This window comes from Lynx canadensis, chromosome D1 (genome assembly GCF_007474595.2).
Source record: "Lynx canadensis isolate LIC74 chromosome D1, mLynCan4.pri.v2, whole genome shotgun sequence".
Classification (NCBI taxonomy): Eukaryota; Metazoa; Chordata; class Mammalia; order Carnivora; family Felidae; genus Lynx; species Lynx canadensis.
The window spans coordinates 100,911,434-100,963,622 of NC_044312.2; the positions used below are offsets into that span (position 1 = coordinate 100,911,434).

Here is a 52,189-nt window from a genome sequence, read left to right on the forward strand (position 1 = left end):
GAAAATCAGGATCAGGTAAGGCAAATATTTGCACTCCATTTTTCATATGAAAGCTAAATTTTGAGACAGTTAAGTCACTTGCTGAAGGAGAATTGAAGTTCTGATGCTTTCAATCTTAGTAGGAATCATAATTTTTAAAGGACATTTAATTTTATCTCCCCAGATGCAAAGGCTTTGACCCAAGGCAGTTAGTTTCTAATCAACAGATTAGAAACTAATAGAGCTGGGAGAGGGTTGGGCATGTGCAGATTAACCAAGAGTCATAGACGTTTCAAGGCAGTCAGAGGTAACATAACATGGAGCAAAAGCAAAGCATTCAGAGTTCAGCCCACCGATCTTCCCAAGCTGTCACTTCTTTTCTTCTCTTTGCAGATTCAGCCCTTGTCCTCAACTGCACCTTACTTTCAGCCAGTAGTATTATGATGAATAGCAGTGTGACTGAATTCATTCTCCTTGGGCTGACACAGGATCCAGTAAAGCAGAAGGCAGTATTCGGGGTCTTCTTGATCTTTTACCTTGCGACACTGTTGGGGAACTTTCTCATTGTAGTGACTATTAAAACAAGCAGGACCCTTGGGAGTCCCATGTACTTCTTCCTGTTCTATCTGTCTTTTGCTGACGCCTGCTTCTCTACAACCACAGCCCCCAGATTGATTGTGGATGCCCTTGCTCAGAAGAAGACCATTTCCTACAATGAGTGCATGATTCAGGTCTTTGCAGCCCATTTCTTTGGGTGCATGGAAATCTTGGTGCTCATCCTCATGGCTTTTGATCGCTATGTAGCCATTTGTAAGCCCTTGCGATACACTACCATCATGAGCCGGCACGTGTGCAGCGTTTTGGTGATTTTAGCCTGGGTGGGATCTTGTATCCACTCTTCGGCACAAGTTTTCCTGGCTTTGAGGTTGCCTTTCTGTGGCCCCAACGTGATTGACCACTATTTCTGTGACTTGCAGCCCTTGTTGAAACTTGCCTGTATGGACACGTACATGATAAATTTGCTAGTTGTTTCTAACAGTGGGGCCATATGCACGGTGAGTTTCATAATCTTGCTTATCTCCTATGTTGTCATCTTGTACTCTCTGCGAAACCACAGTACTGAAGGAAGGCGAAAAGCCCTATCCACCTGCACCTCCCACTTTATTGTGGTTGTCTTATTTTTTGGTCCATGCATATTCATGTATACACGCCCCCCAACCACATTTCCAATAGACAAAATGGTGGCTGTGTTTTATACAATTGGGACGCCCCTGCTCAACCCTCTGATATATACCCTGAGGAATGTTGAAGTGAAAAATGCCATGAAAAAGTTATGGTGTAGCAAAGCATGACTTCTTTTGATACAGGGTATTTGGGGATTCTAATGTATTTTTCCTTAACAGCTGGTTTCTTTCATGTGCAGGAAAGATGAAATATTCTCATTGTGGGAAAAATCCATTAAAATTTTTAATTTAACTAATATTTTATATATTTAATTGACTTATTATGAATAAGTGTGAATAAATGCACATCCCTTTTTCAGAGAGGATGGCATTAGAATAGGATTACTTAAAATCCATAAACATTGTGAACCACCTGTGCTGGCTCTCAGTTGAATTCTTTTGACAGCTGGCCATATTCACATGATAATTTCTCTTCCTGTACAATTTGTCTTCAGAAAAAAATATACTGACTATTGGAAGAATGATTGTCTGTATGTGCGCGTGTGTGTGTGTGTGTGTGCGCGCACTAATCCTTTACAGATTTTATTGTTGTCCTTAAGAACTTGGATGTAGAGGTAATCCCTATGGAACCAGAGCTTAGAAATGAAGGTTGTGGTCTCGAGTTGGAGAAGATATTCTGAGAAAATTCTGTGGTGGAATCTGTGCCTCAGCTTGACTCACTGGGACATGGATGGACCCTCAAACTCCACGAAAAGCTGGAAACCTCAGTGAAAACCTGGACTGTCGCTGGAAAACTCTGTCAATGTTTGGTGAATGGTGGGAGAAGGAGAGTTTTACACTTGGCAGTGATGGGCGGTATCAGCCAGTGAACTGCTTTTTGGCAGGGTCCTTCTCTTTCATCTTCACAGATCAGGGTCAGTGAGGGGGTTTGGCAGCAGGAATATGCAGAAGGTTAAGGGGTAGAAGGGCGCTAGAAAACAATGTACAGTGTAGAGAAAGCAAAGGTGAAAGGAAAGTGGTAACTGTATCCAGGTGGGATAGAAGAAGCTTTGCCTTTTTATATTGGGGAATACTCATTGGGTATCTGAATGTTTGCAGGGAAAAAAAAATGCAGTTCCTGGGTCTCTATAAAATTGACCTAGATTAGCTTGACTTCTTTGGCTCTTCCATTTATTTGCATATCGGGACAACCCTTTATTTATTTATTTATTTATTTATTTATTTATTTAGGTTCCTAATACTATCTGAAAATTCAAATTTCCTATTCCTCAGGAGAACCCAGGATTGAAGGTGCTTTTCAATTTTGGGCTTCTGGTTTTGTAGGAGAATGTTTAAATACATATTTTCACTTTTGAAGTTAACCTAATTGATATGTGTAATAAACACCCTACCCCCATAACCACCACCACGTCCGCCACCACCACATCATAATCTCATAATTAAGTACCGTCATGTGATGCTGTTTCAGTGTCTGAACTTATAATTCCGACCAAATTGGAACCAAGAAGAATTACTTTAAGTGATATAGGCTAATGGGAAAATAATCCAATGACCTAAATAAGTATGTGCAATACCAACTGAAGACCAAATGTTATCATGTCCCATCAAAGATGCCCAAGACTCCTACATAGAAAGAGGTGGCAGAATAAATAGTTAAGTCCCAAAGAAGACATTCGTCAGAGCTCTCAGTGCCATATTTACAAGAGGCAATTATGTTTTATGTTCTAAGTGAAGACTCCCGATCTTCCTAATTTTGTGTCTTGCAGTTTCATTTCTGAAGCATTGGAATCTGGTCATGTGAAGGTTATACTTAGAACAATTGCAGAAATTTTCTTGTCATGCTTAGTTCATTTAGATGCCAGATTCTCTTAGATGTTAAATAAAGTCTCAGTTGGAAGGGGTGGGAGAACTTGCAGGGAACTGAAAGATCTTACTTGACCTGGTACCTTAACAAACTGCCTCACTGTCTCTTCTTCTGGTAAATGGTGAAAGCTTTTTATTTGCCTTCCTTTGGGGGGCTTTTTGTAGGCTCTCTAATTTTAGCGTCCTTGATGTGGAAAGATTTCTATTTCTTGTCATCACTGATGACCCCTTCTTAGCCCTTAGAAAGCCAGTGGTTCAGTTCCAAATTCTGTACTCTTCCCAGTGAACTCTTTTGGGCTGGTCCCTAAAAGATCTCTTTATGGCTTCTGTGTGGTAGTTTCTGGGAAACATCCAGGCATCTCTGCTCCCAAAGTGTTCTATTGATGAAGAAACATTTCTAACATAGGCTGATGTCAAACAGTCACCCTCATCTGATACCAACCAGTCTCTCTTCCTTCCTTGACTTTACTTACCTCAGTCTGCTCAGTGCACCCATATGGAGGGTCCCATGCTAGGTTCTCAGATTAGGGCTCCATCACACACGCACGTGCACACACACACACACACACACACACACCACACACACCCCTGGCGTGAGGGACAGACATACCTCTACAGTGAATTCTCTAAAGCTGTTGTCACAAATTACTCAGCCACTTTATAACCCGACCACGTTTATATCCTTTATGTAGTTGTAGCATACTTCTGTTGATCATTTCCTTGGTTTGGAAGTAGGCATAAGATGATTTAGGCACAAGTTCACATCCATTGTGTCTATTCAACATTTCAGTTTTAACACCTTGCTACATAAGAAAGGTTACATTGTAAACAATTTGTATGACCACTGGACCTGAAGAGAATTTATTTTCATTTGGAAAGTGATGGTAGACAGCACTGGAGGGGCAAAGATGGTGGAGCAGCAGGGTAGGTTTTTCTTTTCTCTCTCTCTTCCCTGAAATAGAGTTAGGTCATCACCAAACCATCTTGCACAACTAGAAAACAGATTTGAGGATTAACACCACAATCTGCAACATGAGGCACAGAACTCAGCAGGTACATGGTGCAGAGAGGTGAACTGGGTGAGAGAGAAGCTGTGGATAGTGGGGAGCTGTTTTTGCTTGTGGACAGAGGACAGAGACAGGGCGAGAGTACAGGAAATGCACTCCCCCTAAAAGCAGCTGATGAGGAAGAGAAAGAGTGGAAACACTCACAAGGACTGATCAAGAAAGGGAGAAAGGGAACTTAGAAAGAAAGGGTTTAATTACCATTTACAAACTGGGGTTTTATCAAGAAAGGATGCTGAATTTTGTCAAATGGTTTCTCCATATCTATTGACAGGTTCACGTGGTTCTTCTCCTTTCTCTTACTGATGTGATGTATCACATTGATGATTTGTTGAAATTGAGTCATCCTTGCATCCCAGGTATAAATCCCACTAGATCGTGGTGAATAGTTCTTTTAGTGTATTGTTGGATCAGGTTGGGTAGGATTTTGTTGAGAGGTTTTGCATCCATGTTCATGAGGGAAATTGGTCTGTAGTTCTCCTTTTTAGTTCTCCATTTAGTTCTCCATTTAGTTCTCCATTTCAAGGTAAATGCTGGCCTCATAGAATGCGTTTGGAACTTTTCCATCCATTTCCACTTTTTGGAACAGCTTCAAAAGAATAGGCATTAACTCTACTTTCAGTGTTTGGTAGAATTCCCCAGGAAAGCCATCCAGCCCTGGACTCTGGTTTTGGGGAGATTTTGATTACAGATTCAGTTTCTTTACTGGTTATGGGCTGCTCAAATTTTCTATTTCTTCCTATTTCAGTTTTTGTAGTTTATATGTCTCTAGGAATTTGTCCATTATTTTCAGATTGCCCAATTTATTGGCATATAATTGCTCATAATACTGTCTTAATATTGTTTGTATTTCTGCAGTGTTGGTTGTGATCTCTCCTCTTTCATTCTCCATTTGATTTATTTAGGTCCTTTCCTTTTCTTCCTGATGAAACTTGTTAGAGGTTTATCAATTTTAATTCTTTCAAAGAACCAACTCCTGGTTTCATTGATCTGTTCAACTTTTTTTTTTTTCATTTTGATACAATTGATTTCCACTCTAATATGTATTATTTCCTGTCTAATGCTGATTTGGGGTTTTATTTGCTGTTCTTTTCCCGACTCTTTTAAATATAATGCTAGGTTGTTTTTCTGGGACCTTTCTTCCTTGTTTAGGAAGGCATGCATTGCTACACAGTACCGTCCCTCTCATGACTGCCTTGGCTCTGAGCAGATTTTTTGCTGCGGTGTTATCATTTTCTTTGGCTCATATACTTTTTATGTACCTCTTTAACTTCTTGGTTCACCTATTCATTCTCTAGTAGGATGCTCTTTAGTATCCAAGTATTTGTTGTCTTTCCAAATTTTTTCTTGTGGTTGATTTTGAGTTTCACAGTGTTGTGGTCTGAAAATATACAAGGTATGATCTCAGTCTTTTTGTACTTATTCAGGGCTGATCTGTGTCCCAGTATGCGATATTTTCTGGAGAATGTTCCACGTGCACTGGAGAAGAATATGTGTTGTGCTGCCTTAGAATAGATTGTTCTGAATATATCTGTTATATCCAGTATGTCACTCAAAGGCTTTGTTTCTTTGTTGATTTTCCACTCAAATGATCTGTCGTTTGTTGTAATTTGGGTGTTGAAGTCCCCTACTATTATCGTATTATTGTCAATGAGTTCCTTTATATTTGTGATTAATTGATTTGTAAATTTGTGGTATCAAACCTTGGGGACATAAATGTTTACAATTGTTAAATCTACTTGGTAGATAGACACTTAATTATGATCTAATGCCCTTCTTCATCTCTTTACATTACATTGTTTATTTTATTCTTTATTTTGAAATCTAGATTTTCTGATATAAGACTGGCTACTCCAGCTTTCCTTTGGCAACCATTAGCATGATAGATGGTTCTCTATCTCCTAACTTTCAATCTGAAGGTGTCTTGAGTCTAAAATGAATATCTTGTAATCAGCATATAGATGGGTCTTGTTTTTTTTTTATCCATTCTTTTACTCTATGTCTTTGATTGCAGCATTTAGACCATTGACATTTAGAGTGAGTCCTGAACGATATGAACTTATTGCCATTGTGTTGTCTGTGGAGTTGGAGTTTCTGGTGGTATTGTCTTGTCCTTTGTAGTCTTTGTTGCTTTTGATCTTTTTTGTTTTGTTTCATCTTGTCTCCTCTCAGAGAGTTCCCCTTAAAATTTCTTGCAGGGCTGGTTTAGTGTTCACTAATTCCATCAGTTTTGTTTGTCTGGGAAACTTTTTATCTCTCCTTCTATTTTCAGTGACAACCTTGCTGGGTAACGAATTCTTGGCTGCATATTTTCTGATTCAACACGTTGAACATATTTTGCCACTCCTTTCTTGCCTGCCAAGTTTCTGCAGATAGGTGTGCTGCAAACCTGATCTGTCTTCCCTTGTAGGTTAAGGACTTTTTTTTTTCTCCCTTACTGCTTTCATGATTCTTTCCTTGCATAAGTATTTTGTGAACTTGACTATGATATGCCTTTTTGATGCTTGGTTTTTGTTGAATCTAATGGGAGTTTTCTGGGCTTCATGGATTTTGAGGTCTACTTTTCCATTATTATTTGCTCCCATGACCCTTCTACCCCCTTTCCCTCTCTTTGTCTTCTGGGACCCATATGATTTGGATGTTATTCCTTTTTAATGAGTCACTGAGTTCTCTCATCCTTATAATGTGCTCTTTTGCCTTAGTTTTCCTCTTTTTTTTTTTCTGCTTCATTATTCTCTATAATTTTGTCCTCTGTATCATGAATTTGCTGCTCTGCTTCATCCATCCTTGCCACCATAGCACCATTCGAGATTGAATGTCAGTAATAGCATTTTTAATTTCACCTTGACTGGAGCTTTCTTCTATTATTGCCACAAACAGGATTCTTTGTGTTTTTTGTTTTTTATTTTACCCTGGGTAGTATTCTTACAATTGTGATTCTAAATTCGTGTTCTGTCATCTTGCTTGTAACTGTGCTGATTAAGTCCCTGGTTGCCATTTCTTCCTTTTCTTTCTTTTGGGGTGAATTCCTTCGTTTCATCATTTTGAAGGAAGAAAAAGAATTAACAAAATAAAGTAAATAAATAAAAATTAAAAAATTAAAATCAACACAAAAAAAATCAAATGAAGGATGCTAGTCACAGGTGTGTTCTGATTGTTTATTGAAAGAAGTTTGATAGAATAGAGAGAAAAAGGAAAGAATAGTAGTGAAAAAAAGGCAAACAGTTGAAAATTTAAAATAATGAATACAATAACATAGAATAAAAAGAAATGAGGAAAGTGAAATCGATTTAAAAGTTTACAAAAACGTGAAAAATACAGTAGAAAAAACTGAAGAAAAATCTTTTCATAAAAATGGGAATAAGGATCATATTTTTCTCTTTCTGTCTTCACGAACAAGAAAATAAAATAAAATTAAATATAGAGAACAAACAGATGGGAGCTGGAGGGGTTGTGAGTTGGTGGATGAATAAATGGGCAAAGGACATTGAGGAAGACACTTGTTGGAATGAATACTGGATGCGAGATGTAGGGGATGAATCACTGGATTCTACTCCTGAAATTATTAGTGAACTATATGCTGACTAAATTGCATGTAAATTAAAAAATATAATGTGGTACATACAATGCAGTCATAGCATTAAAATGAATGAAATCTTACCATTTACAAAAACATGGATGGACTTAGAGTGTCCATAAGCTAAATAACTCAGACAGAGGAAGTCAAATAGCACATGATTTCACTCATATGTGGAATTTAAGAAATAAGGCAAATGAACAAAGAAAGAAAAAAGATAAGAAACACCCCAGACTCTAAAATACAGAGTAGAAAATGCTGGTTGCCAAAGGGAGGTGGGTAGCTGGTGAAATAGTAAAGGACATCAAGAGGAGAGAAGATACTCCAGAGGTAGCCAGTCTATGACACTTGTGATGAGCACTGAGTAATGTGTAGAATTGCTCAATAACAAAAGTGCATTTCATTGTTAAGTACAACTTGAATTGATTTAAAAATAAAAAAAATATTTTAAAAATGTCTTAATTTCCATATTCTTTCTCTTCTCTCTTTACCTACTGACTCAACTGACTTCAAAATATTTAGAAATTTTAATGAGTAGGTTTCATTGTAATTTTATATTTTATGAGTCTCATTAAGATTTATTGTATTATATCTAAGAGTGACATTCTCTAGAATGAGAAAGAGGGGTAGGTTTAGAACCTTGCTTAAAGTGACAGAGACAAAAATAGTGAAGCTAGAATTCAATTATATCACATGTGGTTTAACCTGTACATGGGCTCTGAGTTTTGTAGGGTTAGAAAAGATTTGGTCTAAAGAGCAGAGCATTTGGGAACTTTCAGTGATCTATACCTGCTTGCTTTTTCTGTAGGGCAGGGACAGGAGTGGAGCACTCAGTAAATGAAGTGAGATGTGTCCCTTAGGACAGACTGGAGGGGGAGAAGAGCTCTGGGGACAGAATCTGCCCACTGACAGTCTTGTTCAAAATCCTTGGCACTGTGGTTTGCTGTGGTCAAGGATTGACTGAGTTTATCCCTTGGGGTTGGGTGGGAAGGGCAGAGTCCTTGTCCCTTCAAAGGCTCAGCATTTGTGAATGTCTATGAAATCTCTATAAATATCTGGTGGAGGAGGAAGAAATGTTAATTCATGTGCTCTTCCAGGGTTTTTTTTGGGGGGGGTGTTACAGAGCTGCTTTTAGAGATGTTCCTATCATAGAATAGTGGGGATGTTTCCTTTTTATTCTCCTAAGTTTTAAGAATAGAAGTGAGAAATTTTCTGCTGATATTACAGCTCTAACTCAGGCCTTCTAGGAAAGACTGGCTATCCGTGGAGTATCTCCTCTCTCCACAGACCCTGCACTGGAAAGCTGAGTAAATCTATTGGATGTACGGTTTACATGTTGCACACTTACTGCACATGATTCATCTTCAAAGTAAATCCGAATTGCGAGAGCAAATCGAGGAGCTCTCTATTGGATCGCATCTCCTTTACGAGCAATAAGGTAAGTTTTCAAACTCAAGTAAACTATGTTCTTTTCCTTGCCTCCCATGCAGGGCTGGGTTTTAGGGCAGTTGCCATGATATAATTCTGTCTCCTGAGAAGCTTGAAGCTCCAGGAACATATTTGTCTTAGTGATGAGAGGATCTGAATGTGTCAGGGCTCCCAGCTTTCGCTGGTCTCTGCTTGATGTGTCACCGTCTCAGGAGAAAATTTTTAAAAATATAATTTGTTTTCAAATAAAAAACATGGAATGCTTTATGAATTTGCTTTATGATCCTTGCGCAGGGGCATGCTATCTTTGTGCGTTCCAATTTTAGGAATTGTGCTCCGAAAGTGAGCACACTCGGGACCAATTCCTTGGAAAGGGGTGGTTATATTCGAGGGGGCAGAGGTATAGTACCCTATACATGTGGGTTTCTTTGTCTTTTAATTGATTAAATAAGCATCTGACCCTCTATTTATTTACCTATTTATGTATTAAAATTAAATGTTTGTTTATTTTTTTTTTGAGAGAGAGAGAGAGAGGAGAGAGAGAGAAAGGGATAATGAGTGAGGGAGAGAAGGAGAGAGAGAGAATCCTAAGCAGGCTGTCAGTGGAGAGCCCAATGCTGGGCTTGATCCCGTAAACCCCGAGATCATGACTTGAGCTGAAACCAAGAGTCTGACACATAACTGACTGAGCCACCCAGGCACCCCCTATACTTTTGAATTTCTTATGTATAAGGCTTAATGTTAGGAAAAAGGATTGGATTGTATACTGACCGTACACCGTCATTATGCATTGGCACTGTTGATAACATGATTCTATTATATACTGATTGTTCTGCCAGTCGTGATACTAAAGTTGTCTGTCCAGACCCACTGTCACCCCTGCTTACAGCTAAGAATTATATTCTCTTTCTGCTGTTGGGGTAAGGGGTATATATGGAGTGGAGGAATGAGAAGCAAACTCTCTCGTGAAATCCAAGACAAGTACTCTTTATCCCTAACAAGATTCTTTGCTCAACCTTACACCGTGGGCTTAAATGATAAATGTGAACATAAATAAATATAAACATAAATAAACAGAAACATAAATATGAATATAAATTCTGCTCTCTTTTTTAATCCCTCTTCAATTTGCATCCATTTGAGAGTCAGGATACATACTGGGCATGGCAGTGCTTTTCTTCTCTACTGGTTCATGGTTTCTGGCTTTATGCCGGCCCCACCCAAATGAAAGGAGTCTGATGCTTTGCTTGGCAGGGCTGGTGAGGTGTGGACTGTTTGAGAAGGAGAGATTTCCATGGAGCACAAAGGTTTGAGTTCTGGTACTGGTTGCTTTTTGGATGCTCTCTGCTAAGCTGCTTCCCAGCCTAGTCTGAAGTGCACTGAATAGAACAATGTGAAATTCCCTTATGAGATTTAAAAATCAAATGAACAAAGAAATTAGAGGAAGAAAAAAGAAAGAAGGCTATAGTCAAGGTGTGCATGATCCAATAAATACACACACACACACACACACACACACACATTTTAACAGTTGAAGGCCATTAGCGAGAAAGTTGTTTGGGAAAACCTGGAAGGCTCTGGTGAGGAGATGAGCAGGGTACTCTGGACACAGGAAGCAATGGAAGGTGGAAGTTTATCAGATGAAGGTCATTTAGCCACTAAGAAATGTTGAAAATGTAGGGAATGAGATAGTAAGGACATATTCAGGAGGGACAGCAAGTGTCAGGCATGGCTGGAACACACATTAGCAGAAGCCCTGGGAGGAAAGGTGGTAAGCAAGACTATGGTACAGTGTTTGAGGACTTTGAAAGTCATGGTGAGTATTTCAGCCTTTGCACTTGAAAACCACAGTAACCCTTTAATCTTAAGATTCATCATAGTTTTAGAATGTCCACTTTTCCTTTTGAAGTTGTAGCTAGGAGATAAAAAGAGGAGAGGATAGAGAGCAAGGAGAAGAGGGAATTTCTGAAATTGTGCCCTTTCTTTCTGTATAGAAACATAGAGGGTCCACTTAAAGAACTGTAGGATTGACCATTTGCAATACTGACGTTCATGAGATACCAGCCCGATTTTGTACTATGTATGAACTAATAATGCTCACAGTGAAAACTCACGTAGTTATCTCCCTTAACATGTTATTTTTCTTCAACAAAATGGTGTGAGACATTTTATTTAGAATTTTATGAGTATTAGACACTGTGTGAAAGGAGTTTTTATGTCCCATGTTTTGAGAATCTAAACTGATCCTGTTTTTAGATCAGTGAAAATACTCTGTATGATATTACGATGATGGATGTATGTTACTAATATTTACTGAAACTATAAAGTACCAACCCAAGAGTGAACCTTGGGGTAAACGTTGGACTCTGGGTGATGAGGATGTGTCACGGTAGGCTCATCAGTTCTGGGAAATGTGCCATTCTGGTGGGCGATGTTGGTAATGGCAGGGGTGATATTTGGGTGGCAGCTAGGGACCTTATGGGGAATCTCTGTACCTGTGTCTTGGTGTTGCTGTGAATGTAGCACTGCTCCAAAAAAATTAAGTCTTAGCAACACAAAGAAACTAAAAAGCAACAACGACCAAAAGATCTTATCAAAGCTGAGAGGAGGTGTGTGATTTTGCTGCCTCCTCCCCGCCCCCCACAGAGACAGCTGAGAGGGAGCCCACCTGCTTCTCCTCTGAGAGGGGAAGGGACAGGTCTGGAGTCACCACTGAATCATACTTGGGATGCCTGCTGGGCCAGTTCGTTCTGCTGGGGCCACAGTGGATCCACCTGTATGCTGCCCATTGAGTTTCTAAGTGAATTCAAAGATGGATGTCTTCAGTGCAACCCTGACATCTTGAAGGGAGCAGGCACCTCATTCCAGATAAGCCCAAATCCAACTGGACTATGTTTAGAAAACTAGATGACTAAATTCTGATAAACAGCTGAATGAGTTTGTCCTTCTGTGCTGAATAAATCTTAATAAAATCAGCTCTCATATCTTGTATATCTACAAATCTCATACTTGACTGCAAAAATATGTTCAAATTTCATAACGTGGCTTCCATGGCCTTTGGCAGAGACGAAACCCTACTTTTCCACGTTTTTCTACTATGACACTAGAATCAGTCTAAACCAGAGGTTTCATATTGATCTTCTCTCTTTGTCCCATCACCCCCATTAAAACGTTGGTTGGTTTCTCTCATGTCAAATGCTCTCACCCCTCTGATTTTTGTATCTTTGGATCACAAACTCTTTACAACCAAGGTTATATTTTATTTCTAGTCTCATGTCATCATGGTTCACATATAGGGAAGCTGTTTGCACTTTGTATTTGTTTTTTAGTATTTGTATTTATTTTTAACATTTATTCATTTTTGAAAGACAAACAGAGACAGAGTGTGAATGGGGAAGAGGCAGAGAGAGAGGGAGACACAGAATTTGAAGCAGTCTCTATCTAGGCTCCAAGCTGTCAGCACAGAGCCAGATGCGGGGCTGGAACTCACGGACTGCAAGATCATGACCTGAGCCGAAGTCAGCTGCTCAACCGACTGAGCCACCCAGGCACCCCTGTTTTTTAGTATTTATGAACGATATTTGGAGTTGCCATTACCAGCTCCTGATCACCAGGAACAAATTAGCAGGAACCACAGTGCCCAGATGATTTCAGTTACTCGGGGAAGGAAATATGTGTGAAAAACAGTTGTGCAGATGGTATGGGTAAATGAACAGGTAGATTAATATTCTGGTAATTTTAATAATCATAATGGAATGTTGATACTAGTAATCATAATGAAAGAACCATTCCAATCGCAGTTACTAAATACGTGCATCTCTTCTGCGTCGTACATACTGAATTATTTAGCCTTCACAGAAACCCTAAAAATTAGATTATTTTAATCTTCATGTCTACAGAAGAAGAATAAGTAGCACAGAGTTATGTAGGGACTTGTGAAATATGGCATCATACTGCACAGTGGGTGGGGTATGAATCCTGGCGGTGTGGCTTCAGCCTGGATGCTCTGTCATTGTGCTAACCTACCTCTCTGCTCTGCTTTAGGGGATTTGCATCTTAGGGAACCTGGTTTAGAACTTGAATTTCTTCAATCAAATCTATAGTTCATCTCTTAACATAACCCTGAGTTTTTCACTGACCCATTTATCCTTTAGGAATTTTTACTCTTCTCTTTGCAGATGGTTTCTATTCTTCTAATACCAATCACATAGTCCCTTACATAATTAATGCTTTCATCTATGCATATCTTAAAACTCATAAATCATTAAGAACAGGTGAGTATTTTGCCCATTCTTTGCAATAAGTCCAGATAATTGTGATTTGATATTTAAAATCAAAGATAATTATGGAATTCTGAGAGAAGGGAACAGGCAGTACAATTTTAAAATGTTTTGAAACAAACACTAAATTAGAATGGGGAAATGGACAGCTTGTAATAAAAGAAAAGGAAAAAAAGTCATAGAAAAGGGAAAAAGTAAAATCATAATAGGGAAAGTAGCAGAGGCGGGGACTTACATAATTCTCGCTTATTATAAGCTGGATCTTTTTCTCATTTTATCTGCAGTGTAACCATGTTATGTGTAAAGTAGCTTTCCCCAGCTAGTAAAGAGTGGAGCTGAGATTTGAACCCAAGACATCTGACTACAGCAACTGTGTTCTTGACCAAGAAATGTAGTTATTTTCTTGATGAATAGCCATCACAGATAAAATATCAAGATTGCAAAATATGAACTGAACAAAGATAAAAAATTCTCATAAAAGCAATATTTTCATTAAAAATGTAGTAACAGTGTAAAATGTGGTTGGTGATAAAAATGTATGTGCATATAACAAAATACAATTGTTTTCTACTAACCAAATGAGAGAATAAGATCGTGTCATAAAATAACCTTTCTTGTTTGTTTGCATGTTCATCAGCTTTTTTGCAAAATCATCAACCTTGAAATATTGACCATATATGTATATAGTAAAAGGATGTAGAGATGCACACATTTGTAAATATACTTAGAGAATGTTTCCTAAAAGACATTTCTAAAAGAAAACCAAAAGTAGTTATTTCTGGAGAGTAGGAGTATAAATTCAATAGTTTGGAGACAGTTTTAAATATTCTTTTATTCTTCTGTGTCTTTTGAATAATGAATGATAGACATGAATTATTTCATCATAAAATATAGTTAATAAATGGACACAAAATGTTGAGAAACATTTTTAATAATTATCAACAGCATGATGATCTCTAGCATTTGGGACAACAACATCATACTTGGGAAATTACTTTAAGTTGTTATCTATGTGACTCAAAATTGGAAACTATATAAATAACTCAAAGGACAAATGTTCAAAGAGATGCCACTTATGAAACTTTATACAATGTCACGTAATTAAATTAACAGTTAAACTAATGATAAGTATAATGACATGGGAGGAAGTGTTATAATAATTCAAGTCAAAATCAGGACACAAAATGATATTATATGGTGATTTCAGTGACAAACTCAACATGTTATGAACAAAAACTTGAAATAGAACAATCATAACAGTATGTTGGAATTATGGGATACTTTTCAGATGAAATTTTTAGAAGCATGCTGGTTACTTCAGGGTAAAATGTACATCTCTGAGTAACAACAGGCATCATTTAGATTATAGGCATCATTAGGAATTTTATAGCATGTTGAATTCACAGGCAGAGATGCCCAATATTCTGAGTTTAGTCCCACAGTACAGTCAAGAGGGTAAACAGTTTCCCTCAATTATGTCAACTTCAAAGGTGTCCCGACATTTGTTATGTAATGGCGTCAGTAAAACTGACGTTGATCAAGGGAGCTTAAGATTGTCAAAACAGATTTTTATAAAGCATATTTCATCCAACATACTGATGGAGTCAGAGATAAAGGGATTAGGGGCCCAAAAATGAGTGAACTGAACAGAGAATACTTTCTTCCAGAGGGATTTTCCAACAAGTTAATTATAGTGGAATAGTGTTTTCCAGATTTCAAAGCACATAGATAAAAAAATGCATAACACATGAGATATATGTGTGCATCTGTGTGCATATACAATCTTTTAATTCTTAAGGAAACTCAGGATCAGCTAAGGCAAATATTTGCACTCCATTTTTCATATGAAAGCTAAATTATAAGACAGTTAAGTCACTTGCCCAAGGACAGTTCAAGTTCTGCAGTTTTCAGTCTTGGTAGGAATCATAATTTTTTAAGGACATTTAATTTTTACTCCCCAAATGCAAAGGCTTTGTTGACCCAAGGCAGTTAGCTTATGAATCAACAGATAGCTCTGGGAGAGGCTTGGGCATCTGCGGATTTACCAAGAGTCAAAGAGGATTGAAGGCAGTCAGAGGTAACATGACATGGAGCAAAAGCAAAGCATTCAGAGTTCAGCCCACCGATCTTCCCAAGCTGTCACTTCTTTTCTTCTCTTTGCAGATTCAGCCCTTGTCCTCAACCGCACCTTACTTTCAGCCAGTAGTATTACGATGAATAGCAGTGTGACTGAATTCATTCTCCTTGGGCTGACACAGGATCCAGTAAAGCAGAAGGCAGTATTCGGGGTCTTCTTGATCTTTTACCTTGCGACACTGTCGGGGAACTTTCTCATTGTAGTGACTATTAAAACAAGCAGGACCCTTGGGAGTCCCATGTACTTCTTCCTGTTCTATCTATCTTTTGCTGATGCCTGCTTCTCTACAACCACGGCCCCCAGATTGATTGTGGATGCCCTTGCTCAGAAGAAGACCATTTCCTACAATGAGTGCATGACTCAGGTCTTTGCAGCCCATTTCTTTGGGTGCATGGAAATCTTGGTGCTCATCCTCATGGCTTTTGATCGCTATGTAGCCATTTGTAAGCCCTTGCGATACACTACCATCATGAGCCGGCACGTGTGCAGCGTTTTGGTGATTTTAGCCTGGGTGGGATCTTGTATCCACTCTTCGGCACAAATTTTCCTGGCTATGAGATTGCCTTTCTGTGGCCCCAACGTGATTGACCACTATTTCTGTGACTTGCAGCCCTTGTTGAAACTTGCCTGCATGGACACTTATGTGACAAATTTGCTAGTTGTTTCCAACAGTGGGGCCATATGCACGGTGAGTTTCATAATCCTGCTTATGTCCTATGTTGTCATCTTGTACTCTCTGCGTAACCACGGTACTGAAGGAAGGCGAAAAGCCCTTTCCACCTGCACCTCCCACTTTATTGTGGTTGTCTTATTTTTTGGTCCATGCATATTCATATACACACGCCCACCAAACACATTTCCAATAGACAAGATAGTGGCTGTGTTTTATACAATTGGGACACCCTTGCTCAACCCTCTGATCTATACACTGAGGAATATGGAAGTGAAAAAAGCCATGAAGAAATTATGGTGTAGCAAAGTATGACTTCTCTTGATACAGGATATTTAGGGATTCTAATGTATATTTCCTTTTTTTTTCTAATGTATATTTCCTTAAGAGATTGGTTTTCCTTCATGGACAGGAAAGATGAAATATTCTCATTGGGGGAAAATCCATTAAGGAATTTTAATATCACTAATATTTTATATATTTAATTGAATTATCATAAATAAGTATGAATGAATATACATCCTTAATTCTGAGAGGATTGCATTAGAATAGGATAACTTAAAGTCTGTAACCATTTTGAACCACCTTGCTGGCCCTTAGTTGAATTCTATTCACCTATGGCCATATTTACATGATAATTTCACCTCCTGTGCAATTTGTCTTCAGAAAGAAATGCACTGATTAGTGACAGAATGACTGTGTAGTGTGTGTATGTGTGTGCACACACTAATTCTTTACAGATTTTATTCTCGTCCTTAAGAACTTGGACATAGAGCTAATCCATATGGAACTGGAACTTAGAAATGAAGGTAGTGGTCTTGACTACCTGGGACTTAGCGATGATGTTATGAGAAATTCTGTGGTGGAATCTGTGCCTGAGCCTGACTCACTGGGGCATCTACATGGATGGACCCTCAAACTCCCAGAAAAGCTGGAAACCTCAGTGAAAACCTGGACTGTCACTGGAAAAAACTCTCAACGTTTGGTGAATGGTGGGAGAAGGAGAGTTTTACACTTGGCAGTGATGGGCGGTATCTGCCAGTCAGCTGCTTTATTGGCAGGGTCCTTCCCCTTCATGTTCACAGAGAAGGGGCAATGTGGGTGTTTGGCAGCACGAATATGCAGAAGGGTGAGGGGTAGAAAGAGGGCTGGAGAACTATGTACACTGTAGAGACAGAAAAGGTGAATGGAAAGTGGTAAGGTTAAGAAAATATGTTTATTAGTGCTCAGAAAGCTGTGGAAATTCTCTTCTCATGCTTAGATCATAGAGATCCCAGATTCCCTTAGATTTTAGATAAGGTCTCAGTTGGGAGGGGTGGGAGAAGTGGTCAGGGGACAGAAAGGTCTTACTTGACCTGGTACCTTAACAAACTGGCTCACTGTCTTTGCTTCTGAAAAATCTTGAAATCCTTTTATTTGCCTTCCTTTTGGGGGCTTTTTGTAGGCTGTCTAATTTTAGTATCCTTGATGTGGGAAGAAGGTTTCTATTTCTTATGATAACTGATGACTCCTTGTTAGCCCTCAGAAAGCCAGTGGTTACCTTCCAAATTCTGTACCCTTCCCAATGAACTCTTTTCAGCTGGTCCCTAGAAGATCTCCTTACAGCTTCTCTGTGGCATCTATCTAGTTGTAGGATACTTCTGTTGACCATTTCCTTTGGTTTGGAAATAGGCATAAGGTGATTTAGACACACAGTTCACATCCATTGTGTCTACTCAACATTTCAATTTTAACTCCTTGCTACATGAGAAAGGTTACATTATAAATAATTTCTGTGAACACTGGACCCCAAGATAATTTATTTTCATTTAGAAAGTGATTGTACATTACTCTGAAATGAGAAATATTTACTTCTTTTCACATAAAAGCTAAAATTTTAAGAATAAAAATTTGTATAATATAACCTTATCTGTAAATGAGAAAGACTTCAAATGAACTGGGTGGAGATTGACCTTGGGAAGGAGTAATGAAGAAAGGCGAAAGGGAGTCACTCCAAGTATAGGAACAAGAGAAATGAAAGGAAGACAGAAAATAAGTCTTTTCATTGGTCATAAGGAAAAATGACTTCATCAAAGTTTCAAGATGCCTCTTATAAAATCCTTCTGTGATTTCAGTGACGAGGAGAGATGTGTCTGTTCTCTCCTCTCTACATTTAGGTTGGAATCCTGTGCAAACAAAAAGACCTCAGCATCCGGGACAGAATCATCACTAGGGTTCAACAGACAATGGGCATAGTTAGTATTGAGGTAATTATAGCATCAGCCTCTTCAAATAGCTGGACAACTGAGGAGGGTCTGTAGGAATCTAACAGGTGATAGGTAGTTACAGAGTTCTGTAGGGTATCATAGAGATCTGTCACCCTCGTCCTTTCTTCACCCCATGAATCAGAAGGGGTGGATCAGGTTAGAAGCTAGAATAATAGGGTTTGAACAGTAAAACACAGTTAAGGAATAATGGCAGTGTCTTAGGTCCCCTGAGCTTCTAAGCTGACCTGCAGTACCTAAAAAATTAAAATAAAAATTTCCAGAAGAAAGACAGGATTTTTTAGCTGGGAATTCCAGCAAAAGTGCTGAGATTGCATATTCTATGGGTCAGACACCTCTCCCTGAAACAATCACTGTGGTAAAACAACAAAAAGTTCTCTGTGTTCAGATCCAGGTGGATGGGTGACTCTATGATCTTCTCTGGGACCTCTCAGGTGTTTGGGTTCGATTAGCTATAGTCTGATCCGATATGATCTTGAATGGGACGGTGGTGCTCTTTCCCTGGTGGCCTGTCGTCCAGCATGCTAATCCGGGGTTGTTCTCATGGCAGAAGTGTCTCAGAGAGCAAATGAAAGTGCACAAACCTCTTGAGGCAGAGGCTCAGAACGGGCGTTCTGTTGGGGTGTCTACCACGTTCTATCGGTCAAAGTGAGTCACAAGGACTTCCCAGACTCAGAAAGGGAAGGTCTGCAAAGTTACAAGGAAACCAGTGTAGATACAGGGAGGCTAATAACTGTGGGCCCAGTGTAATAATTCTGGCCCAAATGCTTACCACGTGCCAGGGAATTTTCAACGTGTTTTGTAGAATATAATTGATTTCATCCTTAGCGGTGCCTATACTATACTCTATGTCTTTGTTCATGCTGGTCCCATTACCTGGAATGTCCTTTACTTTGGCTAACTTGGAAACACCTTACTCATGTTTCAGGCTCAACTTCAATGTCATCTCTTCTAGGAAGCTTTTCATGGCTCAGCCAAAGGCTCTTTATTTACACTCCGTTAGTACTTGTGTAAATTACTTCTCAACATGTTCATCACATTATGTTGAATTTAATTAATTTGTGTACCTTTCCATGGCTTTTACATTTCCTATCTCCAGAGAATTGGCATAGAGGAATTTAGAAGCGTGGGGTTAAACTGGGCTTTCAACTAGGCTTAGAAATTTATCTGGAACAATTCACCTGATCTCTTTGTATCTCAGGTAGCTCATCTGCCAAATGGGAGCACAACGGTAGTGAATGTATAGATTTGTGGCAAAGATGAGATGAGTTAACATTGATAAAGTGCTTAGGGAAGTGCCCATGATATGATAAATGCACAATACCCTTCATTATTATTGCTTATATTTGCATGATCACAATACACATAATCAGTAATGTTTCAATAAGCTGAAACATTTTTAAAACTCTTCGAGGAACTTAAAAAGCGGATGTCGTCTTTCCGAAACAATCAAGATGATGTTCTGAAAAATATTGCTTAGAGAAATTAGTTGAAAGGGTTCAAACATGGGACTGAGCAGGATATATATTTAGTGCTTCACTGACAAGTTACACCAGGGAAAGTTAAGTCACTCACAGGAAAAGTTTCCCTTCTTCTCTCATTTCCCAGCTTCCTTTCAGTTGGGCGCAAGTGATTTTATCTGCCTGGCCCCTGTGGATTACTACAGCTTTGTGATATATTTGCTCTTGGTTCTTCTCCCCCTTCCCCCCTCCCCGTCCCCCCAAATCTTTGACCATTCTCACATATATATTCAACCGCATGGAGTTTAGAATCAGTTTGTCAGTTTCCATGAATATCATCTCCAGAGATTTTGATTAGGAGCTCACTCAGTGTGTCAATTAATTGCGAAAAGTTAACAACTTTCAAATGTGAGTTTCTCCTATCATGAATCGTAGAACTCACCTCACTCAGTTGTCATATGTCTTTTTGTGAAGACGTTTAGTCTGCTTTTTGTAATTTTTGTTACATCTCTTAGTTTGATGATGAAGACCATTTATTTTATTTTTTTAAACTTGTTTATTATGCTTACATTTGGAAGTAATATTGTGCTTATTTTTGACCAAGATTTTTAATAAACACTATAATATGTCTGTTGATTGTGTTGGTTTTGCTAAGTAGATGAACACATCACCCAGCAATGAATTCTGTTGCTTCATTTTCGGTTCTGATTGCCTTATTTCCTTTTTACTGTTACTTCATTGGCTGACACAGAATTTCCAAAGTGACAGCCAACGGACTGGAATTCACCTGAAAGTTTGTAAATTTGTTTGATCCCAAATTGTTGTTTAGAAGAAGATTTTACCAACCTTTAAAAAAATTAGCCATCAACATATTCAAATCATTAAAAGTTATATGAAATATGGATGCCTGGGGCGCCTGGGTGGCTCAGTCGGTTAAGCGACCGACTTCAGCTCAGGTCATGATCTCGCGGTCCGTGTGTTCAAGCCCCGCGTCGGGCTCTGGGCTGACAGCTCAGAGCCTGGAGCCTGTTTCAGATTCTGTGTCTCCCTCTCTCTCTGACCCTCCCCCGTTCATGCTCTGTCTCTCCCTGTCTCAAAAATAAATAAACATTAAAAAAAAAAAAGAAATATGGATGCCTGATTTGTCTTAAAAATCTGAGTGTGGGGCAAATTTGGATGTATGCTCCCCATAGGGTGACAACAGAGCAGAGCTTAGTCTGGGCAGACTCTAATAGGGGACAGGATTTGCTCCCTTTCGGTAGGGAACAAATGTTTTACATTTCTTCTTAAACATCTTTGCACAATTTGACTTTACTCAATTTTTAAAATCTTCCTGGTGTCTGTAGGTATATGAGGTTGAGAACTTGGCATTAAGACTCTTAGTAAAATATATAATAATAGCAGTTATAGAAGATGGCCTTATTTCTTATTTCTGAATTTAATGGATTACTCTTCTTTTTTTCTTTTTTTTTTTTTCTTTCTTTCTTTCAACGTTTATTTATTTTTGGGACAGAGAGAGACAGAGCATGAACGGGGGAGGGGCAGAGAGAGAGGGAGACACAGAATCGGAAACAGGCTCCAGCCTCTGAGCCATCAGCCCAGAGCCCGACGCGGGGCTCGAACTCACGGACCGCGAGATCATGACCTGGCTGAAGTCAGACGTTTAACCGACTGCGCCACCCAGGCGCCCCTAATGGATTACTCTTCTAATTAACCAGGACATTTTCTTTAGGCTTCTGGAACACACCCTTTCATCAAGTTAAAGAGATTCATTTTCCTTTTAGTTGGTTGTGCTTCAATTATAATTCAGTTTAAAAATTGACATCTCAGAAAGAGCCCCTTTTGCTTTTAACTTTATTATTAGAGTTATATAAATATAACTTTATTATTAGAATATCCTGGTACCAGAAATCAGTAAACTAAAGATTGTATCGGAAAGCAGAATATGTAAAAAATTTCCAGACCTTATGTGATAAAATGTATTTAATGAGAAATAGAGGCATGCTGTGACCTGAGAACTTATTTAATCATCTATAAAAAAGATGTGAGGGGCCCTGGGTGGCTCAGTCGGTTAAGCGTCCGACTTCGGCTCAGGTCATGATCTCACGGTCCGTGGGTTCGAGCCCCGCGTCGGGCTCTGTGCTGACAGCTCAGAGCCTGGAGCCTGTTTCACATTCTGTGTCTCCCTCTTTCTCCGACCCTCCCCTGTTCATGCTCTCTCTCTGTCTCAAAAATAAATAAATGTTAAAAAAAAATAAAAAAAAATAAAAAAATAAAAAAGATGTGAACAAACTGGCAGGTAACCCTAAATTATAAGTTGGCACAGTCACCAAAAGCTCTCAACAATAGAATAAGAAACATGAAACTAAAGCTAGCATCGCACTGTTTCTTTGATTGACGTTTATCAAGGTATCAAATCTCATACATCACAAAATATGAAGTCTTGGACCTCATTCCGAGGACGTTCGTAGTGTTTATATTATGTGACTCTAATAAAATAAAGATTATCCTAGGCTTTTTCAAAGACCCAAGCCATCACATTGTTGTGGATTTTTCTTCTGTATTGATACATGGAAAAAAAAATGAAAAACTATAAAACTAGGAGGAGTACTTTACTGTGAAATAAAGATATTTCTAAATGTTTATTTATTTTGAGAGAGAGAGACAGAGAGAGAGCAAGCAGGGGAGGGGCAGAGGGAGAGAGAGAGAGAGAGAGAGAGAGAAAGAGAGAGAGAGAATTCCAAGCAGGCTCCACACTGCCATCATGGAGCTGGAGGTGGGACTCAAACCCACGAACAATGAGATCATGAGCTGAGCTGAAATCAAGAGTCAGATGCTTAACCGACTGAGCTACCCAGCGCCCCTACTATGAAGTATTTTTAAACGGTACTGTAAAATTCCTTCTACAATCAAAACTGAAAGAACAAATAGAAACTAGCTGCAAAAGCTTTTTACACTTTGCCTCCTACTCCCCTATAGCACAAAAGTTAAAGTCATTCAGCCTTCCTGGAGAATTTCTGGCTCGAGGTTATTTCTAAGAAACCAAAACAACATTCCTGCGCTTTGCGGTTATAGGGAGCGTTAGCTGTCTCCACACGACATAATCTGACCCCTGTGTACATTTCTCACCTTGCTTCTTGCCACTCTACGTGGACCACTATGTTCCTTGAAAATACCATGATAGTCCTGTTTTAGAGTCTCCCTTTCTAGAATCTTCATCGCACTCATCCTCACGTGCCGTTTCCTTCTGATCATTGCTGTCATTTATTGGTGTTCTCATCATTAAAAGTATTAAAGTTATTAAAAGTATTAATATATTTCATCACTTTTCCTCAACAATCAGCTGAAATGCTATGGGCTAATAGAATCCTTCTCTTCCTACCCAATATGAAGGACCCTCCACAAAATAACCAGAGCCTTCCATTTCCACAGACTCTGTTCTAATGATCACTCCCTGCCTTTTGTTTGTTTGTTTTTAATTACTTATTGATTATCTCCTTGTTCCCCCCAACTATCTGAACTTGGCTGTTTGGGCAGGGGAGTGGGGAAAGCTCTTCCATTCTATAATCATTCAACAGACATTTATTAAAAACCTAACAGATGCCAGGCATAAATAAAACAAAAGTCCTTCCCACGAGATGTCCAGTACAGAGAAAGCTGGCAAGCAGCCAAAGTCAAATGACGTTTATGTAAAAGCAATTATACTGTTGATCATTTTTACTAAGAAAATAAGGAAGATGTCGGCGTAGGGATTACGGTAGGAGTGGAGGAATCTTTAACAGAGGTGTGAGGGGGGAGGCTCTATGAGGTGATAGTGCTTCATCTCTTAGTTTGAAGCTGTAAATTGGGGGGAAACAGCCACCTGAAGAGGAGGAGGGCTTGCTCTCAGAGAGAAGCAAAAACTTGAAGAGCTGTGGGGGCAGGTGAAAAAGTCCCACAACTGCTGACGGACAGTGAAGGAGGAGGTGAGGCGCTCCAGATGTGGACTTAGAGGCAGTAGAAAGATTAAGTGGAGAATTTTACCACAAGGCAGGATGCTTCTAAAGGCAATGGGAAGCCAAGGAGGGTCGAAATCAGTAGCAGATCATAATCCTTTCACAAATCCATGGTCCTTAAATCCTAAATCATAAAGAACTTTATATTGTTAAGAAATCCCTCTGGCCGCTAGTGGAGAATGGACAGTTTATTTCTCACACGTGTCTGAAAGAATTCCTCTTTATGGGAGACATGATGCTCTTAGCATGACACGCACCTGCCAACAAAAGCCCCCCTTTTCCCCCACAGTTTCCCCATGGCAGTTTTCACCTCTGCGTTCCTCAGGGTGTAGATCAGGGGGTTTAACATGGGCGTGATGATGGAATCAGACACGGCCATTGCCTTGTCTATGGGGTAGGTGGCCACAGGCCGCACGTACAGGAAAATGCAGGGCACGAAGAACAAGACGACCACAGTGAGGTGGGAGCCACAGGTCGACAGGGCTTTGCGCCGCCCCGCAGAGCTGCAAGACCTCAGGGAGCAGAGGATGACCACGTAGGAGGCCACGAGGATAAGGAAGATGGTCACACACATCACCCCACTGTTGAGGATGACTAAGAGACCCAGGGCGTGGGTGTCCATGCAGGCGAGTTTCAGCAATGGGAACAAATCACATATGAAGTGATCGATGACATTGGGACCACAGAAGGGTATTTGATACATGAAGAGAAGCTGTATTGCTGCGTGGATAAACCCCCCGACACAGGCGCCTCCCAGCAGCAGGCGGCACACCCGAGGGTTCATGATGCTCGGGTAGTGCAGGGGCTTACAGATGGCCACGTAGCGGTCATAGGCCATCACGACGAGAAGGATGACCCCCACACCACCAAAGAAATGCTCCGCAAAGAGCTGGGCCATGCAGCCTTCAAAGGAGATGGTAGTTCTCTCGGAGAAGGAGTCCACGATCGTCTTGGGGGCAATGACAGAACAGTAGGTGGCGTCCATGAGGGACAAGGAAGTGAGGAAAAAATACATAGGTGATCTCAGGCTCTGACTCGTGATCACGGTTACCACCATGAGTAGGTTCCCCAAGACCGTGGACACGTACAGGATTAGGAACACAGCAGAGAGCATTTTCCGCAGCTCTGGGTTCTCTGTGATGCCCAAAAGAATGAATTCAGTCGCATTGTTCGGATTCTCCATTTATTGGGTGCTTATATGAGCTCCAGCTGGGAGCTGGAAAACCTAAAAATGCAACATATGATTTATAATTAGTGATTGTTGGCCTCATGTCTTTCCAGGACCTCAGGGACCTTATTATTTGTTTGTATGCATTTATTCACTATCCAAGCATTTGGATCTTAACAACATGCTAAATGAAGAGTTGAAAAGATAGATACTTCATTCATGCCAGCCTCTCCATGACATTTCTCCTCTTTCTTTATTTAAATGGTTCTTCCATGTCATATAGTTTTCCTCTTCCTTTTCCTCCCTTTCTTCTTATTAATAGCCACATTTTTTGAGTGCTTATCTTACTCCAGGTACTAGAATAACACTGTGATGTTTTTTTGTTTTGTTTTGTTTTGTTTTTTGTTTGTTTGTTTGGTTTTTTTTGTTTTGTTTTTTACAGATGATGGAGCAGACCCTCATAGAGTTTAGGAGACTTAGCCAAGGTTGCACAGCTCGTAAGTGGTGAAGCCAGAACATGGGCCATACTTTTTGACTCCAGAATCAGTGCCCTCAAATATCAATATTGCTTCCTTAGTAATTATTCTGTAAGTTTATCATTTGCTAATCAGTGCGCTAATTACAGTGCGATATATTATCCTGTTTTATCCATACAACACCCAGTGCTCATCCCAAAAGGTGCCCTCCTCAATACCCATCACCCACCCTCCCCTCCCTCCCACCCCCCATCAACCCTCAGTTTGTTCTCAGTTTTTAACAGTCTCTTATGCTTTGGCTCTCTCCCACTCTAACCTCTTTTTTTTTTTTTTTTCCTTCCCCTCCCCCATGGGTTCCTGTTAAGTTTCTCAGGATCCACATAAGAGTGAAACCATATGGTATCTGTCTTTCTCTGTATGGCTTATTTCACTTAGCATTACACTATGGAACTGTTCCACTACTTCTTAAGAGAACAGATGATACGGTGTTTCAAGAAAGTTACTGTTGCAACCCAGAAGAAAAGCTGCAGTGAAGACGTGCCTTGTATACTACTGGGAACGACTTTTTAAAAAAATTCCTTTACTTTGAGAAAGAAAGAAAGAGAGAGAGAATGGGCATGAGAGGCAGAGATAGAGAGAGAGAGAGAGAGAGAGAGAGAGAGAGAGAGAAGAGAGAGAGAATCCCAAGCAGGCTCCACACGGGGCTAGATCTCAAAACGGTGAGATCATGACCTGAAGCGAAATTCAGAGTTGGACGTTTAACCCACTGAGCCATCCAGGCGCCCCACTCCTGGGACTTTTTAAGCAGAGGATGGCTGCTATACCTTAGGAATTTTCGAGAGTATAGCTTCAACTGATGCATGGAGTATACCACTGTGTGAACGCTGAGAAGTTCCTCACACAGTTCGGCAACCCCACCCCACCCCACCCCACCCCACCCCGTGCACAAAATGCAGAGCGCCCACAGGTGATCGTGGCAGTGCCATTTATTCACATTGCTTAACCTCCTCCTCTCCCTCCTGACCCAGGAACTGAGATCTTTCTTGTAAGGATGCTTGTGAATTACAAGGAACACTGACTCCAGAGTCAGGGAATGAGACGTGAGTTTTACTCCATGTTGTGTCACTAATGTGGTCTGCCATTTGGGCATGTTGCTGGCATCTCCCAGCCTCAGTGTCCTCACTTGCAATATAAGGATGGCTCACTAGATGAGTAACAACAAAGGACTCTGTTGCCTTCTCACAAAAGCACTCATCTCTTAATTGATTGTATTGATTGTTTAAGCCCCCCCCCCCCCGGGTACGTTTTCTTAGAGAGGCGATTTATTTCAAGTTAAAAAAAAATTGAGGGACACCTGGGTGGTTCAGTTGATTGTCAGCCTCTTGATTTCAGCTCAGGCCATGGTCTCGGGGTTCGTGAGTTCGAGCCCCACGTCTGGCTATGTGCTGGTAGCAGAACCTGCCTGAGATTCTCTCTGTCCCTCCCCCCACTCATATTTCTCTCTCTCTCTCTCTCTCTCTCTCTCTCTATATATATATATATATCTCTCCCTCTCTCAAAATAAATAAATAAACTCTAAAAAATTGGAAAGCCACCACTCTAAGTAATATCTAATGTTCCATTTGTCTTATGGCTTGGGGCTTGAGTGACTTCATATCCATACAGTATAGAATTGAATTTTTCTTTGTAACATTCAGCCCAACACCAGCACCTTCCCCCTTAACTTATTCAGCTTCATTTCTCCGTTCTCCTCATTTTGTTTATTTCACTGTCATCCCATCCACTTCCTGCCAGACTCCTAGCATTTCTTTCCACAGCTTCCTTTCTGTTTGCAGGGAATGTCACTGGATCCGGACCCAGCAGACCTGCCACAAAGTCACAGCCAGGCCACTTACTGGCTTAGTGATCTCAGCCTCTGTAAGCCTCAGTTTCTGCAGGAGCACAATCACTAAAACAGAAAGACATACATAACTCACAGAATAATGGACATAAACTCACAGGATGAGAGGGGGCCAGAGAGAAAGACCTCAGAGGGAAGGAGAAAGGGAAATGGAGGGAGGGAGAGAGAGAGAGAGAGAGAGGAGAGAGGAGGAAGCTGAATTGGAAAAAAGCCATCAGAGAATCTCTTAGTAATTCTTTCCAGAATGCCTATGAGCAGTTTTTAGAAAACTACACATTTTATTTTCCAGTTTTCATTTCTAAATAAACATTCATCCATTTAATGTTGAAAAATTTTCTCAAAAGGAAACCAAAGTAGATCAAGCAAAATAACTTAATCTGATTCAGGTGTGCACTCAAGTTCATAATCAGGGTTCCTTATTCAGAGAATAAGTATTGCTTACCGATAAAGCAAACAAACAGGTATCGAGTGCGAATTACTGACATACTTTAAGAGTAATAGACACGTATGTACGTAATCAATGTAATTAATTCACTTAATGTTATATTTGAAAATAATTTCTAAGCTATAATTCTATGCAATAACTGAAACCTGCATATGAAATGCTTACACCAAACAATGGAGATGATTCTTAGAGCTTAGATTTTACAGTTGGTCAACAATGGAGAGTGGCATAACTAAAGATTCTAAGGTCACTTAACCTAAGATCTTACCAAACTCAGGATTCTGTCACATGAAGTAAGTTCAGAGAGTCCAAGAACCAGGTGCAATTTTTCTCACTTGGTTTTTCTAACCGTGGAGGCAAAGTCTCTAGGATATAAACAAGGGAAAAGCCATCATCCACTTTTTACATCTTGGCCAAATTTGTAGAACTGGGATTTGTATTGCTTTCAAAGAGAGAGTTAAACAGGAGACTTAAGTAGGTATGCTCTTAAGGAGGAAATAACCTTTCTCCAAGGGATTACCAAGGGATTTACATTTTCTCCAATTAAGGACAACTGCTAAAAGATATCCAAGTACAGTGCTTACCAAATCATTCAGGTTTCTTTTTGAACCCTAGTTGATTGTATTCTTAGGTCAACGTAGACACGGCTCTTGTTCAACTTCTTAGAAGATACATTATGAAATTAATGTTCTCCTTTTGGCAAAGAGGATCTGTTTGGGCAGCTGTGACATACCACAGACTACATCATTCTAGTTTCATCCCCCGAGGCCGATTCTCCACTGATGAAGGTGCTAACCCCCGAGCCAGTGAATTCTCATCCATCTGCTGTAACAATGTGGTATTCCCAGGGGACAGGATCATTGCTGGGGTCAGACCGAGCCGCTTCACAGCAGAAGTAGAGGTCAGTCTCAACAATTGAGTCATTTGTTCCTGCACTGTGACCCGTAGGGTAGTTATAGGGGAGCCACATGTGTTAGCATCCAACAGAGCCATGGGTTTTGTAACAGGATTTTTTTCCCTCCCTTTGGAATGATCTTTGTAAATCTTAAGAAGTTATTCAATGGCAGTTGTTACCCTTGAGCAGTTCCACACATAAGTGGAAGGTCGAACTTTGGTTCTATAAAAGAATTCCTAACCTATCAAGATTCTCTACTCTGAGACAGTCAAACTGACTTACATCATCTCCTAGGGTCCTACTTTTTCCTGATTTCCTGTTGACAATTTTTAATTTTTGTGTCTCATTCATAATTATTTTGGCACCCTTCCCCCACTGAGTTCGTGGTGACTCCCATTCATTGGTTTCGATAAAACATAAATACTATACCCTGGGTTAAATGGTATTTTTTTAGTACTTTTCGAGTGCTGAATGTTGAACTGTTCTTACTTGTATTCCAGCCTCCCAGGCAGGACATGACTATCAAATGGCAGAAAAAGGCCCGGAATTTTATTATTATTATTATTATTATTATTAATTATTTTAAGTAGACTTCACATTCAGCACAGAACTTAGCATGGGGCTTGAATTCACGACCCTGAGATCAAGACCTGAGCTGATAGCCAGAGTCAGATGCTTAAATAACTGAGTCACCCAGGTGCCCAGGAATATTTTATTCTTTTTTTTTAATGGTTATTTACTTACTTGGAGAGAAAGAGAGAGAAAGCGCATGCAAGCTGGGGAGGCGCAGAGAGAGAGAGAGAGAGAGAGAGAGGGAGAAGGAAAGGGAGAGGGAGAATCCCAAGCTGGTCCCAAGTTGTCAGAGCAGAGCATGATGTGGGGCTTGATCTCACAAACCCTGAGACCATGACCTGAGCTGAAATCAAGAGTCAGATGCTAAACCAACTGAGCCACCCAGGTGCCCATGTATTAGTTTATTCTTCCTCCAGTTTCTGCTGCCTCTAATTTGCAGCAACAATTGCAACTTTTGTCTTTTTTTAGTAGTTATGTATTGCATGTAATATATTACAGGAATAAGACTTTTTCGAGGCAAATATAATTGCCCAAAATGGAATAAACAAAGTGATCCTTAATACCCAGATTCCCAGCAGTGGGGATGTCACTTTCTAGCAATAACAGATCTTCAGCAGATTCAAAGGGTAAGAGGGGGTTGAGAGACGCATGACGCTTTTGAGAAAGGTATTTTGAGAATTGAACATAAAAGATAACATTCAGAGAATCTTTACACGTTACTCTGTCACGTATGTATTTTACATTTTCATGGAGGGACATTACTGCTGAAAGTTACAGGTGATGAAGTGTGACAATTTTGTCACAATTTTCCAAAGAGTAAGTCAAATTATTTTTTAATGGCCAAAGGTATAATTGAAGTTGAATTAACAAAAATTACCTACGGGAACTTATGCCGCAAATAATGCTATAGTATAGTACACGGAATATTAGATTGAAGTTTAAACATATGAATTGCAATACTTCGTGTGCTACTGATCAGCCGTAGGTCCTTGGGCGTAAAGCAATTATTAATCTTCTCTAAGTCTTATTTGCTCATCTGTTGCTAAGAGCTGAAAGGGATGGTCTCTGAAGTCTCACCTTCCAAATCCCTCAGGAGTATAAGCGATGTGAAGAACCCAGTTTCCATGGAGACACCAAGATGTAGGGAGTATGCAAAACGTGGCTTTTAGCATTCCACCGTATCTTCTAAAGTGTAGGTGGGTGGAAGAGAGCTCAAGGGAGCCCATGCAAGGTGCCAAATATAAGCTTAAAATATGCTCTATAGCTGGTCACAAGAAAAAAACCAATCTGCTTTCCAGGTAGGAAGATCTTTAAAGGCTTTATTAATGTGGTAAAGGAAAGAAGAGGCAGAATGGGAATTCCTTGGTAACTGGAATGACGTCCATCCAGGAATAGAGTGACCATTTTATCTGATACTCAATTTTCCAAATGTATTAAGTAACAGAAATTTTAATATGTTTTAAAATGTTCACATGGTTTATAGTAATTTATACATAATGAGATGTTTTGAAGAGATGTCTGAAGTTCTGTGTCTTGGTGACATGTTGAAATCTAGTCTAGATCTGTTCAATTTTAGTTCGATTTGTTTTCACTACACGTGACCAAGATCTGAATCTACCGAGGTTTTTTATATTTTATTTCTAGGGGCGCCCGAGTGGCTCAGTTGGTTAAGCGACCCACTGCGGCTCAGGTCACGATCTCGCGGTTTGTGAGTTCGAGCCCCGCGTCGGGCTCCGTGCTGACAGCTCAGAGCCTGGAGCCTGCTTCAGATTCTGGGTCTCCCTCTCTGCCCCTCCCCTGCTCACGTTCTGTCTCTGTCTCTCAATAACAAATAAACGTTAAAAAAAAAGTCTTATATTTTGGTTCTACACGTTAGAAATCTATTCTTTCCAAAAATAGTTACGGAGTAACTACTATGTGCCAGATCTATTTTAGGTGCTCGAGATATAACAGTGAACAGAACAAAGATTCCTGACCTCATGCGCTTAGATTCTAGTGAGGGTAAGAGAAAAATCAACAATAAACACACGAGCAGATGGTTTGTTTCGTTACAAGTTTACACGTACTGTGGAAAAATACGAAGGGGAGGATGGTAAGGATCATCAGGGCTTGGGGGGGGGGGCAGCCTGCAATGGTGCTGTGTTGTGTAGTATTGTATTTTATAGTGTTTATTTTTACTGAAGTATAATTGGCATACAATATCCTAGTGGTCTCAGGTGCATGTAATAGTGATTTGATATTTTTATACATTATGAAAATGATCCTCATGGTAAGTGTAGTTTCATTCTATCACCCTACAAAGTTATTACAACATTACCGACTCTATTTCCTGTGCTGTACATTATATCTCCATGGCTTACAGTCTGCAACTTTAATAGGTGGTCAGAGTAATCTTCAAGGAGGACATCCTGTTTGAATAAATACTGGAAGAGAGTGAGGGTATACACTGAAGAAATAGGTTGGAACATTTGAGGCCAGTGAGATTGGAGCCCAGAGAGTACCAGATGAGGTCAGACAGGGAGTGGTGGGTTCGGATCATGTAGGTCACATTAAGTGACTTTAGTGTTTTTTTTTTTAACGTTTATTTATGTATTTCGAGAGGGGACGGGGACACAGAGAAAGAGGGAGACAGAGAATCCCAAGCAGGTTCCGCACTGTCAGCACAGAGCCCAATGTGGGCTTGATCCCAGGAACTGTGCGCTCATGACCTGAGCAGAAATCAAGTCATACCCTCCACCAACCGAGCCAGCCAGGTGTCCCAAATGACTTTGTTTTTTTACGAGAGTGACGAAGAGCACTGCTGGAGAGTTTTAATCAGAGGAGAGACAAGACCTGACTCTCGGGTGACATGGTCACTTTAGCTGCTTAGATAGGATGTGACTGGGGTTACATGAAGGCAAGGCAGTAACTACAGAAGCAGGGGTATCCCTGTGGATTTCAGTGACCTCTGTTGGGAATCCACATGACTATAACTCATTCTTAATAGTGAAGATGGTGAGAAACATCAGGTCCTGCCTATGTTTTGAAGGTAGAACTAACAGAATTCTGTGTCAGATTGGAATGCGCAGTGTGAAGAGAGAAGCAAAGAGTGACTTAAAGATCTTGACCTGAGAAATTGCTAGGATGGACTTGCCAACCGCTGAGAAGACAAAGCGCTGAGAGAGGAGCGTGGTGGTGGGGTTGGGGGGGTGCGATGTGTGGCAGTGGAGCCAGGGGTTCATCCTTGCAACATTCTGAAGGTGAGATTTTATTAGACAACGGAGGGGAGATTTGGTCAGGTGGTTAGACATACAAGTGTGGCATTAGGGAGCACTGTCTGGGACGCAGATATAAACTTGTGAGTGTCAGGCAGTTAGATAACGTTTGAAGCTAAGGGATTGGATGCATTTACTGAAGCTGTGTATTGACGGAGGAAAAGGGGACCTGGGACCCGCAACCTTAGGAGTCAGAGAGAAAAGGCAGAATCAACAAGAGAAGGAAGAGAGGGACCAGTAAAGTAGAAGGGAAATCGAGAAGCCAAGGTAAATAGGAAGCCAGTGGACAAAGTATATCAAGGAAATAAAAATGGTAACCATCTCTAATACTGCAGGTAGATCTAGTAAATCGATGGCTGAGAGCTGGCCATTGGATGTAGCACTGTGGAGGTCATTTGCAACATCGACAGGACGTGGGGTAAGGTGGAGTGCTGGGGCACCTGCCCGGTATTGGACTGAGAGGGATCAGACAGAGAAGGTACCAAACTCTCCCAACATATGTTATGAGGAAGGCGGAGAAGTTAATGCAGAAAGCAGCTGGCAAGGAATAAGCTTGAGAGAAGGGGCTTTTTAAGATAGAGGAAAGGATGGGATGGTTCCATGATGATAGGGAATGATCCAGCAGAGATCAAAAGGTTCTAAGGAAAGATGGGGAATTATCAGACCGCTGCTCTCGTGTAGACAGGAGCAACACAAATGGAGGCGCTGGCTTTAGATGGTACAACAGATGCTTAATAGGGAGCAGAATTCCAATGTAACAGGCAGGGCGGCTGGTTACGTGGGTACAGATGCTGAGGTGAGGAGATGGGGTGATGTGTTCGTACAAATTCTTTTCTGATTGTTTCATAGTTTCTGAACGAATTAGAAAATAAAATCATCAGTTGAGACTGGGAAAAAAAAGAAGTTATCAGGGGTTTACAAATAGAAGGGAATTGGGGCACCTGGGTGGCTCAGTCAGTTAAGTGACCAGCTCTTGATTTAGTCTCAGGTCACGATCTCAGGGTCTTGGGATCAAGCCCTGCTTCGTGCTCTGTGCTGAGAAACAAACCTGCTTGAGATTCTCTATTTCCCTCTCTCCCCTTTTCCCCTGCTTGCTCTCTCTCTGTGTCTCTCTAAAATATATTTACACAATGTAAAGTACAAGAGAAGATAAACAATCCTTTAGGACACACCGTTATCCACCAATAGTGCTACCAGTGAAAGGACAATCCCTTTAGGACAACAGAGAGTAAATGGACTGTGGACCTGTGGTGTGCTACCCCAGCAGCATCAATGGCTCACTTGAGATCCAAGTGGTGAATGTAGGGTGGAATCGGCTAGTGTGGTCCCTCCATACCACTCACAGGATGAAGTACAACGTGGTTAAAACTTCACACAACCCACGAACATTTTCTGGACCCGCAAAGATACAAAATCCTCTAGTCCTAGGTGAAACCTGGAGCTGGAACTTGCACTACCACCTCACTCGATCGCCACCTTGTGGCAAGATTGCAGAAGAGCCAAACCAACCCAAGGGTTGTAGAAGCTGTTAGAGAAATCACCATTGACCAGGTTGCCCTCATCGGAACAGGAGGAGGATGGGCGGCTTTGTCCTTTACCTGTCTAGGAAATCATCCTGGAAATTGGTTTTTAACCAAGCTATATCATAACTTTGGCTTAGCTCGTCTGTCCACAGCTGTGACAAATCCCCCAATTAAAAAATGTATTGTTCATTCTTTTCAGTGTTAAGCGTTTCCTTTTTCCTCGAGGTTTAGAATCTTGTCTCTTTATTTTTCTGGAAAGGTCTGAAAGATGCTGTGCTTTAGTTAAGAGTTCTTTAAATGGTCTATTTGGCACCTGAAGTCTGGCAGCAAGGCGGACTTAACCCTGTTGTTCCCACCCAGCAGCAGCCTGGGCAGCATCATCTATTGTTGATTGGAACCTAAATAGGTGTTGCTAACTCTTCCTGTAATTAGCAAGATCCTTCCACTTGGTCATACCTATCAGTGTAAATGTTTTTCAAATCAGTTTTCATGGGATCGATGGTTAAAATCACTTTACTTACATGGTCTCATTTCCCACCTAGAGCATGTTACAGTGCCAGGACCCTAGGGCTGGCCCATGTAGCTTCTGCTCTTTGGTTGACTGTTTCCAATCTCAGGGGGCAGGAGGTTATCTCAGTTGAGAGATATCTGTCAAAGCAGAATTATTATAGAGTCATTCCTTAAATTCTACTGATTCTTTCTTTAAGAGGAGAACATTTTTCATACATTTTTGGTATTTGGAACATAAGTCAACAAGGCTTTAAAAATGACAACACACTTCAAGATCATAAAAGCCATATACGAAAGACCCACAACTAATATCATCCTTAATGGGGAAAAACTGAGAGCTTTTCCCCTAAGGCCAGGAACACGACAGAGATGTCCACTCACCAATGCTGTTCAACATTGTAGTGGAAGTCCTAGACTCAGCAATCAGAGATCAAAATGAAATTAAAGGCATCCAAATTGGCAAAGAGGAAGTCAAACTTTCACTTTTTGCAGATGACATGATACTCGACATGGAAAACCCAAAAGACTCCACCAAAAAGCTGCTAGGACTGACACATGAATTCAGCAAAGTTGCTGGATATAAAATCAATGTCCAGAAATCAGTTGCATTTCTATGCACCAATAATGAAGCAACAGAAAGAGAAATCAAGAAATCAATCTGATTTACAACAGCACCAAGAACCATAAAATACCTAGGAATAAACCTCACCACAGAGGTAAAAGATCCATATGCTGAAAACTATAGAAAGCTTATGAAAGAAATGGAAAAACACTCCATGCTCATTGACTGGAAGGACAAATATTGTTAAAATGTCAATCCTACACAAAGTCACTACACATTCAATGCAATTGCTATGAAAATAACACCAGCATTCTTCACAGAGCTATAACAAACAATCCTAAAATTTGTATGGAGCCAGAAAAAAAAACCCAAATAGTCAAAGTAATGTTGAAAAAGAAAACCGAGCTGGAGGCATCACAATTCCGGACTTGAAGCTGTATTACAAAGCTATAATCATCAATACAGTATGGTACTGGCACAAGAACAGACACCTAGATCAATGGAACAGAATACAGAACCCAGAAATTGACCCACAAACGTATGGCCAACTAATCTTTGACAAAGCAGGAAAGAATACTCCAGGCCAAAAAGAAGCCTTTTCACCAAATGGTGTTGGGAAAGCTACATAGCGACATGCAGAAGAATGAACCTACATGACTATCTAACACCATACATAAAAATAAACTCAAAGTGGATGAAACACCTAAATGTGAGACAGGAAACCATATGATCCTAGAGGAGAAAACAGACAACAACCTCTGTGACCTTGGCCACAGCAACTTCTTACTAGACATGTCTCCAGAGGCAAGGGAAACAAAAGCAAAAATGAACTATTGGGACCTCATCAAAAGAAAACGCCTCTGCACGGTGCAGGAAACAATCAACAAATCTAAAGGGCAACTGATGGAATGGGAGAGGATATTTGCAAAAGACATGTTGGATAAAGGGTTAGTATCCAAAATTTATAAAGATCTTATCAAATTCAATACCCCTAAACCAAATAATCGAGTGAAGAAATGGGCAGATGACATGAACAGACACTTTTCAAAGAAGACATCCAGATGGTTAACAGACACATGAAAAGATGCTCAACATCACTCACTATCAGGGAAATACAAGGCAAAACCACAATGAGATACCACCTCACACCTGTTAGAATAGCTACAATTAACAACTCAGGAAACAGCAGGTGTTGGTGAGAATGCAGAGAAAGGGGAAGCCTCTTGCACTGTTGTTGGGAATGCAAACTGGTTTGGCCACTCCTACAAAAAGCATGGCGGTTCCTCAAGAAATTAAAATAGAGCTACCCTGCTACCCAGCAGTTGCACTACTAGGTATTTATTCAAAGGATACAGAAATGCTGATTTGAAGGGGCATATGCACCCCAATGTTTATAGCAGTGCTGTCAACAGTATTATGGAAGTATTATTTCCAAATTATGGAAAGAACACAAACATCCATGGACTGATGAAAAGATAAAAAAGATGTAGTACACACACAAACACTCAAACACACACACACACACACTCACACACACACATACTGGAGTACTACTAGGCAATCAAAAAGAATGAAATCTTGCCATTTGCAACAACATGGATGGAACTAGGGTGTATTATGCTAAGTGAAATAAGTGAGTCACAGAAACTCATTGATTTCACTCATATGTGGAATTTAAAAAAGAAAACAGATGAACATAGGGGAAGAGAAGGAATAATAAGACGAAAACAGTGAGGAGACAAACCATAAGAGACTCTTCAATACAGGTACCAAACTGAGGGTTGCTGGAGGAGAGATGGAGGGAGGGATGGACTAAACGGATGATGGGCATTAAGGAGGACACTTGTGGGGATGAGCACGGAGTGTTATATGGAAGTGATGAATCACTAAATTCTATTCTTGAAATTATCATTACACATATGTTAACTAACTTGGATTTAAATTTTTAAAAATGTATTCAAAATATGTCTCGATTTCCCAGAATTTGATTGGAATTCTCCTTAGCCCCCTAGCTTGCATATATACATAGTCAACTTAAAGTCTGAGCAATGAGAGGAACACGTTCTTGCCTCTGCAAAAGGTCCTCTCTTTCAAGAAAAAAAATATGAGACTTTTAATTTCCAAAGAATGCCAACTCTACACTTTCCGTTGTACTAAAAAATAATCATCCTCTTCATAAAAATTTTAAAAGCACGAGGGGAACCTCAACACGAATCCAGTAGAAGAGCTGACAAAGGAAAAGCAGCAGCACCTGGCTGGTGCTCTGCCCGCTGGCCCAGGGTGGGCATGAGCAGGGAGCATGAGGCATCCATCCATGGATAAACTTAAGACCAGAGAGGATAGAGATCTGTAATCAGCAGCAAAGAGCAGGCAGCCTCGGGCTTCGGCCTCCTAAGTGCTTTGATTGCTTCAAAATAGAGTGTAAACATTTGGAAAAGAGAATTTCCGGATTATTAACACCACTGTTCGAAAAGATCTGGGTGCTCGTCACAGATCTACACCCTCCCAGGGGTGATGCTGGCCTTTCTCTATGGAGGGGCGCTGTGCACTAGAAGGAAGCTAGGCTTGCTTTGAAGGCCTGGGTTTTTGTCTGTTTGTCTGAAATACATACGACGCCCATTGTGGAATCCTTTGAAGGTAACAGGTAGTTTGTACTGAGTGCTTAGAATTTGACGACTATGAACCAGAGATCCTATTATTAGGACCTGGTGGCTTCTATGAGAACGCCTTACTTTCTGTTTTCGTTTGAATGGCAATTTCAAAATACACGTGAGTATACCAGAGGTCATCTGATGACCAACTTATACGCAGTTATAACCACATAATTTCAGTGCTGGAATGTGATTACTGTTATAGTGGCTTCAAACACCACCACGGTGTGACTGAAGGTAAATACTGATGAACCCCCCCCATCATTGCCAAGTACTAATCTGGGTAGCTGAGACTCTTTACAGCTCTTTTTGCAGCTCATATTCTGGTAGATTATGCTGTTTCGAAATCCCAATGGCAAATCCAAGAGTTTTAACGCCCAGGAAGAGAAGAGACTGCATGACTGTTTCTCAAACTAACGACTGCCAATTTTTTTGTGATAATTTTGAAAATTTGCACTTAAATGCCCAACAGCATTACAAACCCCCTCTTTTCCTGATAACTCACCCCTTCCCAAATCCCCTTTCATTAGATCTTTGCGGTTTCAGAAATAACAAGTAACAAGCAGATCCGTTTTCAAATACATTTTCAATCTCTTCTGGGAACACTGTCTTTATTTTCTAGCTGTCCTCATTCTCCCTTCTGCGTGCTGTTTCCACTTAAGTAGGGGCTGTCTTCTCTTCCACGGCAACTATGCCAAACGCCTGGAGATGAGATTGTTATGATTTCTTCTCATTGCTTCTTTCAACTCATGCCTCATCTTTCAGCCATGTTTACAAGAGCAAAAGTGCTCTTGTCGTGAGCGACTTGAAAAGGCAGATACAGCAGGGAACCACCTTGTGAGGAACTGGAAGGGATGAACTGCAGAGACAAGAGCTTCGATAAATAAATTCTGTGGCTGCCTTTTTAAATTTAAATTCAAGTTTTTTTTACAGTGTAGGATTGGTTTCAGGAGTAGAACCCAGTGGTTCACCTCTTACCTATGACGCCCAGTGCTCATCCCAACAAATGTCCTTCTTAACGCCCATCACCCATTTAGCCCATCCCTCCACCCACCTCCCTTCTCACAACCACTAGCTTGCCCTCTGTATTTAAGAGCCTCTTATGGTTTGCCTCCCTTGGGCGTAAAGAATGAAATCTTGCCATTTGCAACAACATGGAGAGAACTAGAGGGCATGATGCTAAGTCAGCATCATGAAATAAGCATCATGACTGAAATAAGTCAGGCAGAGAAAGACAAATATCGTATGATTTCACTCATACGTGGAATTTAAGAACACAGCAGATGAACGTAGGGGAAGGAAAGGAAAAATAAGATCTGTGGTGGCTTCTATCCCAAGAACATTTGGTGATTCTGGGCACAGACAGGAGGCTGAGAACTGGTAGAGGGTCACTTGCAGGGCTGGGGTAAGGACAGAGACAGCAGCAGCGCTTTGGGAGGAAATTTTGGAGAGCCTCAATCATGCTGTGATTTCCCCCTCAGGATGTTCCCCCAATTCTAGAGGCTGTATAGGGTTTGTTATGGGTTGAATTGTAAATCTTCAAAAGATGTTGAAGTCCTGCCTCCCAGTGGTTGTGAATATGAATTTATTTGGAAATAGGGTCTTTGCAGATGATCAAGTTAAGACGAGGTCATCATAGTGGACTTTATAAGGATCACTGTCCTTATAAAGAGGGGGAGATTTGGACATGGAGACAGATATGCACACAAGCAGGGAGAACACCAGGGAAGATGAAGGCAGGGATGGGGTGATGCATCTATAAGCCGTGAAACTCCAAAGATTGCCAGCAAACCACCAGAAGCTGGGGGGGGGGGGTGGGATGCATGAAACAGATTGTGCTTCATAGCCTCAGAAGGCACCATAGGACACAACCAAATAATAAAGAGCAGAAGGCAAAGAAGTAGAACATAAATATGAGGAGAACACACACGAAGCCAAAATCTGTTTCTTTGAATAGAAGAATAAAGTTGATAAACTCCTCCCATGAGGTGGTAGTTACAGGAATGTATACATGTATCAATAGTCATCTACTGCATGTTTAAAAATGGTGCATTTTGTCATTATGTAGTGTCCTTCTTTGCGTCTTGTTACAGTCTTTGTTTGAAGGTCTATTTTGTCTGATATAAGTATTGCTATCCCAGCTTTCTTTCTGCTTCTTTTTTCATGGTAAATGCTTTTCCATCCCTTCACTTTCAATTTTCATGTGTCTTTAGGTCTGGATGAGTCCAACAATACGACAAGAGGATATAACAAGTCTAAATTCCTATGCACTGAACATGGGTGCACCCAAATACATAAAGCAAGTATTAACAGACATAAAGGAAGAAATTGACAGTAATACAGTAATCCTAGGGAACTTTAACACCCAACTTACATCAATGAGCGGATCATCCAGACAGAAAAGTCAATGATGAAATAGTGGCTTTGAATGACACATTCGACCAAATGGACCTAACAGACATATTCAGAATATTATATAAACAGCAGCATACACATTCTTTTCAGGTACACATGAAAAGTTCTCCAGAATGGATCACATGTTAGGCTACAAAACAAGTGTTAAAAAATTCGAAAAGATTGCAATTGCATTATACATATTTTTTTGGCCATAATGGTATGAAAGAGCATTACTCATGAGAAGAAATCTAGAAAGAACACAAATACATGGAGGCTAAAGAAGTTCCTAGTAAACAATGAATGGGTCAACCAAAAAATCAAACAGGAAATCAAAAATTACATGGAGACAGCTGAAAATGATTAGGGGTTAATATCCAGAAGATACAAAGAACTCATACAATTCACCACCACAATGAGAAGGGATCTGATTACAAAATGGGCAGAGGATCTGAATAGACATTTTTCCAAAGAAGACACACAAATGACCAGTAAACACATTAAAAGATGTTCAACGCCGCTAATAATCAGGGAAATGCAAATCAAAACTACGGTGAGGGGTGCCTGGGTGGCTCAGCTGGTGAAGCATCTGACTGCGGCTCAGGTCATGGTCCTGTGGTTCGTGCGTTCGAGCCCCGTGTTGGGATCTCTGCCGTCAGCACAGAGCCTGGTTCAGATCCTCTGTTCCTCTCTCGCTCTGTTCCTCACCCGTGCGCACCCTCTCTCTTTTCCTTCCTCAAAAATAAATAAATGTTACCAAAAACACTGCAGTGAAATATCACCTCCTACCTATCAGAATGGCTAAAATAATAAAGACAAGAAATCGCAAGTGCTGGCGAGGATGCTGGAGATGTGGAGAAAAAAGAACCCCTGTGCTCTGTTGGTGGGGATGCAACTTGGTGCAGCCACTGTGAGCAACAGCATGTTGTTTCCTCAAAAAATTAAAAATAGAACTACCTTCTGATCCAGTAACTCCACTACTGGGTATTTATCCAAAGAAAAAAAACACTAATGGGAAAAGACATATGCACCCCTTTGTCTACTGCAGCATTATATACAATAGCCAAAGTGTGGAAGCCACCCAGTGTCCACTGATAGGTGAATGGATAAAGAAGATACGGTAAGTACAGTGGACTGTTACTCAGGTTTAACAAGAAGGAAACCTTGCCATTTGCAACAACAACATGGATGGACTTAGAGTGTATCATGCTAAGCTAAATAAGTCAGACAGAGGAAGACAAATACCATATGATTTCACCCATACGTGGAATTCAAGAAACGAGACAAATGATCACACAAAGGAAAGAGAGAAAATACAAAACCCAGACTCTTAAATCCAGAAAATACACTGGTGGTTGCCAGAGGGGAGGTGGGCAGATGGGTGAAGCAGATTAGGGGGTCAAGGGTACACTTGTGGTGAGCACTGAGTAATGTATAGAATTGTTCAATATAAAAAGTGCATTTCATTGCTTAACTATAACTTAACTTGACTTAAAGATTTAAAAAAACATGTAAAACATCTTCATTTCCATTTTCTTTCTCTTCTCTCTTTACCTGCTGACTTACTGATTTCAAAATATTTAGAAATTGTAGAGATTGCAAACAGTAGTTTTCATTGTCATTTAATATTTTAAGAGTATCATTAAGATTTATAATATTATACGTTAACAGTAACATTTTCTAAAATAAACTGGGAGATGTTAAGAAACTTGCCTAAAGTCACAGAGACGTAAATCGTGAAGCTAGACTTCAATTATATCACCTGGGTTTGAACCTGTACATGGGCTCAGAGCTTTATGTGCTGTTAGAAAGATTTGACTGAAAGAGCAGAGCATTTGGGAACTTTCAGTAATCTATACCTGCTTGCTTTTTCCGTAGGGCAGGGACAGGAGCGGAGCACTTGGTAGCTGAGATGTGAGGTGTCCCTTAGGACAGACTCTGGACAGGGAGAAGGGCTCTGAGGACAGAATCTGCCTGTTGACAGCCTAGTTTGGGATTACTTGGCACCATGGTTTGCTGTGATCCAGGATTGACTGAGCTTTGCCTTTGGGGTTGGGTGGGAAGGGCAGAGTCCTTGTCCCTCCAAAAGCTTGGCATTTGTGGACTTCTATGAAATCTCTATAAATATCGGAGGGAGGAGGAAGAAATGTACAATTCGTCTGCTCTGCCAGGGAGTTGTTTTGGGCTTACAGAGCTGTCTTTAGAGACGTTTGTATCACAGAATAGTGAGGATATTTCGTCTTTATTCTCGAAAGTTCTAAGAATAGAAGTGAGAAATTTTCTGCTGATATTACAGCCCTAACTCAGGCCTTCTAGGAAAGACTGGCTACCTGTGGAGTATCTCCTCTCCCCGTAGACCCTGCAGTGGAAAGCTGAGTAGATCAATTGGATGCACAGTTGGTATGTTGCAAACATACTGCGCATGATTCATCTTCAAAGTAAATCCGAATTGCGACAGCAAATCGAGGAGCTCTCTATTGGATCCCATCTCCTTCTTTATAAGAAATAAGGTAAGTTTTCAAACCCAAGTAAACTATGTTCTTTTCCTTGCCTCCCATGCAGGACTGGGTTTTAGGGCAGTTGCCATGATTTAATTCTGTCTCCTGAGAAGCTTGAAGCTCCAGGAACATATTTATCTCTGTGATGAGAGGATCTGAATGTGTCAGGGCTCCCAGCTTTCACTGGCCTCTGCTTGAGACAGCACATTCTCACGACCAATTTTTGTTGAAAGGGAGGTACATTCAAGGGGGCAGAGGTATAGAACCCTAAACTTGTGGGTTTCTTTAGTTTTTAAATTAATGAAATAAGCAGTTGACCCTTTATTTATTTATTTATTTATTTATTTATTTATATTTACTAATTTATTTTGAGAAAGAGAGAGCACAAGCAGTCATGAGCGGGGAGGTACAGAGAGAGGGAGAGAGAGAATCCCAAGCAGGCTGTCAGCACAGGGCCCAATGTGGGGCTTGATCCCATGCACCGTGAGATCATGACATGAACTGAAACCAAGATTCTGATGCTTAATCACGTGAACCACCCAGGCACCCCACATTAGGTGTTTTAAAAGAAAAGCTGATAAGATGGAGGCTACCTCTAGCTGCAAAGGGAGAGGTTGCCATGAGAAAAAAAGGCTTGCATCCTGGTACTGGTTTCTTTCTGACTGCTCTCTCCTAACCTGCCTCCCAGACTGGCCAGAAGTGCACAAAATAGCCAATGTGAACCTGCCTCATGAGATATAAAATCCAATGAACAAAAATATTAAAGGGAAAAGGAATGATGGCTCTAATCAAGGGTTGCACGATTCACGAAACACACACACACACACACACACACAGATTTTAACACTGGAAGGTTGTTTGGGAAAACCTGGAAAGCTTTGCTGAGAGGGTGAATTGGGTACTCTAGACACAGGTAGCAACGGAGAGTGGAAGTTGTTTCAGAGGAAGGTCATTTAGCCACTAAGAAACATTGAAAATGTAGGGAATGAGATGGTCAGGACATATTCATGAGGGACAGCAAGTGTCAGGCATGGCTGGAACACACATGAGCAGAAGCACCGGAGGAAAGGTGGTAAGCAAGACTATGGCACAGAGTTTGAGCCTTTGCACTTGAAAACCACAGTAACCATTGAATTAGAATTTATGATTCACCATATTTTTCGAATGCCCGCTTTTCCTTTTCAAGTTGGAGCAAGGAGGTTAAAAGAGGGAGAGGACGGAGAGTGGGGGTAAGAGGGAAGATCTGAAATTGTGTCCTTTCTTTCCGTTTAGAAACATAGTGGGCCCACTTAACGAATGCCAGGACAGGCCATTTGTAATACTGACTGGTTTATGAGATACCAGTCCAATTTCATGCTATGTATGAGCTAATAATACTCACAATGAAAACTCACATAGATATCGCCCTCAAAGTGTTAGTTTTCTCCAACAAAATGGTGTGAGCCATTTTATTTAGAACTTAATGAGTATTAGACACTGTGTGAAAGGAATTTTTATATCTCATGTTTTGAGAATCTAAACTGATCCTGTTTTTAGATCAGTGAAAATATTCCGTATGATATTACGATGATGGATGTCTGTGATTAATGTTTATCCAAACCATAGAATGTACCACACCAAGAGTGAACCTTGGGGTAAACTGTGGACTCTGGGTGATAAGGGTGTGTCACAATAGGCTCCTCAGTTCCGAGAAATGTGCCATTCTGGAGGGAGATGTTGATAATGGCAGGAGTGATATTTGTGTGGGGGCTAGGGACCAGATGGAGAATCTCTGTACCTGTGTGTTGGTGTTGCTGTGAATCTAACACTGCTCTACAAAACTAAAGTCTTAACACCAAGAACAAAGTCAAAAGCAACAACAACAAAATGATCCTATTAAAGCTGAGAGGAGGCCTGTGATTTTGCTGCCTCCTCCCCGCCCCCCACAGAGACAGCTGAGAGGGAGCCCATCTGTTCCTCCTCTGAGAGGGGAAGGGACAGGTCTGGAGGCACCATTGAATCATACTCGGGATGCCTGCTGGGCCAATCTTCTTTGTGTTGGGGCCACAGTGGATTCACCTGTATGTTCTCCATTGGGTTTCTAAGTGCAGGGGATACGAAGATGGATGTCTTCGGTCTTGGTTTCTTCTTGGTTTCTTCAGATGGTTTCTTCAGCAACCCTGACATCTTGAAGGGAGAAGGGACCTCATTCCAGATAAGCCCAAATCCAACTAGACTAAACTTAGAAAAACCAGATGATTAAATTTTGATAAACAGCTGAATGATTCTGTTCTTCTGCGCTGAATAAATCTTAATAAAATCAGCTCTCATATCTTGTATATCCTCAAATCTCATACTTGACTGCAAAACCATGTTCAAAGTTCATAATGTGGCTTCCATGGCCTTTGGCAGAGAGGAAACCTTACTTTTCCAAGTTTTTCTGCTGTGACACTAGAATCCGTCTAAACCAGAGGTTTCACATCGTTCTTCTCTATTTGTCCCATGATCCCCATTAAAACTTTGGTTGGTTTCTTTCATGTCAAATGCTCTCACCCCTCTGATTTTCATATCTTTGGATCACAAACTCTTTACAACCAAGGGTATATTTTATTTCTACTCTCATGTCATCATGGGTCACATATAGGGAAACTGTTTGCACTTTGTATTTGGTTTTTAGTATTTATTTATTTTAACATTTACTCATTTTTGAAAGACAGAGAGAGACAGAGTGCTAATGGGAGGGGCAGAGAGAGAGGGAGACACAGAATTTGAAGCAGGCTCTAGGCTCTAAGCTGTCAGCACAGAGCCCGATGCGGGGCTTGAACTCACGAACCGTGAGATCATGACCTGAGCCAAAGTCGGGTGCTCAACCAACTGAGCCACCCAGGCGCCCCTGTTTTTTAGTATTTATGAACGATGTTTGGAGTTGCCATTCCCAGCTTCTGATCACCGCGAGCAAATTAGCAGGAACCACAGTGCCGAGATGATTTCAGCCACTGGGGGAAGGAAACTAGTGTGAAAAACAGTGGTACAGATGTAGTATTGCATCTACATGTGTCTTAAAACTCAAAAGTCATTAAGAACAAGTATTCTGCCCATTCTTTACAATAAAAGAATCCAGATAATTGGGATTCAATATTTCAAATGAAAGATAACTATGGAATTGTGAGAGAAGTGCATAGATAGTGTAATTTTAAAATGTTGGAAAAAAAGGCTAAATGAGAATGGGGAAATTGGTAGCTTGTAATAAGAAAAGGAAAAAAAAAGTCACAGAAAAGGGAAAAAATGAAATCAGAATAGGGAAAGTAGCAGAGGCTGGGACTTACACAATTCTCACTTATTATATGCTGGGTCTTTTTCTCAGTTCATCTGCAGAGTAACCCTGGTTATGTTTAAAAGTGGCTTTCCCAAGGTAGTAAATAGTGGAGCTGGGATTTGAACCCAAGACATCTGACTGCAGCAACCGTGTCATTGAATAAAAAAACGCAGTTATTTTTCTAGATGAATAGCCATCCCAGATAAAATATCATGATTGCAAAATATGAAGTGAACAAAGATAAAGCATTCTCAAAAGAACACTATTTTCATGAAAATCGTGGCAACAATGTAAAATGTGGTTGGGGTCAAAAATGTATACGCATATTTTAATACAATTTTTTCTGTTAACCAAATGAGAGAATCAGATCCTGTCAAAACAAAACCTTTTTGTTTGTCGTCATGTTCATCAGCTTTTCTGCAAAATCCTCAACCTTGAAATATTGACCATATCTTTACATAGTAAAAAGATGTAGAAATACACACATATGTAAATATATTGATAGGATCTTTCTTAAATGGCATAGAAGAAACCAAAAGTAGTTATTTCTGGAGAGTAGGATTATAGATTCAATAAACTGGAGACAAATTTTAATTTTCTTCTCTCATTTTCCTGTGTCATTTGAATAATTAATGTTAATCATGAATTATTCTATAATAAAATATAGCTAACGAATAGACACAAAATATTGAAAAACGTTTTTAATGATTATAAATAGCAATGATAATCTCTAGCTTTGGGATGGCAATATCATACTTGGGATATTACTCTGAGTTGTTATCTATGTGAGTGAAAATTGGAAGCAATGTAAATTTCTCAAAGGACAAATGGTCAAAAAGATGCCACTTATAAAAATTTAGACAGTGTCACATAATTAAATTAACAATGAAACTAATGAAAAGTATAATAACATGGGAAGAAGTGTTATAATAATTCCAAGTCATAATCAGGACACAAAATGTTATTATATGATGATTTCGACGACAAACTATACGTGCTAGGAACAAGGACTTGAAATAGAACAATCATAACATAGTATGTTGGAATCATGGAATAATATTCAGATGATATTTTTAGAAGTATCCTAACGAATTCAGAGTAAAAAGGAACAACTCGGAGTAAAAAACACAATTTAGATTATAGGCATCATTAGGAATTTTATAGCATGTTGAATTCATAGGCCGAAATGCTCAATATTATAATGAGTTAAGTTCAACAGTACAGCCAAGAAGGTAAACGATATTCCTCAATTATGCCAACCTCAAAGTTGTCCTGACATTTGTCATATAATGCATCAGGGAAGTTGACATTGAACACGAGAGGTGTAAGTAAAAGACTGTGAAAATAGATTTTTGTAAATCATATTTCATCCAAGATATTGACGGGGTCAGAGATGAAGGGGTCAGAGACCCAAAAATGAGTGAACTGAACTGAGAATATTTTCATCAAGAGGGACTCCTCAACAGTATGAGTGCTTAATTATAGTGGAATAGTGTTTTTCAGAATTCAAAGCATGTAGATAAAATGCATAACACGTGAAATATATGTGTCTATATGTGTGCATAAAAATATGTTTAATTCTTAGGGAAACTCAGGATCAGGTAAGGCAAATATTTGCACTGTATTTTTCATATGAAGGCTAAATTTCCAGCGAGATAAGTCACTTGCCCAAGGAAAGTTCAAGTGCTGCAGTTTTCTATCTTGGTAGGAATTGAATTTTTAAAGGACATTTAATTTTACCTCCCGAAATGCAAAGGCTTTGATCCAAGGAAGTTAGCTTCTGAATTGACAGGTAGATCTGGGAGAGGCTTGGGCATCTGCACATTTACCAAGAGTCATAGAGGATTGAAGGCAGTCAGAGGTTACATAACATGGAGCAAAAGCAAGGCATTCAGAGTTCAGCCCACCGATCTTCCCAAGCTGTCACTTCTTTTCTTCTCTTTGCAGATTCAGCCCTTGTCCTCAACTGCACCTTACTTTCAGCCAGTAGAATTGCGATGAATAGCAGTGTGACTGAATTCATTCTCTTTGGGTTGACACAGGATGCAGGAAAGCAGAAGGCGATATTTGGGGTCTTCTTGATTCTTTACCTTGCGACACTGTCGGGGAACTTTCTCATTTTGGTGACTATTAAAACAAGCAGGACCCTTGGGAGTCCCATGTACTTCTTCCTATTCTATCTGTCGTTTGCTGATGCTTGCCTGTCTACATCCACAGCTCCCAGGTTGATTGTGGGTGCCATTACTCAGAAGAATACCATTTCGTACAATGAGTGCATGACTCAGGTCTTTGCAGCTCATTTCTTTGGGTGCCTGGAAATCTTCGTGCTCATCCTCATGGCTTTTGATCGCTACATAGCTATTTGTAAGCCCTTGCGATACACAACCATCATGAGCCAGCATGTCTGCAGTGTGCTGATGAGTTTGAGCTGGGTGGGATCCTGTATCCACTCTTCAGCACAAATTTTCCTGGCTTTGAGATTGCCTTTCTGTGGCCCCAACGTGATTGACCACTATTTCTGTGACTTTCAGCCCTTGTTGAAACTTGCCTGTATGGACACTTACGTGATAAATTTGCTACTTGTTTCTAACAGTGGGGCCATATGCACGGTGAGTTTCATAATCCTGCTTATCTCCTATGTTGGCATCTTGTACTCTCTGCGAAACCACAGTGCTGAAGGAAGGCGAAAAGCCCTTTCCACCTGCACCTCCCACTTTATTGTGGTTGTCCTATTTTTTGGTCCATGTATATTCATATACACACGCCCACCAACCACATTTCCAATAGACAAAATGGTGGCTGTGTTTTATACAATTGGGACGCCCTTGCTCAACCCTCTGATCTATACCCTGAGGAATGTTGAAGTGAAAAATGCCATGAAAAAGTTATGGTGTAGCAAAGTATGACTTCTGTTGATACAGGATATTCAGGGATTCTAATGTATATTTCCTTAAGAGCTTGATTTTCCTTCATGGACAGGAAAAGTAAAATTTTCTCATTGGGGGAAAAACAATTGAGAAATTTTAATTGTACTCATATTGCATATATTTATTTGTATTAATAGTGATAAATACAAATAAGTACATATCCCTTTTTCTGAAAGGAGTGCATTAGAATAGGATTACTTGAAGTTCGTAACCATTTTGAACAACTTAAGCTGGTCCTTAGTTGACATCTGGCCATGTTTTCATGATAATCTCGCTTCCTGTACAAATTTGTATTTGTATTTAGAAAGAAATGTACTGACTAGTGGCAGCATGATTGTGTAGTGTGTGTATGTGTGTGCACACACCAATTCTTTTTCTAGATTTTATTCTGGTCCTCAAGAACTTGGACATGGAGCTAATCCATATGGAACTGGAACCTAGAAATGGAGGTAGCGGTCTTGACAACCTGGGACTTGCAGAAGATGTTCTGAGAAAATTCTATGGTGGAATCTGTTCCTGAGCCTGACTCACTGGGGCACCTACATGGATGGACCCTCAAACTCCACGAAAAGCTGGAAACCTCACTGAAAACCTGGACTGTCCCTGGAAAACACTCTCAAAGTCTGTGAATGGTGGGAGAAGGAGAGTTTTACACTTGGCTGTGATGGGCGGTATCTGCTTTTTGTCAGGCTGTCTGTCCCCATGATCTTCACAGAGAAGAGGCAGTGAGGTGGTTGGCAGCAGGAATATGTGGAGGGATATAGGATAGAAGAGAGGTTAGAGAACAATGCACAATGAACAATGAAGAGAAAGAAAAGGTGAGGAGAGAAGAAGCTTTGCTCTTTTTATATTTGGAGAAGCACTTTTTGGGTATCTGAACTTTTGGAGGAAAAAAAATGCAATTTCAGGGTATCTCTATAACATTGACCTAGCTTGGCTTAGCTTTCCTGGCTGTCATGTGTATTTGGGCATCATGGAAACAGTTTCTTTTTTGCCTCTGAATAGTGTCTGAAAAATCCAGTTTCAGATTCCCTGGAAGAATCCAGGATGGGAAAGGCTGCCTCAGTGCTTTTCAATTTTGGTCTTTTGGTTTTGTAGGAGGACGTTTTAAAATACGTATTTGCATTTTTGAAGATGACATAATTGAGGCGTGTGATGCATACAGCACCACACCGCATCACGATCTCATAATTAAGTACCGTCATGTGATTCTATTTCAGTATCTGAGTTTATAATTCCCATCAAGTTGGCACCAAGAAGTATTACTTTGAGTGATATAGGCTAATGAGAAAAGAATCCAATGAACGTCATGAGTATGTGAAACATTTCTACCAACTGAACACCAACTGTTATCATGTCCCATCAAAGATGCCCAGGATTCTTACATAGAAAAAGGTGGCAGAATAAATAGTTAAGTCCCAAAGAGGACCTTTGTCAGAGCTCTCAGGGCCATATTTACAAGAGGCAATTATGTTTCCTATTCTAAGTGAACACTCCTGATTTCCCTAATTTTGTGTCTTGCAGTTTCATTTTTGAAACCTTTGAATCTGGTCATGTGATTATTATATTTAGTATTATTGGTTCTTAAGTAACCAAGACATAATAAAACTTTTTTTTTTAATTCTTATCTCTTGTTGCTCCTTAAAATTTTATATAGCGAGAGAAAAGATATGTTTGTGTGTGCTTGGAAAGCTTCATGAAGTTTCTTCTCATTCTTAGATCATATAGAGTCTAGATTCCCCCAGATTTTAGATAAGGACTCAGTTGGGAGGGGTGGGAGAAGTGGTCAGGGGACAGAAAGGTCTTACTTGACCTGGTAACTTAACAAATTGGCTGACTCTGCTTCTGGCAAATGTTGAAAGCTTTTTATTTGCCTTCCCTTTGGGGGATTTTTGTAAGCTTTCTAATTTTAGTATCCTTGATGTGGAAAGAATATTTCTCTTTCTTATGATCACTGATGACCCCTTGTTAGCACTTAGAAAGCCAGTAGTAACCTTCAAAAGTCTCCCTCCTTTCCTCCCTCCCTTCTTTCTTTCCTTCCCCCCAGTGCTCCCTCCTCCTCTCTTCCTCCCTCCTTCTCATCCATTCTTCCTTCCTTCTTTCTCTTCTTTCAACACATTGTGTACTAAATGCATACTAGGTTCCATGCCTGATGGATACAAAGTTGAATGAGAGAGTCACAACCCCAATCCTCATGGAGCCTAAGTCTAAAGACATTCCTTAAAATGTTTCAAACATTTAGGTGTTTTTTTCCTTAGGTCCAGCCATAAGTTTTGTTATTTTAAATTGTTCTTATAGTTTAAAATTGGAAAGGAAGGCATGGGATTTAAAGATTTTTTTTTTCTCAAGTCATCTTTTCCCAGAAAAATCCCACTTTCTTTCCATGGTAATTCTATTCCTTGACTTCCATCATGTCATGGTATCATGATTATTTTGGTACTTCTCTAATCTTAACTTCCTGGTCCACTTTCTGCTGCTATAATTTCCTGTCTTCTAAAAGCCTTTGTAAACCTAGGTTCTACCCTTGGCTCATTCTTCTCATCACATGCATTACTTGGGTACTGTTATCTACTATCTTAGTTTCAACTAACACTGATACATCAATGTTCACCATATTCGATCTCCAACCTGACTTTCTTCTGATTTGAATTTTGTTTCTCTGTCTTATTTGATATCTTTCATTACATCTTCTGAGGGTTTCAACAGATTGCTTATGGTATTCAGTCTGAGTTCCTTAACTTAACACACCGTAGTTGCCAGTATGTACCTCTCCAACACTATTTTCTGTATCTTTCTGACTAAAACTATATGTCCTGTACATCCTGAATTTCTTCAGACCAAAAATAATGATAGCTATTATTATTCAATCCCATATCTGTTAGCTCCTGCTGTGAAACAACCATGCAATCTCAGTAACATAAAACTATATATATATATATATATATATATATATATATATATATATATGTGTGTGTGTGTGTGTGTGTTTTAATTGTTAGTTTATGGATCAGCTGGGGTGTACTTCTACTTTTAGTTGAGCTCATTTAAACATCTGCAGTCAGCTTCAGGTGGATGGGTGGCTCTATGATCTTCTCTGGGACCTCTCAGGTGTTTGGGTTCGATTAGCTATAGTCTGATCCGATATGATCTTGAATGAGACAGTGGTGCTGTTTCCTGGTGGCCTGTCGTCCAGCATGCTAATCCAGGGTTGTTCTCA

At 40.2% G+C, this 52,189-nt stretch overlaps 4 protein-coding genes and 1 non-coding gene across 5 annotated transcripts; 3 read left to right on the top strand and 2 right to left on the bottom strand.

Annotated features, from left to right (window-relative positions):
• The first annotated feature begins 419 nt into the window (after positions 1 to 419).
• On the top strand, positions 420 to 1,331 carry LOC115525599 (olfactory receptor 4C11-like). Its single transcript, XM_030332846.1, has one exon. The coding sequence runs from the start codon at positions 420 to 422 to the stop codon at positions 1,329 to 1,331; it is 912 nt and encodes a 303-aa protein (XP_030188706.1).
• Positions 1,332 to 9,343: 8,012 nt separating this feature from the next.
• On the bottom strand, positions 9,344 to 9,445 carry LOC115526601. The gene has a single exon (XR_003972657.1). It is a non-coding gene; the product is annotated as a U6 spliceosomal RNA (small nuclear RNA).
• A 6,140-nt stretch (positions 9,446 to 15,585) lies between these two features.
• LOC115525678 (olfactory receptor 4C11-like) lies at positions 15,586 to 16,497 on the top strand. Its single transcript, XM_030332965.1, has one exon. It carries the CDS (start codon positions 15,589 to 15,591, stop codon positions 16,495 to 16,497), a length of 909 nt encoding a protein of 302 aa, XP_030188825.1. The 5' UTR covers positions 15,586 to 15,588.
• A 7,645-nt stretch (positions 16,498 to 24,142) lies between these two features.
• On the bottom strand, positions 24,143 to 25,084 carry LOC115526370 (olfactory receptor 4C6-like). The gene has a single exon (XM_030333781.1). It carries the CDS (start codon positions 25,082 to 25,084, stop codon positions 24,143 to 24,145), a length of 942 nt encoding a protein of 313 aa, XP_030189641.1.
• Positions 25,085 to 48,042: 22,958 nt separating this feature from the next.
• Positions 48,043 to 48,951, top strand: LOC115525827 (olfactory receptor 4C11-like). Its single transcript, XM_030333214.1, has one exon. The coding sequence runs from the start codon at positions 48,043 to 48,045 to the stop codon at positions 48,949 to 48,951; it is 909 nt and encodes a 302-aa protein (XP_030189074.1).
• Positions 48,952 to 52,189: the final 3,238 nt, after the last annotated feature.

Excerpts from the sequence above, each read along its gene's own strand:
- LOC115525599 (XM_030332846.1), top strand. The coding sequence starts at position 420 with ATGATGAATAGCAGTGTGACTGAATTCATTCTCCTTGGGCTGACACAG.
- LOC115525827 (XM_030333214.1), top strand. The coding sequence starts at position 48,043 with ATGAATAGCAGTGTGACTGAATTCATTCTCTTTGGGTTGACACAGGAT.
- LOC115526370 (XM_030333781.1), bottom strand. The coding sequence starts at position 25,084 with ATGGAGAATCCGAACAATGCGACTGAATTCATTCTTTTGGGCATCACA.
- LOC115525678 (XM_030332965.1), top strand. The coding sequence starts at position 15,589 with ATGAATAGCAGTGTGACTGAATTCATTCTCCTTGGGCTGACACAGGAT.